The sequence below is a fragment of the Solanum dulcamara genome, chromosome 4, assembly GCF_947179165.1.
Source record: "Solanum dulcamara chromosome 4, daSolDulc1.2, whole genome shotgun sequence".
Taxonomy (NCBI): domain Eukaryota; kingdom Viridiplantae; phylum Streptophyta; class Magnoliopsida; order Solanales; family Solanaceae; genus Solanum; species Solanum dulcamara.
Genome location: NC_077240.1, coordinates 17,902,978 through 17,975,066, shown reverse-complemented (window position 1 = coordinate 17,975,066; position 72,089 = coordinate 17,902,978). Strand labels below are relative to the sequence as shown.

At 34.6% G+C, this 72,089-nt stretch overlaps 5 protein-coding genes across 14 annotated transcripts; 2 read left to right on the top strand and 3 right to left on the bottom strand.

Annotated features, from left to right (window-relative positions):
- Positions 1–2,859: 2,859 nt before the first annotated feature.
- Positions 2,860–4,063, top strand: LOC129884789 (ethylene-responsive transcription factor ERF039-like). Its single transcript, XM_055959073.1, has one exon. It carries the CDS (start codon positions 2,976–2,978, stop codon positions 3,807–3,809), a length of 834 nt encoding a protein of 277 aa, XP_055815048.1. The 5' UTR covers positions 2,860–2,975; the 3' UTR covers positions 3,810–4,063.
- Positions 4,064–21,274: 17,211 nt separating this feature from the next.
- Positions 21,275–31,299, bottom strand: LOC129886732 (uncharacterized). Of its 9 annotated transcripts, none has more exons than XM_055961551.1 (10): positions 31,213–31,299; positions 31,046–31,104; positions 30,827–30,889; positions 28,047–28,179; positions 27,007–27,304; positions 26,558–26,686; positions 26,426–26,475; positions 25,786–25,883; positions 25,419–25,706; positions 21,275–22,194 (listed from the first exon to the last, which is right to left on the bottom strand). In XM_055961551.1, exons 3-10 carry the CDS (start codon positions 30,872–30,874, stop codon positions 21,712–21,714), a joined length of 1,527 nt encoding a protein of 508 aa, XP_055817526.1. In that variant the 5' UTR covers positions 30,875–30,889; positions 31,046–31,104; positions 31,213–31,299; the 3' UTR covers positions 21,275–21,711. The 9 variants fall into 9 exon arrangements, with proteins under 9 accessions (XP_055817526.1, XP_055817531.1, XP_055817525.1 ...); XM_055961556.1 differs by having other exon boundaries at positions 28,047–28,150; XM_055961550.1 differs by having other exon boundaries at positions 30,827–30,886.
- Positions 31,300–37,718: 6,419 nt separating this feature from the next.
- Positions 37,719–39,608, bottom strand: LOC129884787 (type III polyketide synthase A). The gene is made up of 2 exons (XM_055959072.1): positions 39,272–39,608; positions 37,719–38,909 (listed from the first exon to the last, which is right to left on the bottom strand). The coding sequence occupies exons 1-2, from the start codon at positions 39,477–39,479 to the stop codon at positions 37,927–37,929; spliced, it is 1,191 nt and encodes a 396-aa protein (XP_055815047.1). The 5' UTR covers positions 39,480–39,608; the 3' UTR covers positions 37,719–37,926.
- A 4,443-nt stretch (positions 39,609–44,051) lies between these two features.
- On the top strand, positions 44,052–46,623 carry LOC129886731 (2-oxoglutarate-dependent dioxygenase AOP2-like). Its single transcript, XM_055961547.1, has 3 exons — positions 44,052–44,572; positions 45,342–45,678; positions 45,811–46,623. Exons 1-3 carry the CDS (start codon positions 44,217–44,219, stop codon positions 46,060–46,062), a joined length of 945 nt encoding a protein of 314 aa, XP_055817522.1. The 5' UTR covers positions 44,052–44,216; the 3' UTR covers positions 46,063–46,623.
- LOC129886730 (probable helicase CHR10) lies at positions 46,144–65,676 on the bottom strand. Of its 2 annotated transcripts, XM_055961546.1 has the most exons (17): positions 65,414–65,676; positions 64,925–64,932; positions 63,279–63,357; positions 63,016–63,170; positions 62,674–62,805; positions 61,017–61,194; positions 57,973–58,108; positions 57,680–57,797; positions 55,631–55,720; positions 55,274–55,381; positions 54,975–55,178; positions 54,188–54,313; positions 53,456–54,117; positions 53,051–53,196; positions 52,032–52,196; positions 46,918–47,032; positions 46,144–46,623 (listed from the first exon to the last, which is right to left on the bottom strand). In XM_055961546.1, exons 1-17 carry the CDS (start codon positions 65,592–65,594, stop codon positions 46,593–46,595), a joined length of 2,634 nt encoding a protein of 877 aa, XP_055817521.1. In that variant the 5' UTR covers positions 65,595–65,676; the 3' UTR covers positions 46,144–46,592. The 2 variants fall into 2 exon arrangements, with proteins under 2 accessions (XP_055817521.1, XP_055817519.1); XM_055961544.1 differs by lacking the exon at positions 64,925–64,932 and having other exon boundaries at positions 65,414–65,674.
- Between the last annotated feature and the right edge of the window lie 6,413 nt (positions 65,677–72,089).

The window sequence follows — 72,089 nt, the reverse complement described above, 5'->3', positions numbered from 1 at the left end:
CACCGTCTTGTCACATAGCACACCGAAGGTGAGCCTCCATTTCATCTACCCTGCCCCAATACGATGTGTGACATCATCGTCAATCTTCCCGCTGCCTTGCATGATAGACCCAAGATAATTGAAACTACTTTTCTTTTGGATGGTCTGGGCACCGAGCCTAACTTCCACGCCAACCTCCTGAGGTGTCTCACTGAACTTGCACTCTAAGTACTCTGTCTTGCTCCTACTTAGCTTAAACCCTTTAGATTCCAAGGTATGTCTCCAATCCTTCAGTTTCGCGTTAACTCCTCTACGAGTCTCATCGATCAGGACTATGTCATCTGCAAAAAGCATACACCATGGCACTTTACCTTGAATTTGTTGCGTCAATCCATCCATCACCAAGGCAAATAAAAATAAACTAAGGGCTGATCCTTGATGAAACTCCATCACAACTGGGAAGTGTTCTAAGTCCCCTTCTACTGGAAAGTGCTCTGAGTCCCCTCCTACTATCCTTATACTATTTTTGTCACCTTCATACATGTCCTTGATCACCCTAATGTACGCCATAGGTACACATTTAGCCTCCAAACATCTCCATAGTATCTCTCGTAGAACTTTATCGTAAGACGTTTCTAGATCGATGAATACCATATGCAAGTCCCTCTTTCTCTCCCTATACTGCTCCACTAGTCTCCTCACAAGCTAGATGGCTTCTGTAGTTGAGCGTCCCGGCATAAATCTGAATTGGTTCTCTAAAATAGAAACGCCTCTCATAAACCTCATCTCCACCACTTTTTCCCACACTTTCATAGTATGGCTTAGAAGCTTGATACCTCTATAGTTGTTGCAGCTCTGGATATCCCCCTTATTTTTGTATAGAGGGATCATTACACTCGACCTCCATTCTTCGAGCATCATTGCTTTCTTAAAGATGACATTAAATAACCTAGTCAGCCACTCCAAACCTACCGAGCTCGCGCTCTTCCAAAATTCTCAGGAATCTCATCATATTCGGTCGCTCTTCCCCAGCGCATCCTACGCACATGACCCTTAACCTCTTCGATCGAAATACTCCTACAACACCCAAAATTGTGAAGCCTTCCTGTATGTTTTAAATCTCCCAACACAATCTATCTGTCCCATTCTTCATTCAAGAGTTTATGGAAGTACGACTTTTATCTCTGTTTAATGAGGGTCTCCTCTATCAATACTTTTCCATGCTCGTCCTTAATGCACTTCACTTGATCCACATCGCGTGTCCTTCGCTTTCGTACCCTGGCTAGCTTGAACAATTTTCAAAAGAGACTTATTGGTTTGGTTCGATTCAGATTGATTATCTTATGAGCTTAAGTTTTGGGAGGAGTATCGAGCACCGAATTGGGTAAGAGTAAGTAATAACTTGCACCTAATAACTACGTCGCCAAACATAGAAGAGGATTGAACCGTTAAAGTCGGATGTTTTATGATAGGACTTGATTGGTTATGGATCCATAATTATTGATTCGTTCCTACCCTGGCAAGGTATGAACGGACATGGCAACAACGTCAGTTTGTTGTACTATCACTAGCTCATAAGTGATAGTCGTCGAATAAGAGAAACTTTCATATAGATCTTGATAGTGCTCTGAGTCGGATTGGAATGGATAGGATTGGATTGTATATGATTGGCCTTGTCTAAATCATATTCTTGTTTAGACTTAGGACATCTTAATTGAGTTGCTCCTTCTTCTGAGTTGAGATTTTGAGTTGATTTGATCCTACCCTGATGCATGTTTCTTTCTGCCATTTTACATGCTCATACATTTGACGTACTGACGTCATTTGCTCTGCATCGTTTCATGATACAGAGACAGGTACTAGAGATCATCAACAGGCGCACCGTTGAGAATCTATTCGCTTCCAGCTAGTTGGTGAGTCCTTCCTATTTTCGGAGGATACCGCAATTATCTTTTCAGCTTTGAGTTAATTTTCTTTTATTTGATTTGTGGTAGTCATGAACTTGTCATTTACACCTTTTAAATTGTTGATAGAGGCTTCATAGACTAGAGTGTTGATGATGTTAGTTTGTTTCATTTTGACTAATTTCATTCTTACTAGTTGTTGATTTGATAGATGATTGGTCTTTGGCCTTATTTATGAGTAGTATTCTTGTGAGTTAAGTCTTCTGCTGATAGAATGTGATTGAATGAAGGTGTGATTAGACCAAGTGGTTCGCTTGAAGATCAGTGATGGTCTTCGAGTGCCGCCCACGTCTAGGGTACCCTCACGGGGTGTGACAGATATCCTACTAGGGCCCTAGGTCAACTAATTTACTTTCATGTGAATTGTATGATTTTTAATGAGGACAATTTCTCTAGTACTTCATCCGTTCACTCTATTTGGTCATTATATTAAAAATATATTTTTATTTTTTGTTTGTTCAATTTAAAAGATTAAGAGATAATTTATAATTTATTTTCTAATTTATTCTTATATTAACTATAATCATTTTTTAAACTATGAAATGTGTTACATTTAAAGAGTAATATAATAAAAATGTCATTCTATTTATTGTTCCTTAAAAGATGTTTCAAGTCATTAATAAACGGAGTGAGTGGTTGCTATGCATGTTAAGTGTGCAAGGTGCCAAAACACTGCTTGATTACGCAAATTGAAAATATTGCTACTATGATTTCCTCTTTTTCTCTTTATCAAGAGGAAAATAATTGTACTAATTAATACAAAAAGGAAAAGAAAAAAAAGAAGAAGAAAGAATATGTGAATATAAAATAAGCAATGCAAATTGCCACATGGTTAACAAAACAAGTGAACTGTAGATACCCCTCGTGGTAATAAGGTCCCATTCTTCTTTATTTCCGTTTCCTCTCCTTTCCTTTATTTAAACCAACCAACACAACCATAGGGGCTAAGTAAACCTCACCATTTTTATTATTTAAGTTATACTTTCTTGCTACCACTATACATCACTAGAAAGGGAAAAAAGGAAATTCACAATGGAAGATCATCTTCATGAATTTTCCATCTCTAGTTCTACTTCTACAACAACTTCTTCATCATTTACAAGTTGTTCTAATAATAATTGCTTTAGTTCTCTTTCAACCACAACATGTTCTACTTCTTCTACTTCATCTAATTGTTTCCTTGAGAGCATTGTAAAAACCTCATCAAAAGATCACTACAATTGCAAATCCAAGAAAAGCTCAAAAAAAGTTGAAGATTTCACAAAAAATGTAAATGAGGGGAATAATACGAAAATTAGGCGAAAAAAAGAAGGTATTGTTGATGAAAAACATCCAACTTATAGAGGAGTTCGTAAGAGGAATTGGGGAAAATGGGTGTCCGAAATTAGACAACCAAGGAAGAAATCAAGAATTTGGCTAGGGACTTATCCCACCGCCGAAATGGCAGCTCGAGCTCACGATGTCGCGGCTTTAGCCATCAAGGGAAACTCGGCTTACCTTAATTTCCCTCATTTAGCCGATCAACTCCCCCGACCCGCCTCCACTTCCCCTAAGGACATCCAAGCCGCAGCCGCCAAGGCTGCAGCCGCCAGCACATTTCTCGAGGAAAATTCCATCGAGTCGAGCCTATTAACCGAGCTGCACAGTTGTCATTCGTCGACGAATTTAGCCTCGGAGAACTCGCAAGAATTACTGAATTCTCCATCGATGGATCACGATGACACGTTTTTCGACCTACCGGATCTTACCATCGATAGAGTGGATCAAAACGACCGGTATCAGTACCCGATTACCACATGGCAGCTTGCTGGAGCCGATAGTGGTATGTTTCGGCTTGATGAGCCATTTTTGTGGGAATGCTATTAGAGGAAAATTAGGATTGTGTACTGTTTAGACATGTTTCCTTTTCTTTTCTTCTTTTACACTGACAAAAAGTCATAAAACATCCATCATGTGTGTATTTCTCAACATATCATAGTTGCAAACCCAGAATGCGAGACCATATTCATAACATCAGATATTCTATGTCACTGACTCGACTAATTCAGATGATACAACTTTCACCGTAACGCGATGGAGTAAAAATGTAAAAGTAATTGACAGTCTGTTGTTGATTTTTATATCCTTTAGTGTGTACATCTTTCTTTTTTAAAAAAGTAAAAAAAATTACGTAAAAATTACAATAAGATCCAATGCAAGATTTTGTATTTTTCCTTTGGAGGGTTTTAAGGGGACAAAGTCGTTTTCATTAGAAGTTACTCATATTACTCCTTCCCCAATTTTAAACGTACACTATTGTTAAAAATAGATATTCATATTTTTTACTAGTTAAAAAATTAAGAAATAGTTTATTATTTTATATTTAATTTATTCTTATTATTAATATTTTAATTATTTTCTATTAATTTCTCAATATTAGATGATTTATAATAATCAGGAACGATATAATAAAAATAATTATTTTGTTTATTATATTTTAAGGAATATGCCAAGTTGAATATAAACAAATAAACTTGGACGGAAGGAATACTATGTATTTGTAGTTGGCTTCAATTAACACCCCCCCCCCCCTTCCAATTAAGGAATCAAGACCAGAAAATAGACACCAACATAACTACAATATATATATATATATAGTCCAAAATCCAATAAAAGAGTGACATCTAACGTGTACGTTTGTTCTTAAAATTGCTTGCTTATGGATTTATTTGACAATCAATATGACTAAAAGATTGCAACTTTTTTCTGTATTGAGTCAAAATCACCGTGTATGTGAGTAAAAGAAAACTTTAGAAATGGCAAAGCCACTTAATTCATTCACCTTTAATTTGGTTAAACTTTTATCTTGGAGATATTTAGAGGACAATTTAGAATCCAATGATTGAGTAAAAGTTTGCTATTTTGATAACATCATGATAGTATAGTATTAGTTAATTAGTTAGTCATCATCACTTATTTAATTTATTGTCCTCTCTGCTGGAAAATCCTCTTAATTAGAAAGAGTTATCTAGTCATAGAGTAAATTATTGTCTCCGTCATTTAGAGTCATTACACGTTTTCCAAAAAAAAAAGTAATTAGTACGTGTAAATTAATATCTCCTAATATTAAAATCCCAATTCTACAACAATTGTGACATTATCAATTAATAGTAAAATAATGAACTAAGAAAAATAAAATAATAGTAAAAAAATGGTAGTGTTAGAATGTACACGTCCATTAAACTTCTAGGACCAGGTTCTTTATCAGAAAATAGTGCAGAAACGTAAAATCAGACACATGCAAGATTTTACGTGGAAACTCCTTGCTCAAGGGAGAAAAATCACGACCTGTCACATAGGATTTCACCTCCAATCTTTACTAAACGACTGAGCTAAAAATTTAGATTACAAGCTCTTGCAATCTAGGAATTGCACTCACAATCCCTTCACTTCCCTTATAACAACTCTGTTACACTCAGATTTGAAGCGATAATTCTATTGCTTGCTAAATCACTAAATTCCTAGTTGACTTAGACTTCAAGTAGTCTCCACAACTAACTCTCAAAAACAAACAATGAGCTGATCTAACTTCTTTATAAATTAGGAATAGACCTTACAAGATTTAGGCCAAGAAATCATGACTCTAAAATAAAAACAAAATGATTAATAACTCTATCAAGTTATTCGTTTTCTTTAAGAAGAGATTTCAAATTCTTGAGAGCATAAATTTCAATGAATTTTTCTTTTTAGTAAATTCAAAAAGCCAAGTGAAAATGATGGTAAAGAATGTATGCATAAATGTTATACATACAATCAGGTAGTCATTGAAATCCCATAACTATTAAGATTGCAATTGTGGGTACATCTTCTTTTACTCAATTGATTGCGTCCTTATACTACAATAAATAGTTTTTTAGCAATAATAAATATGCACATTAATAAATAGTGGTAAAGTCTTTATCGATATTGATTAATTATCATTGGATCCAATATCGTTATAGGCTTTAGTGACATTTACAAAGAGTGCTAAAATATAATTGTCAAGTTATCTCTAAAAAACATATTTAGCGACAATTAAATTATTATTATTATATAATTATCAATAAAGATCATTTTTAATATAGTATTATGATATTACAGATTATCGATCTATCTTTGAAGACTTTTGCACCTCTTTTTAATAGTCTAATCATATATAAGATTATATTTCTAAACTATAGCTTATTTTTAAATGTCGCATTTCATTAACACTAATAATAATAGACGACTTCTTTTTCTTCTTAAACGTTATAAAATATATTAAAAATTAGAGAGAGTAATTAGAAAATATCCTAGTTGAAATTAAATAGAATGAAGGGTATATTATTGATGAGAGGAAAATAAGAGTTTACATATATTAATTAATGGCGCTGTAGCCACTATTTATTAGTGATTTGTGACCACAATATCACTATCTCATATTAATATTTTTGGGTAAAGTCACTATCTCCTACTCCGTAGTCTATTACTCCATAATTTGGACACATTTATGTGTTATTGGAAGGAGTGGCAAAGGAAGAGACAAATGTAATCTCCTGGACCCAAGCAAATCTTTCTATGTTTATAAAATTACTATTCTCTATTCATTTGTTTATTATATTTTTTCACTTTTTACTTTTATTTTGTTTTTGTTTGTGTAATTTAATTAAGGACCCATCTAATTATATTAGATGCATATATTTAGTGACTATAAAATTGAAAGTAGTCATCATGAAAGAGTGTAAGTTCATGGGGCCAACCTAGCTGCTATTTTTCATGAATTATAATACATAAAAGAATCCAATGAGCAAATGGAGAAAAAAGTATTGAGAACTTGGAATCTTATGAAGAAAAATGTAGTTGATTCTTCAAAACTCTCTTTTAAAAGGTCCCATTTGTTGAATGAACATTTCCCAAAATATTCATATGATTGATGGAATATCATATCCTTTTCCCCTAGCTCTTTTTATGTTTTTTTTTTTATAGTCTTTTTATCATTTAATTATAAGGAAGTGGCTTTTAAATCACTCTAAATGATATTTTCAGATATCTTATTTATATATAAAGATTTTTCATAAAAAGACATAAAATTAATAAGAAATACTTTCTTTGTCAAATTGAAATAAATTTATATTTATGTTATTATTGTTAATATCTTTTGTTTGCTAGGGTGATCGAGATGTATCATGATTATGTATCAATAAAATCAGCATCTTTTTTTCTTTATTATATATGTATTTATATTGAATTCTAGATGCTTGTGTATTAAAAGAGGACAAAATATTCTGGCATCATTTGAGATTTGCTGAGTGTTATGTAATTACAAGTTATTGGGAGTTGTCCAACACAATCTTTTTAATATTAATTGTATTAATTTAATTTTAAGTTGCTATCGTTCATAATAGGTAAGCTTCAATAATAGTGGTCGATCTATTTTTCATTTTTGCACATGCAAATTTGCTCGAGGTATTATATGGACAAAATTAATCTATCAATATATTTTTTTTACTTGCATCAGTTATTTACAATCATGTGTATTCATGACATGTGTATTGGGGTACAAGTATCATTTAATTATAATTAAATTAATCAATTTGATAAGAAAATCTGATACAGATAAATATTTCTAACTATTTAGCAATTCATCTAATGTATTATTCTTGTTTCTATGATGAAACAAGACGTAATTAATCTCTTATCAAGGAATTAATTTGTTTTTTAAAAAAAGAAATGTAACTACTCCAATTTAATGGAACTTAGAAATACCTCACATTGATAAAATACAAGGAAGATATTGATCTATACATGGAAATAAATTTTAGATTCTTGTGATGTAGTTTAAAGTCGTATGGGACAAGATTCGAAGCAGATAATATCACTAGTGGATCAAGCTATACGGTATGACAGTCACTTCTCATGCAACTTGGATGATGATGAGATAAACTTCAACATTTAACTGAGTTTAAATAAATCTCACATCTTTAAAATGATGGTGGAGCAAACTTTAACAAGGATATTAAATCCTTATGGAGGGAATGTATAAGACATCCTAAAAATATCATATCGATGAAATATGAGAGAGAAATGTTGGATATATATAAAAAAAAAGAGAAAATAGCACATTGTATCAACTGAGACACACAATTGACGTAAATTAGACAAACTTTTGAATATGCATATTGTAAAGAATCAGTGTCAATAGAATCATCTTCAATTATGTATACAAATGATAAGAATAGATATAATGTAACGCCTACATAGAGTAAGCTAATTTTTGATAGGGAAATTTTGCAACTTTTAGCTGTAAAGCATAGTGTCATTATCTTACCGTTGTCACTCATCAATCAATCAATATATAATTAGGAATATCTACTGTTGTTTTTACCTATTTTTTTTATTATATTTTTGCTTTACTAATTTGGTAATTATGGCCCGTGGAATCTTACTAGGTATATTGATGATGATTTTGCTTTACTAATTTGACACTTATAATCTGTGGAATCTTATTGGGTATGTTGATGATGATTTTGCTTTACTAATTTGACACGCTTTAGCTTAGAGTATGATAATAATTAAAATTACATGTTTATTGTTAAAACTTTAACGTTTAAGTCAATCTTTAGAAAGCATTATACGTTATGGTTGAACAAAAAAACAATTTATTCTTTATACTCTATATAAGATGATTTGTGCTAGCTCTTCCTCACTTCACACCCAATTCCTCCTAAAAAAAATTCGGATCAAATATTCATATTAAATCAATAATTATAAAAGTACTTATATTTCATAAATTTGTTTATATATTACTGTAATTATGTGTATTGTTACTTTAATTTTTAATTGATAATGCTAAATTAATTGGTTCAATGTAAATATTATTTGATGCGGATAAGTACTTTTTTTAATTGTGATTCATTTTTATTTGTATAAAGAACAATAAAGGGAAACATGAATCAAAAGCGTTCAACTATTTACTCCTTTAATTTATTTTAATTTAATTTTGTGGAGAGAAAAAGTAATGGATGCATTTATTTCATTTTCTCTTTTCTGGAAACATAAAAAAAGTAGAAGAAAGTTGGATTCTTTTTCTTTTTCCTCCCACCTGTTTTCCGTGGCATCACCTCTTTCTTGACTCTCCAATTTAATTTGACCACAACAACCTCCCACCCCCACCCCCTCCCAATTAAAAAAGTTTTAAAATAATATTATTATTATTATTTCGTTCAATAATTAAAAGTGTGATTTAATAATCAATAACATTTAAAAAATATCTAGGAGATAAGGATTCAAGTCTCAAAGATAAAAATATTACAAATGTATTGTTTTTTATCTACCTAAATTTTGATCAATATATAACATAATTATTCAATATTGGTCTTGTTAGGATTCAAGCTCATGACACGCATAGTTTACTTTGGCTCTAGGTGTGTACGAATTTGTATTTCGGACTACATCATACCAAGCTCAAAAAAGTGTTTATAATGTGAACTTGAGTTATATGCCGAGCTTTTTATTTTTCTCTTTCAATCTGATAATGAGATTCGTCTAAAATATAATGTGTGCATTTCATCTTCAGAAGTTTGTTAACCTAGAAACTTGTCAGTTCTGCTTGATCCACTCTCATTGGCCCGTCTTCCATTTGGTGCGTCAGTGTATTATTAGACACTAATTATTATGCAATATAATCAAGAAGTATCATCAGGTGACAATGACGGATCAGTGTATCTTAAACTTTGATTAGTGTCCTTGTTCAACGTATATGCACACATCTCATGTTGGAGATTTTGGATTTCCTAATAAACATTCTATTAATTAACAAAATAAATCACTATCAACGATTATAAACGCATAATGTCTGGTTCCCGCCGACCAGTCACATTTGATTGATATAACCTTTGATCAGGCTTGCTAATAATGAGTAATGACTAGCGTAGCGTGTTTTACTCCCCGTTCACTTTTACTTGTTTAGTATTTTTAAAAAAAAAAATGTTTTTACTCATCACTATTAACATATTAAAAAAAATTACTATTTTTTTCCTGTTTTATTCTCAATATCAATTACTTATTCTCAAATCATTAATCTATAACATAAGAGTATCCATCAATTGATATGAATATTGTCATATTAATCATTATTTGTTAAAGGATTCAAAGTTTGATAACAAAAGTGAACCTGGGAAATAGATATGACATGAAATTTATAGGCTTAAAAATGCTAACATAGGGTTCAATGAAATTGGTGACCTAAAATCACACTTGAAGTAAGAGGTCTAAAATTTAATTAATAAACTTTTATATATTTATTCTATATAACCTCTATTACATAAATTTAATATTTTTCTATTATAATAATAATTAAAAAGATAGGGCCATTGATTGGAGGTCTAAAGCAGTTGCTTAGTGGAAGTTTCTGCCCAATTATTTTGGCTATTAACGTACTCTTTGAGGGGGAAAAACAAATAGTAGTGCTCAAAATGGACCTCTCGTTCTTCTTCATCTAATTAAAGAAAAAAAATGATAAACATTTTAGGCATGTTTAATTTTTGTAAATTGCTAGTGCTTAATTAATTAAAAATTACCCATTTACACATGTTATATTACCATATTTACTAATACTCCAACTAGTTGGAAAAATATCAAAAATCCCTATTTTTTTTAATTCTCTCACTCGTTCACTGATACATCACTTTTACCTTATATCCGTTACCTAAATTCACGCCTATTCTTCAGCCTCCTCGATGGCAGTTTCTTTTTTTTCAATTTCAGTCCATCTATTACTCAATTTCAAGTATCTAAGTAAGGTATATTCAAGTTTTTCCTTTAATGGTATCTCACTTCATTCTCACCTTCTTCGATTTCCTCTGTTTTCTTCTGTAATTTTTTTTTTACTCACATTGTTCACTGAAACACATGAAATCCGCTCCATCTTTTAGTGTTGGTTTCACTCAGTTGAATAAAAATCAAGAAATTCTTGTTTCACCGGACGAGGTTAGATCCAAACATCGTAACGATCCATCAGTGATGGATAAGCTCCGTGAGAAATTGAAGTCAAAATCTCAAGTTCAACATTCACTCAAAGAAGCCGACAAGAAGATTGAAGGGGTTTCAACACGCCCTAATCTCCCAAAGGTATGAGTTTCTATAAGTTTTTTTTAATGTGATTTTTTATGAAGATTTACTGCTCCTGATACATATAAGTTTATGTATCAGATTCGTATGTATCAAGCTAACATTAGAATCTGATACATCCTGTTTATTTTTTTTCTAAATGTCATTTTTCTAAAGTTTTACTGAGTTCTGATACATATACTTTATGTATCAGATTCTTATCTATTAAAAGATACATCGTGTTTTTGTATCAAAGGCTCATATATCAGGATTTACTGTTTCTGATACATATTATTTATGTATCAGATTCTCATGTATCAAGCTTACATGAGAATATGATACATCCTGTTTATATAATTTTTTTAAATGTCATTTTTCTAAAGTTTTATTGATTCCTGATACATCTACTTTATGTATCAGATTCTTATCTTTTTTTGATACATAATTTTTTTTTGTATCGGATTCTCATTTATCAAACGTTAATACTCATGATACATCTTGTTTATGTATCAGAATCTCATGTATCAAGATATAATGTTTTCGATACATCATGTTTAAATACAAAAATTAAGTTGTATTTAATCAGTTTCCATGTCAATGCAGAGAATGAAGTACGTCATCAAGAAGATCCCCTCACACTCCCTAAGATTCGGCACTGCATATACGACTAATTTTATTGATGATTTCAAATAACCAATAGGTGATGAAGCTATACAATTATTTCGACAAACCATATTTGGTCACTATCTAGATATGCCACAGTGCAATTTTCAAGGGCAAATCATCAAATGCCTCTTACTTCTTGAGGTCGAGCAAAAAAACAGAGAGAAATTCCATACCTCCTGGTCAAGGAGAATCGATGGACGTCAAGTAGTTTTTTTTTAATTTTACAGTAGTAGAATGTACAATTATGTTTTTGCACCAATAGTAAATATTTTTTTCTGGCTATTCAACAATTTAGCAGACTTTTAAGTTTTTCTAATAGTTATGTATCATATTTTGATTTATCAAACTTGAATGCTTCCGATACATCTACTTCATGTATCAAATTATAATGTATCAATATTTAATGATTCTGATACATCTACATTTATGTATCAGAATCATATGCATCAATTTTTTACACCTTCTGATACATATTGTTTATGTATCAGATTGTAATGTATCAATATTTAATGATTCTGATACATCTACATTTATGTATCAGAATCATATGCATCAATCTTTACACCTTCTGATATATATATTGTTTATGTATCAGATTGTAATGTATCAAGATTTAATGATTCTGATACATCTACATTTATGTATCAAAATCTCATGCATCAATCTTTACAGCTTCTGATACATATTGTTTATGTATCAGATTGTAATTGATTGATATTTAATGATTCTGATACATCTACATTTATGTATCAGAATCTCATGCATCAATTTTTACAGCTCTTGATACATCTACAATCTATATCAATACAACATGTTATGTATCAACCACAATCCAGTTGAAAACTAATATAACAACCTTTAAAGTATCAATCTTAATATGTTGAATGTTTATGTATCCGTTATTCTTATATATCAGATTCGAAATTACTATCAATACTAAGTAACTTACAATGAATATAATTACCAACTATCCATGTATCAATTATTGATATTCAATTACTATTCTGGTTAATTGATATATGTATCAAAAACAACCTATAATGTAAAAAAAACTATGTAGATGTAAGTACATGATCCAAATAGAATGTATCCTGGCATAACAAAACATCATTTCTCTTTGAGAATGAAATTACAACTCTTTCTGTTGTGGCCTTCATGGCCACAATGACTACACGAATTTGTGCCCATTCTTATCTTCTCACTAGAGTACTTTTTTCTTCCTTTCTTTGGTCTTCCTGCATCCTTTTGTATCTTCGTGTCAAGACAAATTCTTCCAAAATTTCTTTCGGAACAGACCAATCTTTCTTATCTGGCATTGAAACCATTGGAAATTCATAAGTATTTGTCAACGCCTCTGGTTTGTAGTAATCAGAATAGTATGGGTGCATGCCTATAATGTTCTTGCTCTTCAACACTGCAATTACGTGTGGACATGGTATCTCGGCTAGTTGAAAACTGCCACAATTGCATGTTTTTCTTTCAAGACACACAATGTATCTTATACCTAACTCATAAACAGAATAAATATATTCTGATGAAGCAACAACCTGTAGTAAATAATTATCACAGATATGTATCAGTAATGATGTATCAAATACAGAAATGATGTATCAGAACTGATATATCAGGTAATACTGATAACAGAAAATACAGAACTGATGTATCCTATAGCTATGTATCAAGTAGATAACTACTTAAAAAAAACTGGTGTGTACCTTCATTCTCGAACACTTTATTGTGTTTGATACTAGGATATCTTCGAATTTTCTATCCAAAGTATGTTTTGTATAAGTTGCTATTTCCCTATTTTTGCAGTTTCAAGCACCAAACACACCTTTTTTTGTTAGAACTTATGCTCTGTTTTTGAGTTTTCTTTCATAGTCAGATTTGTTTCTTTTTTTAAAGAATTATTTGTCTTAATTAGCATGGTAATTGATTGAAACAATCAATCATAGCTTGAATTACGTTACTACCCATAAATAACCTAACAACATTAATTGTTTTACACCCCAAAACTGATGTATCAGCACAACAAGTAATGTATCAGAAATTTAAAAAAAAAAGGAAATCGCATAATTTCATAAAAATGAGGGATACATCGTAATTGGGTCTTTTCAGTATGTGATTTAGGTAAAGTTTACTTCTAATTGTCCTTGGACTTTTGATATACTACATATAGGTTTTCCTCCAATATACCAAAACCAAGAAATGACTTATTTACTCGCAAGTTAGATATATCCGAATGAATAAGTTATTTTGATTCGGAGCTGTAAGGATTGATACATAAATAATTTTTTATTTAATTGATAATCGTATAAAGTAGAAGATAGATGATAAAAATATACGCAAGAATGAGTCTGTTGAGTTTCACTAATCTTTCCCTAAATAAAATAATGCATATAAAGACCACATGTAGTAATCTACAAATAAGATTTTTTTTTCATTTTAAATTAAAGATTTCAAATTAAGAATTCGTGAATTTCAAATATCGATTTGTCACGATTGTGATCCGTCGTGACTGGCACCCACTTTAACCCTCCAGTGGGAGAATCATTTCTTTCGGCCCACATTATCAAATTTATAAGATAAACAGTTAAAGACTTGCAGAAGCAGGTATAAAAATCAGAGTAAGACTGAATTCCCATAAACTTAGCAAATATTTTAAATATCAAGAAGTGCAAAAATATCCTAGGAACTGAAAGTCGTCCGTACCAAAACTCTAACAAAATATCTGAATAAGAAAAGAAAACACTCCCAAAAAGAAGTCATAATATTAAAACAGTGTCTGAACATCTGAGTCTCGAAAGAAGGAGTGAGACTAATGAGAAAGTCTACGACAGCAAAACAGAATAGTTCACCCTTGGACTTTGAACAAGCTTTTAATCTTCTAACCGAGGTCTCTCCGCAGCCGGCTGAATATGCCCTGTACTCAACAAAATGGCAGAGCAAGAGTAGTATTAGTACACAAAAATAACTGTGTATTGGTAGGATCACACGGTTAGCCAGTAAGCGGATCATAGACAAGTAAATTTCACACAATAGGCATTTACATATATAGAATAAGTCAACTAATCTCAAGTTTAACCATATTCAGCAATATCACAACTCAATATTTTTCACATGCTATAACTTCACACAAGGGTCCTCTCAAAGGACCTACAAATAATCAACTCTGTGTCGGAATGTGACACCCCATCCAAATATGTATCGGAACGTGACACCCGATCCAATCATACCACAATCACAAATACATTCAATATTTTACAACATTTATATCACTAAGAACAAGTTCATCACAGAAACAGGCCAGCAAGTGATCATTTTGCACATAATCTAATATGTTTTCGTATTCATATACACACATGCATATCATGAAGCAATTTAACAGATATATGAAACACATCCGGAAAACTAGACCATCACCTACCTCAATGTCAAGCTTCAACAACCTTACAATGCAAGAGTCTTCCTTTTCTGGGTTTGTTCTTCTTATTCTTGGTCTAGAAAACAGTAAATACATATAAAGGATCAACACAATGGCCTAACTATCATGAAATATAATACAATTTACACCCTAGGCCAAACCCATGATCCTAACCTCACCCATTTCCCACTATTAATTTTCAGTTCAAACCCTCCCCAATGATTACCAACCATACTTTCTAGCTTCTAGGAATCAAACTATGAATTTAGAGAGTAAAATCCTTGCCTTAAGCATGAAAATCCGTGAGAAATTGATAGAATTCGCCCTAGGTCGCCTCTTGAAATTTTAGAAATTGATTTTGCAGAAAAAAACTATTTCAGGGGGTTTTCACGATTTAAGTCGCGACTGCCCCGCTCTGGCGGAACCCATCCCGCTCTGATGGGGCCGTTCTGGCTGGATATGCGTAAACATTGAGCTCGGCGTTTGTGCTCCAAGCCCCCATTTTACAACACACCCCTTCCAAAGACCTATTAATATATACCCTTCACACCAATTTCCATTCTAAGAGATTTACTCGCCCGAATGCGATTCTGCGAAGCTGTAAATGCTCTGTATCATCCTGGCTATTAGCCTATCCAATCAAATTAGAGTTTTGACCTCCCATCATTCACATGATCACCCTAGCCTTCACATGACTCAAAATTTGTCCAAGTCTGGCCTATGCTAAGTTTTTTCAAAGTTACTACCCGAAGTTTTCTGGATCAAAATCCTTCCCCATTGGCCTATTCCTAACGACGGAGACGGATAGTTACAGATTACCTAAAACACAAAAATAAAATAAAATAAAATGATATAAGGGTATTAATACCAAGTGTACTTGGAAATTGAGAACATTTGAACATGGAGGACTCCAAAGACGAGAGTGAACTGTCTCTTTGTCCTCTTCAGATTTTTTACTATTCATAATGACCACAAAAAAAGTGGCCTGTGGTAAGCCACCTTTCAATTTGTGAAGAAGAAAGGGGGAAAACATGTCTCCATAAGGAATTCCATAAAATCATGTGGTGTCTCTCCATCTGTTTTTTGATTGGGCAACACACTAACATGATTCATTAATTTCAATTTATTATTATAGCACTCTTTTATTTAGTAAATACTTATACATACTGAATTTTTATATCAAATCAATTTAACTTAAGATGGTTAAATAATTTAATAAAGTAAAAATATGTACTTTTCCATTCCTATTTGTGTTAAGGTGTTTGATAGGAAACAAAATTTAAGAAGAAAAAAAAAAAGACTTTTGAAACTTGTGGTATATATAAGCTGTAGAATTTTTTTTGGTTGTAAATCATTTAATTAAAAATAAAATGGGAAGTTTTAAGGCATCACAGGGATTCGAAAAATAACTGTTCTTTTGTATATTTATAACGATTAATGACTATTATTACCTCTTTTTTGAGTTTAATAGTTTCTGCTATTATATATATTATGCTTATTTACGGGAATACTTTAATGATTTCCGTTTGTTAATACATAGAGTCCAATAAGCATATCTTGTGTTGGTACGAAAATAAAATTCCCAACCGGAGAGAAAAAATTCATATGAGAAAATATAAGTAAACATGCCTCTCTTTTCTATATTGAACTATGGAAAACACTTCATAATTGTGACACATATTCACATAGCTAATGACTTTGCCAATGGAAATTGTTACTAAATGAGAAAAGATATCATTATTTTTTAGACTAACTAGAAATGAAAATATATTGCTTCAATTGAGACCAAAAAAACATATTAATTAACTATGATTAAATGATAAAAATATATTACAAACAGTTGCAGATTAAAAGTTTAAAGTTTGCGGGTTCTCACCCATCTCAAATTAAAAAGGGGAAAAAGCTCAAATATGTCGTCGAACTTTGACAAAATGCTCATTTATATCTATGTCATTGTCACTTGAAGAAAGGTTCATCTGCCATTATTTTTTAACTCCAATTTTACAAACTATTTTTATATATTATCAATTATAATTCGCCTACATCATTAATTATTTTTTTTTGGTCAAGGGATTCAAACCCTTGACCAAGAGGGTAGCAAAACTAAAAAAGTTCTTCTCTTCCACTAGATCAACAACACAATTTATTAATGAGCTTCGAAATCAATATCTTACATATGTATGAGTTTTTCAATACAAATATAAAATTCGCGTGAAGAAATATTGGGTTCTTGAGAACTCTATCATATACCCTAAATACATCCCTTATATATATATATATATTAATTTGACGTAAATACTTGATATAGATAAGTTATGAATGGGATGGAAATAGGAGTAGGGACTTACTAAAAATGGAGATGAGTGGGAGTAGTGATCATCAATTGGAACACGTGATAGATAGATACATACCATATCAATGATGGGTAATTTTTAAGTGGTTTTTAATCTCTTGTTTGGTTGCAAAAGCTGGAATAACTTATCTCAGAGTTAACAATTAGTACTGGGATAAGTTACTCCTCACTGGGTGGAATTCTAATCCCAAGATAACTTATCCTGAGATAAAAATGTAATATAACAAAAATACTTTCTTAAACTCTCTTTTATACACCACTTTTACATTCATGCAAATCTATATAATTTTTAAATACATTTATAATAGCATTCATAACTTTAATTAATTGTTTTTTTATGGTAATATATTTTTCTATTAAAAAAATCTATTTTATAAATACAATTTCTATTTATGAATATATTATAAGTTGAATTTATTTGTCTAATTCTTATGTTTATTTATATTTTGATTTCTCTTAAAATGTTCACTGCACTACTAAATTACATATTTTTAATTAAATAGTTTATTACTAACTTAAAAATAATATTTTATATATCAATTAAAATGTAGATAATTTTAATAACAAAATTTCTTTTACTTTAATAAACTTAAAATGAAAGTTTTATTTTTAAGCTAAACAGATGGAAGTTTTATTTTTAAGCTAAATAAGATGAAAGTTTTATATTTAAGTTAAATAAAAAGGAAATTTTATTTAAATCTAAATAAGATGAAAGTTTTATTTTTAAGTTAAATAAGATGAATGTTTGATTATAAAAACACGTGGCACAATCATAGAAATGCATAAATAAAAATATTTAAGTTAAATAAGTGAAAATTTTATTTTTAGGAATGAATAACTAAAGTTTTCTAAGAAAATGTAAAAAAAAAAGAGTTAAATAAGATGGATGGTATTTTCGTAAACAAACAACTTATTCTTAGAAACTATGCAATGAATATAACTTTGAATATGACCAACCAAACAAGCAATAAAAGCTATTTTCATCATAACTAATCTCATTATAACTTATTTCAGTATAACTTATCTCAACATAACTTGTATCCAAATCAAAAGAGAAAGTATGTAGTAAAAGTTAAAGGAGACAAGAAATTGACCTAAGTCAGTGGATTTCTTGAACTAAAGTTAGCAAACATATAAAATGAAAAGGACGATTCTTATTTTATTTCATTTGATTATGATTTTTGAACAAACACTCATCACTCATGCACACACAAATGCATGAAACATGTCAAAACAAAATTTATACAAAGGACAAGCAAATTGCTCCTACTTTCTACGTTAAAATTTATTTATCATCTTTTGTTCTCTACCATCTAAACAAATGATTTTTCGTTTGTTACTTTTGGGGGGCTTGAGTTTACAAATGAACTCCACGATGGGTGGTCATGATTTTTCGACCCTGCTTACAAATTTTTTTTAAAAAAAATAGTCTTCACATTAGAAAATTCGCTAGGTAAATTTTTTGTTGAAATCTGTTCAATTAACCACAAGTTTTGCTTTATAGGCAAAAATTAGAACTTAGTTATATTGCCCATCATGCGTAAATTCTAACTTTTGTCTATAAGTCAGACGTTCATTATATTCGTGAACTTGTTCAATTGACCACAAATTTTGCTCTATAGGAAAAAGTTAAAATTTATGTCTAATGAACAACAAATTATTTCCAGCTTACAGTCATTAAAAAGGCAGTCCGGTGCACTAAAGCTCCCGCTATGCGCAGAATTCGGGAAAGGGCCCTACCAAAAAAAAACAATTATTATTAAATGGGGACAAAAAAATTCAAGACCGACTATTTTGCAAGACACTCAGCGTAATTTTCTGCTTTTGTGGGATTTGTTGTACTCGTCACTGTCATATATTAATCGATCAGATTATTTTTTTTGTCATATAACTCAAATTCACAACTCATTCTTGGGGGTGGTCAGTTTCTTATACACATGTATTGCATTCAGAAACTGGAGTTCTGACCTGACCCTCGTGTCTTTGCAAAAATACACCACTGGCAATAATAATTCGAATTTCTACTGTACGATCCATCAAAGAAAAATCGCTTTCTATTAGAAAATATTAAGGAATCTCTCTAATTTTAATTCTTTTTAATCTCTGAGAAGTACGACTACTTTCTTTAGTAGTAAGTTCAACAAATTTAAATCTTGTATGTTATGAAGTATTAGAATTATGGTAGATGTACGTAACATTCTCTTCATAATGTATACTTAATTCATCACCACTTTTCAGCCTTGTGATTGTCTGTGATCTTCCCTCATAATGGTTATGCCATGATCATGACATTCTTTGGTGTTCCTCGATACAAGGCAAAATCCATCGGTAGCCCCCTAAAGTTGGCACCAATTTTTACTTAAACACCTTAACTAGGCTTTGTTCATTTTAGACACCTCAAGCAAGGCTTCGATGTGTCATTTTGACACTTTGTGCTGACTTGGCACATTGTGTGTGTTGCACCCATTTTAAGAGCGTGAAAAATGTTTTTTTCTTTAAAAATATATTATTTTTTTTTGTTATTCTTCTTCTTCTTCATTTATGCCATTATTTCTTCTTCTTTTTCTTCTTCTTCTTCATTGCGTGTTCTTTTTTTACAAATCCCTTTTACAAAACACAATCTTTCTCCATTTTCTTCGACACCCATTTGCCCAAAACCCATAAATTCCCCTCCCCCAATCTCTCCAGACGATTCAAGAATCGTTGATAGACTTATTTACATATTCACTAAGCCTCTTGATTCATCAAAAAGCCAAGAACTTGATGAGTTGGGTTCAAAGATTACTACTTATATTGTTGAAGCTATTTTTAGAAATCTGAGAAATTGGAGAATAGCCCAGTTGTTTTTTAATTGGACTTCGAATTTTGTTGTGGGTTCTTTAAGGTTTGAATTCTTTAACAATTTCAAAAAAAATAATTTTAGATTTGTATTAATCTTGCTGGAAAAAATGGAGGTTCGTCGGATTTTTTGATCCAATTTGATTTATATTTTTGTTTGCCATTATAGCTCTATTTTTTTCTCTTTGGATGTTATGGATAGCGTTGGGTGGGTGTTGGAGGAGAAGAAGATTTGGTGGGGTAGGGGAGGGGTTGGGGTTGGGGTGGGTGGGGTTAGAGAAGATGACGGCGGGGTGGGTGGGGTTAATAGTTGTTAATTTTTATTTTTTAAAAAAATTATTATTTGGATTAAAAAAATATCACGTGTCATCAAATTATTTGTAATTTTTTCTATTCAAAGGTCATTATTTGATAATTATTTTTGATATATATATATATGCCACGTGTTTTTATTTAATTTGTTGTTTTTGACACGTCAGGCGAGTGCATTACACACACTTAATATATTTTGGTGATTGTCAAAAATCAAAATGACACATCTGAGCCTTACTTGAGGTGTCTAAAATAAACAAAGCCTAGTTAAAGTGTCTAAGTGAAAGTTGGTGCCAACTTTAGGGGCCACCGATGAGTTTCGCCTCGATACAACCGTATGAATAGAGGTACTGAAATCATGTTATATAGTTGAATACACTTTATAAATACTCGAAAAAAAATAAAAAAGCTTCCTCCACTCCCCTCGACATGTTTTGTTTCTATTTCTTCTTCTATAATATTCTTATTATATAAGATTGTAATCTTTTTCTTTCTTTTCTACTAGATCTCTTTTTATTCCTCGTGTCTAAAAAAGAATCCTAGGGAGAGCTACGCACCTATACTTTTTAGTGTCAACTCAGATATCAAATTCTTAACCTTTTTGAAATATATATCTAATGCTTACACAAAATGTCCGAAATTCACATTTCTTCGCAGTTAAAAACAATAATTCTAAGTTTTTAGACGAGATCACAATCTATCACCTAGTAAATTTACAACTCCTAAGAACAATTGGGCAAGGAAAGAAGAAACATGAGACCTTGGAGAGATGAAGCAAATCTGCATATCAGAATATAGACTCTTGACAGTTTAACATATTATATGTTGCAGAAATTTGCTTCATTCTTCACTTCTTTTTCCAGCCACATTTCTTCACCTTTTTCCTATTATAGAAAAAGGGAAGAGGGGCGGGAGTCGATATGCATGTGATATTTTTCTAGATTCTATTCACCTGAATGTCTAACAAAAACAATTGGAACATATTATAGCATGACATGAAGGATGAAACAACTCGTGGAAACTGGTTAAGCATCAATATCCAGAGCCCGGGGGATGTTATTGTATACGCTTCATTCATCTTTGTTTGATAGTTCATGTCTTCTCTTCTGTCCTACCTCAACTAGTAATGTCAGCAGAGCTTCACAAACTTGAGATGCATCAGCCTCCGTCGGATTATCATTTAATTCAGAATATACCATCCAAGCATGATCCAGTTTCCGTTTTGGCCTAACCACCACCGAGCCAGGGACTTCTGCATCACAACAAGTAACAAGCCCATCACTCTTCTCACCATACCTGATCTGAAGAAGCTGGGCACATGCAGCCATCACAGCACCAAGAGGCATCACCACTGGGAAAGTAGCTGCAGGTTGGGCAGCGGAAAATGTCGGCAATTCTGCATGCGCCACACGAGATAATGTGGCTAAAACTGCTGGAGATATGCTGGCTTCCGTTCGGAAGGAAACAACAGGAAGCTCCCTTGGCAAATGGTATTTGCTCAAGAATTCCTTCCTCCTCTCATAAGTCAAATCTTCCAAAGCTTGCAAGTCCCCCTTCAAAACAGCAGCAGATATTAGAATACCTAACAAAAAATGCAACACTCAGCAAGAAAATAATTCCTTATATATCTGATGTGGAGCTTGGAATGTTTGGATTATTATTTTCACTTTGCTTTCTATGAGCACCAAAAAATTAAGCATCATGCTAAGAATATCCAAGTCAAGAGATAGGTGTGTTTCAGGAACATCCAGAATGTAAATCTTGATGCGAAAGTATCTGGACATTCAACCCATAAAAGGCAATGTGTAGAGTAGCTTAGGACTATCATAAACCCGTTATGGGATAGTTACTATAACACCTTCCCACACATGTAACCTGACCCTAGGGTTTACGCATGGATTTAAAAACACTCTCTCTTTTCTAGGAAGGAGTCGCGAGGCTAACGAAGAGGCTTGTAGTTCTGAGAGACAAACTGAACGTGTAGCAGATACAGGAAGTGATCTCAACAGGATAAGAAATGAGCTTAGAGTAATTTGACTCGCTGGGCTGAATTGAGAAAGAAAAGCCCAGAGAAATATAACAAATACAGAAAAGATGATCCTAAAAACAAGTTTTACAAGTTTTACTCCACCATCATGTGAAGTTGTGAACGAATCAAAGCATCCAACCCAAAACAATCAAACTAACGAGTAGAATAGCACAGAACCATAATAAATCCTTTGAAAAGCTAACACAATCGATGATGAACAGGCGACATATTATCTAACACTTGGACTTTCAAACAGTGTTTCTTCATTGAAAAGAAGAAGGAGAAAGTCCAGAATGGCAACAACTTACATATACAACATTATCTATATACAACGGATACACATTACATACACTGCTTACGTGGATACAAGTAAATATATAATCATAATAAGTAACAAAGAAAAACTTAGTGCTACTCCAACTATGTACTCTACTTTTCTTGTCCTGCATCTTTTGTTAAATGTCATGTAATATAACTCTAAAGGAAGCTGTAAGTTGCAGGTTCACATCACTTACAGGTCTTAACAGCTTTTAAGCCATGACCTTAATCATGAACATCATTGTTTGAAACTTCCATAGGGGATCTCTTTGCTCATCTAATTTTCTCTGAAACAAGGATGAGCAGATGTTTCTCAAAAAAAATAATCAACCACTTCATTAGTCAGTCAACGTAGCTTGTTGGACCACACAATCTGCTTTCAACGACTTATAGGAGAAGGTTACAAGTGATGATTCCAAAAACAGAAAAGGCGTGTTTTTCCGTTTATAATTCCTTAAAACAAGTTGTTTCAAGCTTACCCACCAAAAAATTTACTACTAGCTTCTGCTAATTTTTGAGTCAATGCTTAATATACTGTCAAGAAATCCCTATTCATAGTTGTTATATAACCATATTCAAGCAGTAACGATCTATAACTAGGCGATATATCTCATAATAATATGGCCTTCCGTTAGGAGCCAATCATATGCATGAAGCTACTAATCCACAGTAATAACAAGTGAGGTATTCCAGAATAATGCCAAACCTTGATGACACTGTTTTAGTTCTGCAAAATCCGGTTGGTTCATTTTTAAACAGTATGTTAATTAAAAAATATCTCCTTCCTTTTTTATCTCAAAGGTTTGAAGAACAAATGCCTGAATAGCTCTCCCTAGAGGTGTTAAAATGAGCCCAAATATAGATAATCCGCCCAGAATTTTATGGGTTGAGCTCAAGATAATTTGAATTGGGTCAATCTCAACCCATTCAAGTCTTACCCATTTTAAAAGAATCATTAATTGAGTCCAATTTAATCTCCAATTTCAATCTGTTTTAAGATTCTTTATTTGCATTGGTGTAATGTATGTTCCCATATTAAAGGTATAAATTACTATCTATTTTATATCTTCTAGGATTTATCTATCCATTTGTAACTTATTTTTTCTTATTTTCTTAAATTGAAATTCAAATTATGGTTATAAAAGGTAAATCACAATATGTTAAACTTATTGAGATTGGGCAGGTCAAATTGGGCGGGTCATGACCCAACCCGATTTTTAGCTCATTTGAGCCCAAAGTAAATTTTGGCAGGTCATGATCCAACCTGATTTCTATTTCAACCCATTTTAATATCTCCGATTTCAACCCAACCCGCCCATTTGACACCCCTAGCTCTCACTGATACTTCCTCACAAAACTACCCTACCAGCATTCTGCATGATCTCTCTGACAATATAGGTTTAAACAGCACTTTCCAAAAAGGAATAAGAGGATGAAGAAAGCTTACACTGAAATTCCTTCCAACCCCTCATATCTGAAAACAAATAAAATCCGTTTTCCTTTGCAATTTCTGTCTCCCCTTCTTAATCTGATTCCAGATATCTCTCTTTCTCTCTCATACACAACAGACAACACCGATTTACTTCTGCTGTCATGTCAAGTTCTAAAATCACCTCCAACACCTCCTTTCTCTTTTTCCCAACAGTTGTTGTACACACTTTCTACTTAAAGCCCAACATCCATGAATAGTATAAACACAAAATTTAGCTCCCAGCTGTTACTATACTGCAGAAGGGCAAGTGTACACACATAAGAAAGGAACCATACAGGACTTTCTGATGCACATTCCACACTCGGAAAAAAACCTTCAAAATGGATCTCAGTTTACTTACCTGGCCTACAGGATCTCCTCCTCCAAAGACCAATACAATTAATCCCCTCCTAATAACAGGAAGACTAAAGGCAGACCATGAATATTTGATATTCTGTAAGTGCCATGGTGCCTTTTCAGATTTCATAGTTTGACGACCTAACTTCAGTAGAGATTTACAATAAATTATTGCACGCCCACAAATACCTCAAGTTTGAACTTTCTTTGAACATCAAGCCATACTTCCATCGTAGCTTGGCTGCCATTCCAATTACTTTCTTCAGTTTTCAACACAATCTATACCTTTAACTTTTTCTGTTTCCCCAAAAAACAAAGTCCAAACAATCTTTGAAAGAAAACAAACACACATCACAGGAGTCTTGCATATTACTCTTCTTTGTACACATTGAGCCACAGCATGAAAGAGAGAATTACTCTAGAACTAATGATGATTTTAAGCATGACAGAGAGAATTACTCTAGAACTACTGATGATTTTAAGCATGGCAGAAATTCATCTCATTGTACTATGTTAGGGCAGAAAACATGACAATCCAACACTAGAAGAGCAGATCAACAGATTCACATCAATAACAGACAAGCGATAACTAGAGGATATACCTTGATTACTTTGCAGATGAGGGTCTCCATAAGCTTGCGAATGTTTACATAATCACCAAGCTGTCCTTCTCGTAAAATGTCTGAAGCAATTGGACTTCCACCATATGGACTCTGTGCTAAAACCAGCCCTCCAACTTTATCTTTCAGATCAGTCCAATACATTGACAGAGCAGCTGCTGCATCTACTCCCCCTTTACTGTGTCCAAGAAGCAAGACACGTTTCCTGGAACCCCAATAAATTTCTTCAATGTAATCTTTAATTTCTCTCGCATTCTTCTCCACAGAGGCCTGCTTATTTTATGTTTAGTGGTATCAGAGAAAGCAGTAAGCTGCACACACGGTGTACAAACAAGAGAGATACCTATACCTCACTATGAATTTTGGCTATATGACAAGTGAGCCCCATTTTTGAAAAGCTTGTTTTTGTATTGACGAAGTAAAGTGGTCCATGATTGCTAAAGAGACCTGCATAGAGAAGAGAAGACCAGTAAATATCATGACATCTGCTACTAACGAGGATTAGCTCACTCATATCTTCAAGACACCTTGAACAGTAAGATCAATTTTCCAGCATCCCCTAATAACTACTTCCTTCGTCCCAATTTTGGGGCACGCTTTCCTTTTCCATCTGTCCAATAAAGAATGTCACCTTTCTATAATTAGAAACAACTGAACTTTAAAATCCCCATTTCACCTTAATGAAATGATATATTCAAAAATCTTCCCTTTATTCTTAAACCTTGTGTCAAGTCAAACGGTATCATATAAATTGGGACGTAGGGAGTAATAATTAACAGGTCCTGAATAAAGCATGACCCTAAATATGGTCAAAGATAAGTGCAGGCAAATCTGGGGAAAATAATCCACATAATTGTACCGACACAAGTGACTGTTGGTACCGTACAACTGATAAGCTTTCCATATATTCTCTGAGGCAGATCAAATTTCAAACTTAAACCATTTTGGTTGTTTACAATCAGTATTGATGGGAAAAAGGGTGCTTTTACCTGGAACTAACAAGTAAACCATTGAATTTGGTAATCCATGTAATCCATGCCTGACAAAAAGAGATCAGAACAGGTCAAATTGTGTCCAACTTGCCAGTTGCAGTCAATTTACACATCAAGTGGTGTTTTTACCTAATATCATCAATGATTTCCATAAATCTATCAGTTTGATTTTCAACCGGAGGCATATGTGAAGCACATTGAAGCCATCCAATATCATCAGCTGACCCACGAACTGTCCTTCTCACCCTCTCTATAAGGCTAAAAACAAAATGCAAAAATCATGAGGAGAAGTAATTCAACAAGCGCACGAGTTATACGAACGGGTAGAACCACCAATATCAACTGTTCTCAGTAGAATAAAAAATAGGAAAGTCCTTGACTGCAAGAAAGAAATATGACAGTTTCCAAGATTCTCTAAGTTGACTTTTATAAAAAGACCAGCAGTATTTATGCAGTTTCAGTTATCAATGTGAGGGTGACTATGTCTATCCATACATGAGTATGTACAACAAGCATGTAAAACAAGCATATGACAGGCAATTTAACATGCAAACTTGTATCCATTCAGATAATCATACCCTTGGAAAATGGAAATGCCATTTGGGCTGGTAATCCTTGATAAAACCTGTGCACTGGAACCCTCAGATAGGTCCTCCGAGTCTGTGGCTGCATTACTACTTTGGGAAGATTTTCTAGATAAGGTCCTGCTTAATCCTTCATGGGGAAGTGGAGCATCAACAGATGATTGGGATGGTTTATAAACAGCTAAATCACTTCCACTTGACGAAGCAGTACTGAAAGCCGGGGATCCTCTACTTTCGGCAGAACCAAATGTAACCATCTCCTGGCCTCCTAAGCCTCTGGAGGCAGGTTCTGCTACAGTTGGAAGCAGGAAAAATAATCATGCAAGCACTAAATTGATAACCCATAACCACAGTTCATCAAATTCTAGAAGAACCAGAAAGGAATTTGCTCACACCAAAGTTACAACAACAACAACAACATACATAGTGTAGGCACACCAGGGTTCAGGAGTTAATATCATGTCATCTATATTTAGGACCATGTTGCATCTTTGTGGAAGGGGAAAAGGAAAAACAGAAAGAAAGGCTTAAAATCTCAATTCCTAATATCTAGCGCCTCAACCTAAAAATCTAGTGATACTAAGATACACTGTTGCGATTCAAAACGGATATGATCCAGTATGCAAACAAAAGAATAGGACACTCAATTTTCGCTCACTTAAAGCATAAACACTAATTTTCAATCATGTCACTCCACAAAGCAAGGCATATCTTAAGTAGTAAAAAATCAACAGTTTCACATGTCCCATTAGCTTTCGCTACAAAATTCAGCATGGGTAGTCTAACCTGGAAGATATTACTTGGATACAATTGGCAATAAATTCAAAAAGGGAACTTTTTAAAAAAAATATTCTAAAACAATAAAATAGAAGACTTTAAAGGTAGAAATTCTAAAATACATGAAGTATACAAAACCTTAATGGATCAAAAACCACCTAACGACCTATCTCAACCAATCACCATTAAATGAATTTGGGGGATAAATTTACTAAGGGTAAAGAAAGGAAATACATGAATAAGTTCATGAAGCTCACCAGAAAAATCCATGAAACAGCGAGTAAATAAAGATGTCGTCTCGGAAAGATAGGAAGCAGCATCATTGAGAGCCGGCACAGACGTAAGTAGCTGAGGGATAACCCTATTGTTTCGTAAAGAATTGTCATTCGCCTAGCCAAATAAAGGGGACCACATGAAGTTCAAATAATAAAAGACAAGAAAAACTTTGCACCAAATGCTTAAGAGAAGTAGGTAGAGATTATCAATAGACATGTAAATTTGAAAAGGAAGATAAAGCCAAGTTATATCTAATAGAAGTTGATAACTTTAGCCCTTAGTTCTTGGACAAATTGCTGATATCCGACCAATGTCCAAGTCTGCATAAATGGTAGTGACCTTGCCATGTAAGTGAAAGAAAAAGCAGAAATGCCAAACTTAGGTAGGGATGATAATGGGCCAAACTTCTGCAGTTATGCTTATCTAGTCATGCCAGCACATATGGGGCTTGGTGTTGTAGAATTGTGCATTTGGCAATAAAGAGGAGATGTGGGCACTGTTGGTATTCTTAGCCACTCAGTCCTCCACCACAGTTTCTCCATTCCTGTTGCAAATCTTGTTTGACCTAATTTCACATCAATAGAGGGGGTTGGGTATACAGGATAGGCCTTTGGTTACGTTGCCTACCAGGGCTTAAAGTAATTAGTTGAAGCTTGTAAAGCCACATGCCTAATATCAGAAACTATTTTTGTCCCAGCACTCAACCCCTAAGCAGTTAGCTAGTGGATCTGTATAGATTACTGGAGGCTAACCCCAACCATGGTGAAAAATGGAGTGTGTGAATGAAACAACAGGATGTCAGTATGTTATGAACCATTTAGAGAGTACACAATATATCTCCGCTTTTTTTTTGGAGAAGTAACTAAACAATATATCTCCTTTATATATTCGATTCCTTCACCCTTCAGAATATCCTTCAGTTCAGATATTCACAACACTTGCTATGCACATAAATTTCAAGTATTCAGTTACTTTAATTTTCCGAACAAACTTAAGACTGTGAAAGCATTCCCTACCACCAACAATCTTCTAATGCTTTCTTGATAGGAGCAAGTTAATACAAGAATGCTTACATATTAAAATTGAGCAGAAACCATAGAAATGTCTTTTCACAAGGCACAAAGGTTTTTCCATGTAGCAGCTCTAAATCAAGGTTCAAAAATTTGATATTTAGTTCAACAAAATACTTCCCATCCTTACTTTTTTCTCCCACCTCAGTCCTAAGTTGCCATCACTTGAAGCCTCAAAACTTCCCCTAACTATCTTCACTCTTCTCCGCTGCTCTGTTTATTAGCGGCACTGCATGTGATTTTAAGAATTTGTGAAAAGGAAAGGAGGTCAAGGATGAGCTTCTATCTGAGTGCCACTTAACATAGGGAAGTGTTCAGAGTCTTAGATGTCTTGGTTGGTCTGTAAACTGGACTCTCGGTTAGAAGTTTGTTTTCCCACTTAATTGACTTTATATAGCTACCCCTTGGGGAAGAAAGTAGAGATTGATAAGGTGGACAAGCCACAAATTATGATTCAATTATTGGATAATGACCAACTAGAAACCTTGTCCATGCATTGTCGAAAAACGAAAAAACTCGAGACTTCTGATAACTCGAAGAAAAATCATGTAAAATTGTAGCCAGAAATCTAGAGGAATTTTAAGTGGATGGGCTAGTAGCCAAAAAATATCGGGCTAGTTAACAGTGCAGCCAATCACCTGAGTCCGGGCATAAAAGGCATATTCAGCTTAAAATAATTCAACAACTAATACATTCTTCAACAAAGAGGGAGAGCAGGGTAGGAATGCCACAAACATATTATTTGCAGTTGAAAGAATCCAAATCAACACATCCTAATTCACTGCGACACAAAAAAAAATACAAAATTTAAATTAAAAAGAAATCTGAATTAAAGTGACTTGAATAGTCTTAAAAGGAAAAACGACACGGATGTGCTAAGAAACCTACAAACAACTAATAATCTCTGGTCTAAAAACCCTCTTACTAAAAAGGTGTGATCAAAAGGAGCCACATTTTGAAATAGACTTATCAGATGGAACAAGCCTGAATCGCTAGACTAAAAGTGTGATGGATGTTGTTTGCAAAAAAAGAAATGTTGGAGGAGGAATTCTAAGGGATGCTATAGGGAAAATTATCAAAGCACATTCAATCTCTTTATGTTCGGGAGACAACTATAACACGGAGAGCAAAGGATGAAGTGTGGTGGTAGAGTTCTGCAACTCGAAATGGTGTATATTTTGTCTTTTTTTTCTTATTTTTTATGACCGTGGTGTCCAAACCAGCTTTCATGCACCTCAACTAATTCCACGGGATACCTGCCGCCTTCTACCAGCAACAGGCACCAGGAAACTTTGTCCGCCAAGGCTAGGACTGATAAAAAGAAACACCAGTGTTTTTGTCTCAGCTGCGATTTGAAATGGTGTAAAGTTTGTTTCTCTGAACTTCATTACTCAAGTAAAGATTAATATGGTGAATATCTTACACCAGGAGAGCTTTGAATGATACTGAACATATCGAAAACTTCTATCCCTACCAGGGGCTAATTACAAAAATGTTCCATACAATCATTTCAAATACATACGCGAAGTACCATTAACTGATCCAAGAACCCCTGGATCCACTGGAACCATAAAGACCTGCCTTTTTAGCACTTAAGTTTCAAACAAATCAGATGAAACACAATATTCTACATTAAAGGAAGGTTTTTTAATTCTCCATTAAATTAGTAATCATGGGTGAAAGCATCTTACCACAAAGGGCTTGCTCGACTCCTGGGTTGTATTGTTATGCCCATCCATATTATAAACTCACTGCTAATAAAGAAAACAAATTAAATTGAAGTCATAAACCAAAATTTAAGTAACAAATATGAAAACCTATCAAAAGGGGCGAACAATTCAAACATAAAACTTCCAAAAATTAAATCTTTGATGAAAAAAACTCATACTTTGAAATACGTTTAAAAATACCTCAAAAAAGAACTCAATCAGCAGAAGAGATTGAAATGAGCTTTGGCAATTTTACGATTCTGGAAAAAAAAACGACCCACACAATAAAAATTCTAAATAGGAGGCTTGGAGAATGATAGAGAAAGAGTAAATTACTTAATTGCAAAGCAATGGCAAAGTTAACGAACACTCCATTGAAGAGAAAGACGGCCGGAATTCTTTGAAATGTCGTCGTATAGACATTATACGAAGAAAACGACGGTTTACAACGAAGATCGTGCACCGCCCTATTTTTGGGCTAGGCCACATAGCCCCAGTAGTTTGTTTTTTTTTTTTTACGGGAACAGACCCTACACGAGGCTCCCACCTCTCGTGCACAGTCAGGGGTTGAGCCGCACACCCGCAAGCCTTATTATACATAAAACAGAAAAATACACGGAGGGGACATAAACCTAACCTCCATAAGTCGGCCATCCTACTAAGGTCAGTCAACTCATCCCCGATACAAGCACACGAAAAGAAAACCTAGAAACTATGCACCTAAAGAAGAGGACTCCTCTCGATACAAAAAAACTAGGAAAGCATAAATAAGGGAGACTCGCCCTTTACATAAAATAAAGAAAAAATCTAAATAAAACTGGGGATGAATCCTCATAAAAGCTATATAAACAAAATTTTAGCGTCAGTGAGGATCATCAAATAACATGGCTAAAAATATAACATGGAGACAAACACTGCAATTGGGCGCTCAATCCAATGCTGCAACACAAGTAGTAGATCATGGAGGCTTCTTAATCCTTTTGGTCTTCCTTCGTCTAAAGCTAGGTAGGCCAGCTCTATCTAGCATGTAGTATCCTCGTGTACCCCGAGGTAGCTGCTGGAGGGTGGTGTAGTGGCCTGGAGTGGTAAGAGTGTGACTGTGCTTGGAGAGAGCATCCGCAGTGAAGTTTGCCTCCCTGTATACATGCCTGCAAGAAAAGAAAACAAATAATTCGGAAATAATAACAAGGTCATGAGTTACCCGGTGAAGACTCCACGGAGGTTTCGTCTGATGATTGATCCATTTAGTGATCAACTCCGAGTCGACTTCTAGGATTACGTGCTGAAAGCCCTGTTGAATGCACCATTTAAGCCCATAAACTACCGCCTCTAGTTCGGCTTGATTGTTGGTTCCCTCCCCTAACGGTATGGCGTAGGCGAAGATGAATCTACCCATATGATCTCTTAAGATGCCACCCCCCCCAATTTCCCCCGGATTACCCAACGCGCTTCCGTCAGTGTTCAGCTTAACGAAACCGAGTTGTGGTTTAGTCCACGAGACTTGGGTGATCTTCATTTCATGAGCACACTTATCTATGCAGGAAATAGTGTGGATCCAGTTCAAAGGCCAATGGATATAGGGGTACGCGACTCTAAGTAGATTAGAGATGTCTTTGAAAACGGCAAATTTCACTCTCGCCAGGCTAGAAATCTTTCCCCCGTATTTGCTCGCGCACCTATTCTTCCACAAATTCCAACATATAAATATTGGGGTGGAGTGAAGGATAAGTTTGTGAGCTTCTGTGCGGTACTTGTGAAGCCACCAGCTCATAAAAAGAGGTTTGAGGGGTGTGGCTTCATGCTTTATGCCTTGGGAGTCAGAGAAGTAGCGCCAAATATTCATAGCGAAGTGGCCCGTGTTGAAAATGTGCTATGTGGTGTCCGGACCTGGACTGTGGCAGTAATAGCATGGAGTGGAAACATGATCGAATGCAATGATTTTTTCCTCCGTTGGCAGCTTGCCTCTAAAAGCCCTCCACAGCAAAAAAGAGCATTTAAAGGGGATGTTTTTGTGCCAAGTGTAATGGTCGGAAAGTGTCTTGGTCCTATGTTCCCTCACAAGCTGCCATGCCGAGGAGCATGTGAAGTTCCCATTGGTATTCAGCTTCCAAATGGCCTGGTCCGGTGTGTTTCCTTGCAGCTGAAGTGTGGAAGAAGTGATGAGAGGAACTAGTTGCGCTGGTGCCAATTGATTTAGCATATCGATGTTCCATTGCCCATCTATAAGAAAATCAGCCACCCTAGCATTGCTTGCTCTTCCCAACTCCTGCCTATAGTTGGCTAAGGGTCTGATACCTAGCCAATCGTCCCACCAAAAACAACATGAACCCGAGTGAATCCTCCATTGAATGTGAGGTTCGGCAATGTGTTTGCTGTGCATCATGTGTTTCCACACAAGCGACTGGCCAGAATGGAATTTTTTGATGATGGGGTTGGCTCTCTGACAGTATTTGGCTCTAAGGAACTCACCCCACAACGTTGGTTTAGCTCTAAAGATCCACCATTGCTTTAACTGGAGAGATTTGCACACATCTATAGTTCTCCTTAACCCAATACCTCCTTCGTCATAAGGGTAACAAAGTTTTTTCCATGAAGCCCAATGGTATTTTTTCTTGTTATCCTTCCACCCCCAGAAAAATCAGCGGTGACTCTCTCAATCTGTTTGAGAGTGGTACGGGGGGGAGTAATGGCCGAAAGAAGGTGAATGGGGAGCGACTGAAGTACGTATCTCACGAGTGTAGCTCTACCGCTGTAGCTGAGGATTTTGGAGTGCCACCCTCTAATTCTGTTGACAACCTTAGAGACCATGTCCATGTAGTACATGACTCTCTGCCTGCCAATGTACAGAGGGCATCCTAAGTAGGTAATGGGACTATGCTTCTGAGTGAAACCCGTAACCTGTTTCACCGTTTCCACATTGTCTTGGAGCGCACTGGGATGCATCATGAAGTGGCTCTTATTCTTGTTTATAAGCTGCCCCGATGTCTTTTCATACAGAGTCAAGGTCTTTATGATAATCTGAAGAATTTCCCTCCTTCAGGAGGAAAAGATGATAATGTCATCCGCAAAACTCAAATGATTAATCTGTGGGCCTCTTTTCTGCATATGAAAACCACGGTAGAAGTGGTAACTATGAAGACTATTCAACATTCTTGACAGCACCTCCGCTCCCAAAATAAATAAGGCGGGAGAAAGAGGATCACCCTGTTTGAGCCCTCTGGTGGAGTGGAAAAAACCATGTCTAGACCCATTAACGATAACAGAGTACCAGTTGTTAGACATGATTCGCCAAATCAAATCAATAAAGGTCTCACCGAAGCCCATCCTTCTCAGTACCAGACAAGTATAGGACCAGGAGACTCTATCATATGCTTTGGCCATGTCTAACTTGATAACCACGTTGTCGCCAATAACAGGCTTTCGAATTTTTTGGAGGTCCGGAGCTGGATCCGGCTCCATGGTAGCCTTGAGCTAAAGGTTGTCTGAAAGTATAGTATGATGAAAGCTTACGAGGGTCCCCCCAGTAGTTGGACGAACTAATCAAACCCGTTTCTCAAAAAAAAATATTTTTGAAAAAATTACGCAAATATATACTAATTAATTAGTTAACATCGCTACAATTTAATTAAATTATCATTCATCACTAACTTACAATCATAATTACGTGGCCCACATCCAGAATTTATAGAATTCGGATCTCAATTGTATAAAGCTAGAATTTGTATAATTTAGTTCCTAATTGTATAAATTCAAAAAAATTCTTATTGTATAAATTTAGAATTATTATATGCTTACCCTAATTTGTATATAATTATCATGTTGATACATTTGATTTGTATAATTTTTAAATGTATAAATACAGAATTTGTATATATTTATCATGTTTGTATATTGACAGCAAATTATACAAATGGAAACACTCATATCAAGAGAAACTGTTGTTATGGAGCGTAATTAGGCAAATTGTAGCTAAGAAGCATAATTAAGATACTTATAGTAGCTATTTGTGAAATCTCCTTTTTATTTTTTCATCATATTATTTTGAAAAAACTACTTAATTACCCAAACATTCATGAGTTATATATAATCCAATCTATATTTTCAAATAATTATATATTGTCCCACTATTTAATAATTGCATACCGGATTTGTAGTGAGATGCTGTAATGACCTTGAGGGTGATTTTCGAAAATTTGTACAAAACACGCGTGAACAGTAACACGCGTGAACAGTAACTTTTTGGGCAGAAAATGCCCCTTTCTTCCCATTTCAATATTTTTCATCATTTGTTTGAGTTCTTGAACTCCTTGAGGTGATTTGAGAAGAGATTTTTGAGGCAAAGTGTTGGGTAAGTGATTTTTGACCTAAAACCTTCCTTTTTCATTAAGTTTTTGACGATTTTAACTCTTAAATTTTAGTTTCAAACCCCAAAAATCTTTGTTTCTTCCCTAATCCGAATTTAAGGAAAATTGTGATTTCCAACTCGTTTTGAGCTCTATTTTTATGGGTTTTTCAACCATGAGTTCCTTATTACCAATAGAATGGGATTGTTCAATAAATTTCCAGATTTGACCCTTTTCGAAAATAGTTAATTTTTGGACCATTTTACCCCCGGTTCCGAAACCTATCAATATGGGTGTCATTGGACTCCTTGTGACGTGTATGTTTCATTGTTGATAGTGGGTTGTCATTCCGGGCGCTGAATTCGAGAGTTGCTTGTCCGGTGGAGGTATTCGAGTGCGGCTTCGGCAATTGAGGTAGGTTTGGTTATTCTTCTTTGAGACTGAAATAGGGCAATTAGTCATTCATATGTTATAGACTTTGGGATGGAGTTGTAGTATGAGTTGAGAATGTTATATATATTGTGATGTCCGTGTGGAGGCTTATTTATTAATGTGTTGCCGTGACGGGGTTTATTTGTATTACATAGCCCGTGTGGGGGCCTTATTTGTTATCTTATTTGCTTTGAGAGCATGTGAATTATGATTTGCCTAAGAGAGAGGCTTGAGTATATTATTTGACTTGTGATGCCGCCTGAGAGATTGAGTTGGGGGGTTTGAGCATACTTGAGTATTGAAATATTGTTGAGAAAGGGATGAATATTTAAATGAAAGTGTGTTCTTCCCGTTACTATTTATTAAGGGTGAATATCATGTGTAGGTTAAGTTTTGAGAACTTTGAACATTATACCACATGTGAGTTGATTATTACTTCCATGCATATGTGTTTTGATGCATTCATCCTCATTCATCACATCATGAAACATGGGAAGTTGAGAAATATGGAAATTCTTTTTGAGAAAGAAAATGAAACACCTTTAAACCTTTGTATCTTGAGTCCCTGACCGAGGCAGTTTTCCGGTAGGGTAGTGGATGCATTGTAATCCCAACCTTTGTATCTTGAGTCCCTGACCGAGGTAGTTTTCCGGCAGGGTAGTGGATGCATTGTGATCCCTTGACCACGAGGAGGTGGCAAGGATAATGAGATATTGTGATTGAGGTATATGGTCTGCGAGACCCCCATGGGTCCTGCTTGGTAGCACAACTCAGCAGGTGTATACGACAGGCTGTGCGACAGTCTTGATTCCACCGTACCACCACATCATTGCATCATCATATTGCATTGCATTGCATTGACATTTGTGCTGCTTGAATTATTTGATTAATTGTGATTATGAGTTGTTATTATACTTTATTCGTGCCACTATATATATAAACTGGCGGCACCGATGCCGAAGTGGGACTTTTCTATATGCAGGTGGAAGCGTTCCTTAGTTTATTTCATAGGTTTGATTAATTCCTTATACTCAGTCAGCTAAAACCTACTGAGTACATGTGAATTGTACTCACCCCTATTTCTGTGTCCCTTTTTGATGCAGATACTAGTCGGGGTACCCCACGTGGCAGTTAATATTCTAGCGGATTGTGTAATTCTCAGATTAGTGGTGAGGTCCCAGAATTCGGATCGTCACTAGTCTATCTTTATTTTTCAGTCTTTTATATCATTCAGAGACTTATGTTGTATCTTCAGATTCGAACCTTGTATTAGATGCTCTTTATACTTATGACACCAGGTTTTGGGATAATTTCTTCATTGTTTTTTTTTCTTTTTATTTAAATCGTGGAATCACTTTCCCCTTTGGGAGTCTTGTATGAATTTTATTTTTAGGGTTACACATCAGATTGGGTTTTGAGATGTGTGCCATCATGACCTCAGTTTTTGGGTCGTGACAGATACATCCATCCTTCAAAATAGTTTAATACTAGATACATGTATTTAGTATAGACACATCTATCCATGCACGTATACACTAAATATTTGATACCAGATACACTGATAAGAAAATGGTTTTCTTTTATCATAAGCATTTTGATATCTATGATACACATAGAAATGAATAAGGAGAGAGGTGAGTGAGAGAGTCAGCGTATTCGAGATATATGTGTATCACGCTTGGATACGATGTGGAACAAATTACACCTAATTTGACTCACATATATTCGAGATACATGTATATGAGTGTATATGGCATAAAAAAAAAGTGGCACAAAAAGGTAATTTTCAAAATTGATGTGAGCGCACGTAATTAGCCCATAAACTAATAGAATTTGTGTTTTTTTATTTTTTTTTCTTTCTTATTGAATACCACTTCCACGTGAATAAAAGAGACATGTTAGCTATAATAAAATAAAGAGAGAGCAAGTCAATTTAACCAGTTTAATTTTTGTATCTCAATGATATGAAATTCTTTTAAGTCGTGGCTGGTAAACAAGTTATATAGAATGTATATTTTACCTATCAGATGGTTATCTTAAGAAAAAGTGAGTAACATGTTGAAGCTGGTCAAACTAACAAGCATACAAATTTGACATCCTTTCTCCATGAATAATGTTGTTCCATAGTTCCAATAACATGAAATTGCATGAGTTATGAAACTCTTGTCTTTCTTTATTTTAGCATCATATAGAAATGAAAATAAAAAAGTGAAAACACATCTTTGTTCTGTCTAAAGACAGTAGAAAGAAAATGAACAAGCTAATTAACCTTAAACCATAAGGCAAATAGAGTGATAACATGACATTTTAAAGACTCCTAAGGAGTATGCCTTCAAAAGTAATGCCAGGACCAAATGCTAATGCAAGTCCCCATTCTTCACCACCATCTTTCTTATTCTTCAACTCTTCCCTCATATTCTCCATCACATAGAAAATAGTATTACTACTCACATTACCAAAATCCATCAATGCCTTTCTGCTACAATTCAATTTCTCACTTTGTAACATCAGTGTGTTCTCCAATCTGTCAAGTATAGCCGGTCCGCCTGGATGAACAGCCCAAAACAAGTCATTATTCTTAATTCCCTTCAATCGATCATTCTTTGCTATCAATTTCTTACAGAATTCCTCAATATTGTCCTGAATTTTCTCAGGGAGGTCCCTGCCTAATTTGAAGTTTATACCTTCATCAGTAAGTCGTCCATCGATCACATTCTTAGTCCCTGGCAAGAATTGTTGCATTGCAAAATTTAGCTCTATGAAAGGGGACTCTGTTCCAACAATTGGTTCTGTTCCAATTATGACAGCAGCAGCTCCATCACCGAAAAGTGCAGCACCAACAAGATCGTATGGTCTAGCGTTATTAGGTGGCCTAAAACCAAGAATTGTAGTCTCAGAAGTTGTCAATAAAACTCTGCTCCCTGGATTGTTTTCAGCTATGTCTTTGGCAACTCTGAGGCCTGTGACACCACCATAACATCCTAAAAAGTAGAGCATTACGCGTCCAACGTCACTCCTCAATCCAAGCTCAGTTGAGAGGTGAAGATCACCTCCTGGTAAGCGTATTTCGCTTGAAGAAACATAAACAATGTGAGTGATTTCATCAGTTGATCTTCCCCATTCCTTAATACAAGCTAAGCTTGCTTGTTTTGCCATTTCAACAACTGCTGGATTCGCAATTTCTAGCCTTTGATTGATTGTTGGTGTGCCTTCAGTTGCTAGTTCTGGATAAATGTCCAAAATTTCTTTGGACATCACTGTGTATCTTGTCTTCACAGTAGTAGTTTTGCCTACATACAAATAATCAAAAACAGGAACAACAGGGATAATAAAATATTTTATCTGCTGCAACACATTAAAATACATTAATAGAGTAAAAATTCGTTATGTTATCAGTATATATAAGTTAAAATTCATTTAAGAAAATGGGATTATCAGCATGAAATTTTGTTCTAGAGTTCAACTCTTATACTTTGATATTGTAAAAAGAGTTTTTGTACTATAAAGTCACCAAAAGATAACTATAGGTAACCATTAAATAAGACAATTTACCTGCTATAATATGTTAAAATACACGTATATAAGTTAAAATCTATTGAAGAAAATGGTAATATAAAAGCATGAAACATTAATAGAAGTAATTTTTGCTTACAAAGGCGCTCCAATTTCTCCTTAATTCTTAAATCTTTACATTTGGTGTCGCGCATGTAGCCTTCAACCAAGCAATCCTGAGGGACGAGTTGTGGAGGAAGAGCCTTGCCCATGGCAAGAATAGTGGCTTTTCCTGGAGTAGGAAGGCGTCGTGATGGTTGAAAAAAGTGGTTAGATGCACCATGAACATTCTTGTTGTTCTGAGACATATTGGCTAAGAGTATGTGACTTAAGATTGCTCTTGTTATGATGAAATCTTTGGTATGAGATTGTTACAAACATGTTGGATGAACAAGTATAAATGGAGAACTAAATTTGTTGTTTAGAGAAAAGTTGGTTTAATTATGTTGAGAGAACTTCCGGCATGACAAAATTTAAAACTAGTACATGCTTTAACAATGATGTAGATTTTAAATATTTTATGATTGAGTTCTTGTAGAGATGGTTTAATTTGTGTGAAGATATAAATAAAATGAAAGCAATCTTTTCCTTTCTTTCACCTGTTTTTTTTTCTTTTTCTAACTTTTTTTAAATATTGTTCAAGAGTTTCCACCTAGTCATACTGTTCAAATGTTAATTGTATCCATGTTTTTTTGTTGTTGTCATCTAATTATTTCCATTTCTAATGTTGTTCTTCTCCCAGTATGTATAACATTAATGTAAAATCATAAATTATTCCCTTTTAGAAGTTACAACAAAGTAGATAGCAGACTCATAAACTATTGAAACGGAGAAAATACAGTTTTAATACATATTAGAGAATAATTTATAAAACATATATACTACAAGTTTAATTCATGGATAATATATTTATCGCACACTTTAATACACTTATAATACAATGTGTCAATTTTTTTTACCAAACAAGTAAAATATATTTTAATACACTTATAACATATTTATATTGCATGAATAATTCATTTTTAAGACCACAGGAGATTTATCATAGTATTGCTATAAATGATAATAAATAAAAATTATCGCTAAAATCATTAATTATTTATTAAAAAAACAAGTAAAATGAGGCCCGTTGGACTCATGTTGGGCCCTTCTAATGAGGCCCGTCTCCGGCATAACTTCATGTACGAGCTCTGCAAAATCAATCAAAAGCAAAAGAAAACATTGAAGTGGACAAAAACACAATCGAACACCCCACCAACACCATACTAACCCTCAATGACATGTTACTATCTTTTTCTTCAAAGTTTTTTTTTTCTTTTCACAGTGATTTTCTAGTCACGTGATAACAATTTTCACTATTATGTCAATATTTCATGCAAGATTATACTTATATGAACAAGTATTAAATTAGGAAGCTGGTTAGTCAAGCTTAGCTTTATCTTATGATTAATTATGATGTCAAATCTATCTTCACCTGATGTAATCAAATCTTTGTTTTTTTTGTATGAACAATGGTTTAATATTCATATCCGACTCGATTAAGAAAAAAACAAAAATGCACCAAAATACTAATTAGAGGAGTACGTAATTATTATTAACCAGCGGAAATTTTTGCAAAGATATGTATGATAATTTAGTATGAACAGATCAAAATAATATAATAGTATTAAAACACAAACCACAAAGAGAGGCATGACATTTAAAATTAAAACAGGTAATTTTACGGCAAATTTGTAACCATATTTTCCTTCATTTAAAGTGTAATAATATGTGAATATAACTATTGTTTCTTGTCTCACTCATTCCTTCGTTATTTATTGGCATAGTGTCACGACCCAAAAACTGAGGTCATGATGGCACACATCTCAAAACCTAATCTGATGTGTAACCCTAAAAATAAAACTCATACAAGACTCCCAAAGGGGAAAGTGATGCCACGATTTAAATAAAAAGAAAAAAAAACAATGAAAAATTATCCCAAAACCTGGTGTCATAAGTATAAAGAGCATCTAATACAAGGTGCGAATCTGAAGATACAACTTAAGTCTTTGAATGATACAAAAGACTGAAAAATAAAGATAGACTAGTGACGATCCGAATTTTGGGACCTCACCACTAATCTGAGAATACACAATCCGCTAGAATATTAACTGCCACGTGGGGTACCCTGACTAGTATCTGCATCAAAAAGGGACACAGAAGTAGGGGTGAGTACAATTCACATGTACTCAATAGGTTTTAGCTGACTGAGTATAAGGAATTAATCAAACCTATAAAATAAACTAAGGAACGCTTCCACCTGCATACAGAAAAGTCTCACTTCGGCATCGGTGCCGCCAGTTTATATATATAGTGGCACGAGTAAAGTAAACCCATAATAACAACTCATAATCACAATTAATCAAATAATTCAAGCAACACAAATATCAATGCAATGCAATGCAATATGATGATGCAATGATGTGGTGGTACGGTGGAATCAAGACTGTCGCACAGCCTGTCGTATACACCTGCTGAGCTGTGCTACCAAGCAGGACCCATGGGGGTCTCGCAGACCATATACCTCAATCACAATATCTCATTATCCTTGCCACCTCCTCGTGGTCAAGGGATCACAATGCATCCACTACCCTGCCGGAAAACTGCCTCGGTCAGGGACTCAAGATACAAAGGTTAGGATCACAATGCATCCACTATCCTGCCGGAAAACTGCCTCGGTCAGGGACTCAAGATACAAAGGTTGGGATCACAATGCATCCACTACCCTGCCGAAAAACTGCTTCGGTCAGGGACTCAAGATACAAAGGTTTAAAGGTGTTTCATTTTCTTTCTCAAAAAGAATTTCCATATTTCTCAATTTCCCATGTTTCATGATATGATGAATGAGGATGAATGCATCAAAACACATATGCATGGAAGTAATAATCAACTCACATGTGGTATAAGGTTCAAAGTTCTCAAAACTTAACCTACACATGATATTCACCCTCAATAAATAGTAACGGGAAGAACACACTTTCATTTAAATATTCACCCCTTTCTCAACAATATTTCAATACTCAAGTATGCTCAAAACCCCCAACTCAATCTCTCAGGCGGCATCACAAGTCAAATAATATACTCAAGCCTCTCTCTTAGGCAAATCACAATTCACATGCTCTCAAAGCAAATAAGATAACAAATAAGGCCCCCACACGGGCTATGTAATACGAATAAACCCCCACACGGCAACACATTAATAAATGAGCCCCCACACGGGCATCACAATATATATAACATTCTCAACTCATACTACAACCCCATCCCAAAGTCTATAACATATGAATGACTAATTACCCCATCTCAATCTCAAAGAAAGATAGCCAAACCTACCTCAATTGCCGAAACCGCACTCGAATACCTCCACCGGACAAGCAACTCTCGAATTCAGCGCCCGGAATGACAATCCACTATCAACAATGAAACATACACGTCACAAGGAGTCCAATGACACCCATATTGATAGGTTTCGGAACCGGGGGTAAAATGGTCCAAAAATTAACTATTTTCGAAAAGGGTCAAATCTGGAAATTTATTGAACAATCCCATTCTATTGGTAATAAGGAACTCATGGTTGAAAAACCCATAAAAATAGAGCTCAAAACGAGTTGGAAATCACAATTTTCCTTAAATTCGGATTAGGGAAGAAACAAAGATTTTTGGGGTTTGAAACTAAAATTTAAGAGTTAAAATCGTCAAAAACTTAATGAAAAAGGAAGGTTTTAGGTCAAAAATCACTTACCCAACACTTTGCCTCGAAAATCTCTTCTCAAATCACCTCAAGGAGTTCAAGAACTCAAACAAATGATGAAAAATATTGAAATGGGAAGAAAGGGGCATTTTCTGCCCAAAAAGTTACTGTTCACGCGTGTTACTGTTCACGTGTGTTACTGTTCACGCGTGTTTTGTCAAATTTTCGAAAATCACCCTCAAGGTCATTACACATAGATAGAGAACTGCTACAGTACCTTTTCGTATTATGTTTATGTTTAATCAAAATTCTCAATCATACTTTCATTTATTAATTCTTTATAAGTAAATAATGCACCCTAAAATAATAAATATGATATATTGTGACCTCATGAATTAGCACATCGACCATAATCAACTTACTGGTCCATATCAAAATACCAGTGGTACTTCATATTCATTTACCAACTTTTTAAAATATATATTTATTTTCTATCCGAATAGATTAACCTGATTAATTTAGATCCATATTGTTAAAACTTAAAAGTTTACTATAAAAAATTTTAGTGCTCCTAATCAAATAAGTCTAACTTTCAAATATCGGGCGAAGTTCGTTGATGAAACACCAAGGAATCAGTAGCATGCGTACACAAACTTTTGTGGAAATACTTGCTTATTGTCAAAATTCAACAGCTTGTTTGGATGTTTGTTACACCGAGTTTAATTATGTATCATATTATATATTGCACTATTTTGTTTTGATGAAATAATATTTAGATATATTATATTCTTTTCCGTCGTCACACAATATCACACATTAAAAATCTAAGAATAATTTACAATATTATAAAGTTTTACTAAGATACTGAATAGAATTTTTACTTTAAAAAAAAGATAAGGTAAAAAATAAAAGAGAATTATTAAATAATTAGCAACGTCAAAATTAGAGGAGGGGGGGGGGGGTTACATAAAATGAGACTTTTTGAAAATTTATCTAGCAAAGTCATTGAACTTTGTCTATCAAAAATCACTCAACTTAGGCTTTTGTATCAATTAAAACACTCAACTAGGAATTTTTACGGACAAACTTAATTAGTGAAACAAATATTATGACATTTATAATAAATATATATAAACTCCCCCCACCCCCAACCCCAAATAAATAAATAAATAAATAAATAACAAATCAATGAAGCTTCTACATAACTTGAAAGAGTGACATGCATTACTCCACACATACTTGTAAGAAACATTGAGCTTCTAAGCTTCTAAAGTAGCACTTTTCAGGCAAAGTAAATATAAACCAAGAACACATTATGCCTCATTCCACATTTCCCATTATTGATCTCACCAAATTACAGAAGTACTCAAATTCTTGGGTACCAATGTGCAATGACGTTCGGCATGCACTTGAACAACATGGTTATTTTATAGCACTCTATGACGATAATAATAGGATTTCGAAGGAAATATTTGATGTAATGGAAGAGTTATTTGATCTCCCCATTGAAACAAAGAAAAATAACACTTCTGACTTTTATTTCTATCAATGGGTTGGTCAAAGGGAGCAAGCTCCTCTTCATGAAAGTTTTGGGATCGCACATCCAAATCATGTTGAAGAACTACAAAGCTTCACTACACTCATGTGGCCACAAGGCAACCACAAATTTCAGTGAGTTCCTTCTTATTTTATTCGGCATAGTATTGACCTGACACCAAATTTATCAAGAAAAAACAAAAGTAGTTTTTCGATGTATAGAAAAATATGAATAAGATCAAGCCGTACATTTTTTTGAGATATATAGACAATTCCATCTACTAACATCCAGAAAGTCTTCGGGAGAAAAATAATGTCTGAACTAGCTTAAACAAAGAGATCAATATTTCATACTTAGCATAGTCAAATCTTGTTTGGATTCATCAAACACCAGGAAAAAAAAAAGACCACTGCTTATCTTTTAAGAAAACAGTTTTTATACGAAACATTTCTGTTCATACCAAACACACCTTATTATTTACCTCGAGCCAATGAATACATGATATTTTCTTTACACGCCATATATATATATATATATATATATTCCTTAATCAGGATTAAGCGATATTGCTAATAAGATTTAATTGTTTAATTTAGTGCAAACAACGAATACAGATAAATATCATGATGCTAGCATATTTGGTCATGTATTTGTTAGACACTTGCAAATCACTTAGTTTCTAGAACCCATAGTAACTTATATGCGCAAGAGAGTAAGAAGATTAAGGGTCAACTAAAGTAAAATGACTCATATAGCCAATCCGAGCTAGTTTGATACTGAAACAGTATTTATAAAGTATTTTAATAACCTTCAAAATATATAGGTCCTGCAAAAAATAAAAAATAAAACAAAAACTACCCCCAACTCTTACCGTATTTTTTTGTTTGGTTGTTGCGTTATTAGTGAAACAGTGACATCGTACGTCAAGGTAGCAGCAGAAGTAGAACAGTTGGTGGATAAAATGGTCTTTGAAAGCTACGGAGTAGCAGAAAGGCACTATGAATCTCATGTAGCAGCCACTACATACCTCCTCCGCCCTATTAAATACACAGCGCCACCGCCAGGGGCGGAGGACGGTATTGACAATGTCGGTTGCAATGAACACACAGATAAAAGTTTCTCCACACTTCTCTTTCAGAATCAGATAAATGCTTTGCAAGTTGAAACCAAAAGTGGGGAGTGGATTGATGTCCATATCCCTCCCTCTGCCTTCGTCTTCATGGCTGGTGATGCTTATGAGGTGAGGTGGTTATTTTATTCGTTTAATCATCAATCTTAATTATTTCATCGAGTTCCTAGCTATTATTTTCCGACATGGACCAAATAACTCAAGTGTTCTTGTATGTTTGTTTAATTTTGATTTGGGAAGTAGGCATGGAGCAATGGAAGAATATATGCAGCAAGGCACCAAGTGTTGTTGAAAGAGGATAAGCAAAGGTATACATTGGCGTTATTCACATTCAACAAAGGAATAACAGAAATACCTGAGGAATTGGTGGATGAAACACATCCTTTACAATACAAGCCTTTTGATAATTTTGGATTAGCTTGGTACTACCTCTCTGGTGCTAACTCCATGTCTCACAGCACTGCTAAAGCTTACTGTGGCATTAATGCTGGATAGATAGCTTCAATTTCATGTTTTTATAACGAAGTTTTCATAGTCTGGAAATAGAATTAATAAGGAAATACTCAAAAGACGAACTATGTAACAAGTGTGTGGGACTTCAATTATATATGAATCCATCCGGTCAACTTCTCGACTTAATTCATTCAAAGTTCAAACCACTAAGCATTTAAATCTTTTTGAAGTAACTAGTTCCCTAAAGATTAAAACTAAATGTTCTCTAGATCTCATAACTCGGTCCCTGGCAGGTGACAAAGGAGAAGAAAATAGTAATTCACACCAGGTGTTTTGCACCAAACCAAATTAATTTAGCATAGTTAATAGATAAGTTACAAATATTGACAAGGTAACCTAGTACGGCTGAGTTTTACAAACTTCTTCTAAATACCAAACCATTGATTAGCTTGTATAAGGAGGTTTCTACACCAAATTGTCATTGCTTACTTCACATCTTGATCAAAGGTCAACTCCATGCTGCATGAGGTCAATCTGCACTAACAGAACTGTTCCCTGATGTTGTCCATCTCTTAGCTCTGAGATGCCCGTCGGAAATAATACCTGCACACATGAAATATGATGAATTATGCTTATGGAATCTGACGATGAATTTTGTTCTTGGTTAAGAGTTACGTTAATAATTCACACTAGAGCCAACTCAGAAAGAGGATTTTGTTTGCTCTTTCCCCTTCAGAGAAGAGGCAAACTACAAAGCCCTATTATGGGCATGCTAAAGACAAACATTCAGAAGTATCAATAGTACAAAATCTACTACCACAAACCAACTTTTGTGAAGCATGCATGCACACATACAAACAGTATTAGATTTGCGGCACACACAACAAAGGAACTTACACAAAAATATTTATGCCATGTAGAGCAGCGTACTTCCGCAGCAGACGTTCAATTGTATACCATTCTGACCTGTCAGAACCATCCTGATAACCAATTCTTGGCATGTGGATTGATGCTTGAAATACCAAAAAGCATAAAATAAATGGGATTAGGACATTGCAGTGGCAGAAAAAAATAAAGTCACCATCAATGAGAATATTTGAGCAATGCCTCCACATGTAAACATGATAATAGCTGGGCATGCACCGTGTTATAGCCAGGGAAACTTTTGAACAGATGCTTTTAGCAGCACAATAAACTGGTAATACCAAACAATTACAGAAATTTCTTGTATTTATTTTTACTAACTAATAGCTGGTACAGGTTCAGACCTACCTGCCACATCAGCACATGCGCCCCCCACATCACCAGAAATTCCGGACTAGGAATAACATAGCTCATCATGTCTGGATGAACAGATCAGATCAGCTTTTTCAAACTATATAAGCATTACTACAATAAGCTCATGAGTGTTGTCCGAGAATAACCATTGATGCTCTAATAACAGTGCTCTACTCCCTTCTATCTAAACAAAAAGTACTTGTTTTTACTTTACAGGTTTATAAGAGAAGCTAGATATGCAAGTTGCTTGAGATGTTGAACAAGGTTTCGATTTAAAGTGAAATATTATATGAACTTCAACTTAAAGATTGAATCCCTAAGGTGTATTTCAAAAGAAATTCTTCAAATTCCAGTCACAAAGTTCCAACATCCGCAAACAACTTTTGCCAAGTAAAGTTCATGTCCAAACAACTTCAACTTCCACATATATTCTTCCAGCTTCAATCTAAAATACTCTTCTTTCTACTTCAACTAAAATATTGTCCAAACGCATATTGGTCTCTTGTTATTCTAACACTTACTCCCCATCCATAGGGATGGGAATGGGGCGGTACAGGGCGGGGCGGGTTTTGTCTTAACCCGCAAAATTAAAATACGCTCTGCCCTGCCCTGCCCTGCCCCGCATAACTTTTTAACCCACGTAAACCCGCCCCACACCTGCATACACCCCCGCCCCGCCTCGCTCTTTTTAAAAAAATAATTTTAAAACCATTCAATGGTACTGTTGGCTAAATGCACTTGTTTTTTTCAATCATTTTCTGTGAACTGATTAAAAGGGCTTTTTTCTGTTAAAAAGAGAGAATCGATTTTGCCAAGGTCTTATGAGATATGAGGAAATAATTTTTTTTCTTCATTACATGGTGTTGTTCTTTATATTTGTGATACTATTTTTGTTAAGCAAAAAAAAAAGGGCAGCCCGGTGCACTTAAGCTCCCGCTATGCGCAGGGTCCGGGGAAGGGCCCGACCACAAGGGTCTGTTGTACGCAGCCTTACCTTGCATTTCTGCCAGAGGCTGTTTCCAAGGCTTGAACCCGTGACCTCCTGGTCACATGGCAGCAACTTTACCAGTTACTCCAAGGCTCCCCTTCGTTTTTGTTAAGCAAGCAAAATACAAATAATGAAAAATCTCAAAATTATTTCAAAAATTAATTTTTCTATATTACCCTTGCAAGATTCTTAATTATGTTTTGTAGTGTTTACTTAAAGTTCATCGCAATTTGTCAAAAAAAAAAAATCACAGCAAAAATATTGGACATGAACCTGTCGCTAATAAGTCAACCAATCTAATTATCAATCAATCCTCCCTCCCCCCCCCCCCAGCCACTAACAGATGGTTTATACTCAGCAAAAGTGCAAAATCTACCACTGAACTCAAATTACACAACCTCAAAATTTGCCCTAAACAGCACCCACACTCGACCCACACAAAATTTGTATTTTTCAATTTTGATCCACCCCGCAACTGCATGCATCCCAACCCACCCTGCCCCACACATGCCAAAACCCACCCCCACCCCACACCCGCACCACCCCATTGCCACCCCTACCCACCCACACTTAAAATGCTAGTGATGTTTAGCTTTTCTAGAGTCATCTAGGTCAATTTCCCACAGCGGAGTTGGACATGAACAACCACTAACAGTTATTCTGAATATAGAAATCTATTTCTTCGTCAAAATGAATGACAAAAAGTCTCTTAAGAGGAACCCATCCGAATTGAATCAAACAACTCAGAAAATTTGAAAATTGACCAAACAAATTGAAAGGAATTGGTCTTTACCAATAATATTTTAGAAAAGATCGCCTGAATCATCAACTATAAGAGTGAAAATTGCATGAAATTTTGTATTTCAGTTAAAATTCTTACAAATGTGTAATATTGCTATAATTTACTATAACTAAAGTAATTTTGCAACGAACTGTAAATATTACTTCGGTGGAGGTTTTCGGTACAGCCATTATCAAAATATACTCTTTCTACATATATGTACAATACAAGTTAGTAGCCGAATAGTGCCACTAATCATTACTCAATTTTTACTAGTATGCTTGAAACGTATACTTACTAGAAAATTTCCTGATAATTCTGAGAGTATTAACTTTTAGCATCATTACATACATATTCCTTGTTAAACGGTTCCAATGAGAAGGGAATGAAATTACCTTTGTTGGGTTCTTAATTTTCATTTGTTCTCTTTTATGAACACATGTTTCATTTGTTCCGTAAAATCAGGTCTTGAGCATAACTCACACGCCAAAAGCTAACTCAAAGAAAGGAAGATTGCCCAAGCCTTATAAGGAGACCACCCATCTCATTGACCACTAATGTGGGACTTTTCATTCTTCAACACCCCACCTCACAACCAGGGCTAGACCATTTTGGGGGCATACATTGGGTGAGATTGGTCATGCTCTGACACCACTTGTTGGGCTCAAGTTACGTCCTCCACCATGATCTTGAGTAAACTTAATGGAATCATGCACCACGTGAAACGGATATCATTGTTGCTCTAAGTCGAGACTCGGGTTAAACTATGTCGCAACCTTATGGAATTAGGGGTAACGTATCCCGAGATCAACGCATGGGGAGGGTGGAGAAGCAATGTGAACCACCAAATTCAAGAGGAAAAAAGAAATACTTTTATTTTTATTTATTTTTGAGGCACCGATCCCATAGTCCCCCCCCCCCCCATTCAACATGTTATATTTTACTCCTAAAGCCCTAAATAGCTCAAACTTCCATGTAAAAATTGAAAAATAGGGCCCCTCAAGGCTTTAGTCTAGCAATAAGAGCGCAGCGCGTGATGTTTGGGCTAAGCGCACATCATGAGTTTAAACCATGTCGTAGACAAAAGTAAGGTATTTAAGTGGAGAAGAGTAGAGGGACGGGTCTATTCTCCAATAAGTTTTGAACCGTGCACCAACTGGCTCTCAAATATTTCTTCATTATCAATGTGAGAAATATAGGGGGGGAATTATTGAATTGTGTATCTACACTATTACACAGAGACCCTATTTATAGACACTACAATACAATCCTTTACCAAGTAGGATACTATTTACTATTTTTATTTCTATTTTTGTTCCTACTCTAAGTAGGATTGTGTATACCTATTCCTATTCTAACACTCTCCCTCAAGCTAGTGCATACAAGTCATATGTCCCTAGCTTGTTACAAATGTAATTAATACGAGACCGATAAGGGGCTTGGTGAGATATCTACAAGTTGATTACTCGACTTCACAAAATTGACAATCAATCTCAATTTGCTTAGTCTTCTCATGAAATATTGTATTTGATGCATAATGTCAGTTAGTCTCAATGTGCTTGGTTTTCTCATGAAATACTGAATTTGGAGCATAATATCGATAAAACACTAAGTGATAAATTCTTGAATTGCAGTGTTGAACTTTCCAAACCAAGTTTGAGAAAACTGTTTTAGATCATACAGTGACTTACACAATCGACATACAAGGCTACCAGACTCCCCCCTGAGCAACAAAATCAAGTGGTTGCTCCATATAGACTTCTTCCTAGAGATCACCGTAGAGAAAAACAATTTTAATGTCCAACGGATTAAAAGGTCATTGAAGAACGACAATTATAGATAGAAAAAGGTGGACAAATGTTATTTTAGCCATGGGTGAGAAAATATCATTGTAATCCAACCCAAATATCTGAGTATACCTTCTTCTTCTTCTATTTTTTGGCAAAAGCAAATCTGAAACAGAAAGAAAACACTACAGGAAAACTCAGACCTCTCAGAAACAATGCAATGGTCGCTGGAAAGTGCTCAAAATCTGGTATAAAATATATGAAACGTCTCAAAATCATGAAATGAATAGATCTTAAACAAAAAAGTCATCGTAAAAAATTGGCCGGAACATGCTCATGCGCTGGATTATTAGATTTGATGGTTGAAAGTGGTCACAATCTGAGAAATAAAACTATATGGGTAAGACCGGAATGATAGCACAACCCTACACAAACAAGAAAGTAGTCACCAGAAAGATGGCACGATACTACGCAAATCGGATATGAAAAAGTAGTCACCGGAAAGATGGCACGGTGGTACACTTAGATATGAGAAAGTAGTCACCAGAAAGATCTCATGGTGCTACATAAATATGATATGAAAAAGTCGTCACCGGATGATGCACAATGCTACACAAATCAAATATGAGAAAGTAGTTCGAAAAAATGCACAATACTACGCAAATTAAATATGAAAAAGTAGTCACCGGAAAGATGCACGGTACTACGCAAACTAGATATGGGAAAATAGTCACCAGAACGATATACGGTGACCCCGACTTTTGCTAACATAATCATTGGCTAGACGGGCGGCATATATGGGTAATAGTCGTCTGCCAGCAGCAGAAGCTCTTTGATTCTCTACCAAGATCGTAGAGGCTCTGATACCATGTGAGAAATATAGGGGGAAAATATTATTGAATTGTGTATCTACGTTATTATACAGAGACCCTATTTATAGACAATACAATACAATCCTTTATCAAGTAGGATACTATCTACTATTTCTATTCCTATTAATATTCATATTTCTGTTCCTACTCTAAGTAGGATTGTGTATACCTACTTCTATTCTAACAATAAAAAAAACATGAATTGAAATTCGGAACTCAAATGCAGATCAAACAAAACCATAGATAACTCAAAACCACAAAGAAAACAGAAGAAACGTTTCTAGAAGCATGGAAATTGGAAATACCAGAGTTCTGAGCAGCTGAATACGATGCCTTTGACAGACATCTCTCCAAGTCGGGGATAGATATATTGCCGCGTGGGACTTTGCGCCTAGGGTTGTATGACTGCACAACAGCCAAAGCTACCCATTGAGGAGCATGAGATGAATCACTTCCCTTAGCTAGATCCTCTACATCACAATGACAGCATGGAGATATAGCAAGAGAATTAATTAAAGGTAAAGCATAAGACCAATAAAAGAAATTTGTCAGGATTAAGTGGAGCGGGGAGAGGAGAGTACAGAAAAAAAGGAGGAATATACAGAACGAGTATATGTTAAGCAATATTTTTTTCTCATTTTAAAAATTTGGTAGTAACTCATATTAGGTGTAGTGCATGTCATGGAAGCCACCAATCTGGCAGCCCATGTGGAACCCCTATCATTTCTTTTCGTTCTCTGCCAATAAGGATATCTATTTTTTCCCTAGTAAAGACGAGTTCTTCTGTGAGAAGTATCTTTACCAAAAACTTCCAATTAAACTGGTGTGAACCCTCCAAGCTTTTCTATCAATGTAGTCATATCTACTACCATAACATTTTATATTCTTTCAGAGGCTCCTAATTGACAAGTCGAGATAAACAAACATTCCATGATTTCAAATTGATTAGCATGACTGACTCATCTACATATGCAGCAGGAGGTATTAACTAGCTGAGCTGCAAACTATGTGTGCAAAATAATACTAAACTCCACCACAGAAAGGAAGCATTTTTCTAAAGAGAACTAATCTAGAGGCAACTAAAGTGGAAGATATGCATGTGCACATGCACCTCTTCTCTCATAAGTATCAAGTATACCTGAATAGCACAATTCACTGAGTTCCTTAATTAGCATAGTAAATTAACAAGCATAGGGCTATTTACTTTTTATTTTTTATTTTTTGAGGATACAAGCATAGGGCTATTTAAAACCCTGAATAACAGTGCTAGTGATGTCACAGAAAACAAACAGATGACCTTGACTAGTTAAAGCACCAAATTTACCTGTGATCTCTATAAGATGAAGATCGCCTAGATGAAGATCACCAAATTCAGAAGCTCGCTCATATGCTGTGGGTACACTAGTTGACAGTCTTGCCAATGCATCAAACATACCCCCATGACCCCAGCTTCCTGATGTATCAACACAGCTGCCAAAATTAATAAGTAGTCAGAACATGCAGTACACATGAAACTTTGCCAAGCTTGAGTGGTTTTAAGAAATTATCAAATGCAAGTATCCTCTGTTTATCTCCAAATTAATAATTTTAGTACTCACAAACATATCCAACCCATTAATGGAAAGCTTAAAACACGTGTGCAATTAAAACAGTAGTAAAAATACTTTCTATAGAAACTGTGATAAGCATCACAAGCTTGACCCAAAAAAGACAAGTGTTTCATATACACCTGAATATGATGGTCGGCTCTGATGGAGACACTTTAGAAGGACGGGTGCAGTCCCCGTAAACAAAGTGAATAGCCCCAGAATCAGAGGAGATATCAGTATCGGGAGCTGATACAGGATCTTTGACCGATAATGAGTGATATCCCAGAGTCTCCCATTTTGACAATTTCTCCTCCTCTGCCTTTTTCTTTGTAGCTTCAGCTTTTAAATGTTTTTCTTCAGGCAAGCCTCGCCTATTTCCCAGCTCGAAAATTGGATTATGATTGGTCTGTGATGCTTCCTTGAATTTCTCAACCCACTTGAGATATGAAGTTTCATCAAGAATGTGATCAAGATTAATAGACTCTGGACCCCTTTTCGTAACCACATTAAACTCACTTAAGAAGTTAACTGGCTTAACCTCAAACTTGTCATCTCTAGCCAAACGTTCTTCATTGCGAAACGCAATAATTGTTTCTGCCATTGCAGTCAATTCATTCCTATCAAATTTATCAGATTCTTCATTGGTTACCTCTTCAGGATCTAGCATATGCAAGCCAAGCATAATAGATCGCAAGTCACCAGCTTCATCTCCTGCCATCTCTTTCCCTTCCTGATCCAAGACATCATCTCCTACAATGTTGTGGCTAAGCTGTAACTTTCGTTGAGCTCTACGCATGATGACCTGAACATTCAGAACCTTGCTTTAGAGGAACTAAATATAACTTTAAAGTAGCTCTCAAACTTCTTCTCACCTCCTCCACTGATTGCTCTGTGACTAAATTTATAGATAACACGTGGTTTGTTTGACCAATTCGGTGAGCACGCTGCAAGGCCTGCTTGTCTACCTGGGGATTCCAATCTTGCTCATAAAATATGACCTACACCATCACAACTTGTAAGGAGATGAAAGAAATTGATGTCCAATCAAAATAAGACAGGTCCAGATTAACACCACTATGCGGTGTGCAAAAGAAACAGGAATGGTTATTTTGTGCCCTTGAAATTGAAATAAAGACAAGAACTAAAGTATATTATTCAATTCACTTTCAAGAACTGCACCATTAAGCATTGCCAGGTCCAGAAAAATTATGACTTCCTAACACATGCTCCACCTATCACCCAGTAGGTGTCAACTGGCATCACTGTGATGCATGTTGTCAACAAATATGAGCTATCAGCATTATTTCCTTGATTATAACTCATGATCTAAACGACTTGATGATAATGATTAGGAAAAGAGAAGCGCATCAATATCCATGAATGAAAATAATATTCTTCAACAAATTTGAGATCAAGCATTGAACCAGTTTAAGTTGAACTTGAACTGTCAGGTGTTCTACCTGTGCATTACAATTTTCGCGTATGACCCAAGTGTCCGTATCACCTTTTTCCATATATCAAGATGAGAAAAAGTTGATGAATGAGCACTCCTTGTACAATATATATCGGAAAAAATACTTGTACAATATAAGGATTAACCCAAGTATATAATCTTAAACCAATTCAACAATAAAAGTTGGGCTAGTAATTGTCACTCACTGTATCAGCAGCCACAAGATTCAATCCAACTCCACCAGCTCTTGTTGAAATCAAGAAAACAAATGCAGCACTTGTTTCAGCTTCAACCTTTGATCTATTATTGACTGACTGGTGACTAAAGCTCCTGATTGCAGCAAAGCGCTCTTCCGCACGAATTGAACCATCAAGACGCTCATAAGAATATTTTCTCAATTCCAGATAATCCTGCACAAGAGCAGAAGAACCATTAACTGCAGGTTGAACTGTTCAAACATTTCTAATAAAGTTTTTGTAGAACATACCAGATTACAAACACTTACCTGCAGTATATCAAGTGTTTGAGTCATCTGAGCGAAAAGAAGAACCCTATGTCCACAAGCATGAAGTTTTTGAAGAAGATGATCCAGTATTAGCAGTTTGCCGCTAGCCTGACCAGAACTTAATGGTTAGAAAAGCCTAGCCATGAACACAACATACTTCCTTGGGGTGAGACATCAACATATAAATACAAAAAGAGTGCAGGATAATCTTTTAATGCTAAAAATAACTAACGGCTACATACTCTTTCACTTAGTAACAGCCAGGTAGCTCACAATTACTTAAGGTGCATATCCAGTGTGAAATCTACAGCCATAAAATTAAGAACAATGGCAATCAGCAGAAAGCAGATACAGTACCTGAACAAGGTGTTCTCCCTCTTCATATGGTTCCGGTTCTATACCAGCAAAAAGGTAAGGATGACTACATGCTTTTCGTAGTTGAATTACCTAGAAGTGAGTCTGCAGATTAGTTTTAGGGAAGCCACAAGCTGAACTCCAACAAATAGATCTTAAAGTCCAAAGCATTTTTCTCACCCTTTAAGACTAAAATAGCTACTTAAGCATGATATTTATGACAAAATGAAAGTGGAGATGCGGAACCGCAGAAAGATACTTGGTGCAATCTCATTAAATGCAGATTCAACTTAGAAAGGATGTGAGTATATTTATTGTACAAGAATGCCAATAAAACCTATCTTAATATGCAAAAATATTTCCCAACAAGCTTCTGCTCTTACTTCCATCAGATAACAAAAACTCCAAACATCAGACTGTAAGAATGCCAACTCTAAAAATCCTATAAGAATGCTAACTCTTAAACATTGGACCGTAAGAATGCTAACTCTTAACCAGAGGTCTCGGGTTTGAGCCCTGGGTATGGCAAAAATCTTGTTGGGAGCGTTACCCCCGAATGGGCCCCGCAATGCGCGATCCGGATTTAGTCGGGGCTCCGGACACCGGGTGGGAAACCAAAAGAAAACACTTAAAATATTAGTATTTGAAAAGAAGCGCATAATCTTGAATCATTCAATTAAATGATTGGCCAAACCTAGCAATTAACTGAAAAGCACAAACAATTAGTGCTAAGGGTATTTTAAAATACCAATAAGAAAGTTACCTCATTGACTATAAGGTATAATCAGTCACTATATGTCATAGAGCCCGTTTGCTCTAGTTGATCTTATAAGTTTTAAGAGCTGAAAAGTGTTTTTAAGTGTTGAAACTGATGTTAGAAAATAAGCAGTTGCGTGTTTAAATAAAAGTGCTGAAACTAATAATAAGTAGCTGAAGTGATTGGTAAAATGGTGTTAATAAACTCTTTTTAAAATAAATGACTAGAATACCCTTAAAATTTATACAAAATATTATAAATTTGAAAGTGTCTTTTTTAAAAGAAAGGGAAAAACCACAAATATAGAATGAACATGAAGTTAGGGGTTTTGTTTTGGGAAAGATAATTTGAGAATAAAAAGATATATTAAGGATATAATAGTAAAATTCTTGGTCAAACAAAAAGTGTTTATAAGATAAAAAGTAATAAGTTAGGATTGACCAACTTATTATTTAACTTATAAGCACTTTAGATGTTTACCAAATGCATAAATAAGCTAAAATGTGTTTATAAGTCAATTTGTCCAGCTTATTAGTTCAGCCAAACACCCTTATAGTAACTTGTCCTGCCGTCATGAAGCAGAAACCTACAATCGGATTACAAATATTAGTAGTCAGTTCATAATTACATGACAATTTTCAGTCTAATTATTAACTTCTTTTTCAGACTGGTGTTTCTGCACTTTCAGATATAGTATCAACTAAGATTCATTTAACTAAAGGAGGATGTAAAACTACTCCTAAAAACTAAATATTTACACGAGTATAACCCAATTCATTTGCAAGTAATGTCATTAACTTTAAGTGTGACTAGTTATTAAAATGAAAAATCGCCACATGGAACTGTTCCATATGTATTACTTATGGTTTACTAACCGGGTATCCTCTTAGCCAGAACCAAGATTCATAGCGTAATTCTTACCTCAAGTAATCAACTCAGCTTCAATTATTTCACACCTGCTAATAATCCTGGCCAGAATTTGGCGTGTAGTCAACCTAAAAAAGAAGCTCCATAGCTTCTCTAACTACTCAGGATGTAGTAAACTAGAGACCACCACTTCAATGAAAAGTTTATCTGTCAAATGTCAATAGCTCATTAAAGAGTATCCATAACCTTCAGAAGCTCTCTATAGCCACTCATAATGCATAATAAGAAACCTTTAGTTGTACTTCCATATTGATACAAAAAAGTTCATTCGAAATTCACCACACCAGGTCCACATGGAAGAACAAGAACAAGTTAATATCATCAAACCCAAAATGAGAAACTCCTTGACCAAAAAAATAGGTATATACAATATTCTGCAATGACCGAGTATTGGGTGCTCCAGAAGCAAGTGCTAGCAGCTGAGTTAGCTCCTTCCTTAATATTGACATATATATCTTCTTTTGCAGGGACACGAATGGTGCCATCCTAGAACCAAAGTTACTAACACATTAGCAACACTACACAAAATCAAGTCCAAGGAAAACACATGACACACTATCGACAGCTATCTAAAGATGACATATCCTCTACCAACTCTAGTGAAACTTTTGCAATAACATCTCATTTGCCAAATGAGTGACCATGAGAAAGATGAACTTACACAGTAATCTCAGTAAGAGGTGGTAGCACAAGAGTCCCCAACTTGATAAGCTGAGATTTAGTTCGTCGGAGCATAAACGCCCCTATTACATATTTCAAAATTTTGAATTGTTCCTTAGCTTTGTCTGCCTCAGGACCTGCTCAGCGGAGCCATATTAGAGTAAACATAGGAGTGAGAGTCCATTGTTGTTTAGTAAATGTGATATTATAAAAACAAGTAAAATATGGCCATGTAATCCAGGAATAAAAGAGATACTCCTACATAATTTGATGCAATCTTGTGAAGTGGAATCAATCTTGTAAAGTGAATCCTGAAGTCACACTTCAGATCTAAGGAAACATTCAGTAGCATTTTCATATTGAAAAATTACTCTGAACTTTCACAATATCTTTCCTAGCCTTTAGACTTGATTCACAGTTGAAAAAATCCCATTTATAAAAATTGAAGGGACCAATGGCTGTCTCAATAACCCAACTTAAAGTAAATTGCAAAAGAGTTACAGGAGCAATGCTCCTTTTAACTGGACAAACAAATTCCAGAAGAGCAGTGGGCTTTTTCCGATGGGTGTGGAGAAAGAAGAAGAACAATAAAGAACTCTTTTTCTCAGAAATATAGAAATGACTGCTGCTTGCCACTAGCACTTTTCTATTCTTCCCAACCACTGCCACCCAATTCATAGCCTCCTCTTTCCCAGTAAGCATAACAAATTGTTAGAGATGTACAGAAAGAGAGAAGAGGCATTGGCATGTTGTAAGGGTCTGCATATTTTTCAATCAGATAATTCCAGAATGCACCATGTTCAATCAACAGTTAAACCACATTTATTTTGAGCAAGAAAGTGGTTGATATCCTTCACACATCCATTTTGCGAAGTGTAAGATATGGAGACTTGGACCTAATTCAACCCCAAAGCTAGCTCATGAGGGGAGGATTGCCCAAGTCCACATAAGCAGAGTGTTAGAATAGGAATAGATATATACAATTCTACTTAGAATATGAATAGAAATATGAATAGTAATAGGAATAGAAATAGTAAATAGTATCCTACTTGATAAAGGATTCTATTGTAGTGTCTATAAATAGGGTCTCTATGTAATAATGTAGATACATAATTTAATAATATTTTTCTCCTATATTTCTCACATGGTATTAGAGCCTCTACGATTTTGTTAGAGAATCAAAGAGCTTCCGCTGCAGGCGGACGGCTATTACTCATATATGCCGCCCGTCTAGTCAATGGTTATATTAACAAAAGTGGGGTCAATGATATATGTATGAATCTCATATTCGAGGGAAGAAAACTCAGCCATAAAGGTCACTGTGCGTCAATTTCCAGTGACTTTCTGGGGCTGTTTTGTGTCAATCACATATCCGTCAGTGTTTGTGCAGCACCGTGCCATCTTTCCTGTGACTACTTTTTCGCATTTAATTTGTGTAGCACCGTGCCATCTTTTCGATGACTACTTTGTCATATCTGATTTGTGTAGCACCGTGCCATCTTTTCGGTGACTACTTTTTCATATCCAATTTGTGTAGCACCGTTCCATCTTTACAGTGACTATTTTTTTATTTGTGTAGGATCGTGTCATCATTCCGACCATACTCATATAATTTCTTTTTTCCAGTAGGGTCGTTCCATCAATCCGACCCTACCCATATATTTTTATTTTTCAGTAGTGTCATGCCATCATTCCGACTCTAACCATATAATTTTATTTCACATATTGTGACCACTTTCAATCATCAAATCTAATACTCTGACGCATGGGTATGTTCTTACCAGTTTTTCTGTGACTTTCTTGCTTAATGTTGACTCGTTTATTGATTTCAAGATGATCCATATATTTTATACGAGATTTTGAGCTTTGAGCACTTTCTGGCGACAGTTGCATTGTGAAGAAGTCTACATGGAGCAACCACCTAGTTTTGTCGCTCAACGAGAGTCTGGCAGCCTTGTATGTCGATTGTGTAAGTCACTCTATGGTCTTAAACAGTCTTCTCAAGCTTGATTTGGGAAGTTCAACACTATAATTCAGGAATTTATCACTCTGTGTTTTATCGACATTATGCCTCAAATCCATTATTTCATGCGAAGACCAAGCACATTGAGATTAACTGGCATCATGCATTAAATTTAGTATTTCATGAGAAGACTGAGCACATTGAGATTGACTGTCAATTTTGTGGTTTGAGTTATCTATGGTTTTGTTTGATCTGCACTTGAGTTCCGAATTTCAATTTTGTTTTTTTTATTGTTAGAATAGGAATAGGTATACACAATCCTACTTAGAATAGAAATAGGAATAGAAAATAGTAATAGGAATAGAAATAGTAAATAGTATCCTACTTGATAAAGGATTGTATTGTAGTGTCTATAAATAGGGTCTCTGTGTAATAATGTAGATACACAATTCAATAATATTTTTCTCTTATATTTCTCACATAGACCATAAGTTCATTCCCAACTATTGTGGGACTCTAACCCACTCCAACACCCATTTCACGTCAATTAGGTGTGAACAATATAACACAGAGCCCAAACGGGGAAGGACCTGACTTTGATACCAAGTAAGATAACTTGGGCTTAATTCAACCCCAAACCCTAACTCATGAGAGGGGGGTGTCAAGTCCATATAAGCAAACCATCCGTCCATTCCACAACCAATGTGGAATTCCAACTCACTCTAACATAGAGTAGTACAGGTAGGCTGCTAAAATCATGGTCACTATCAGCAAGTAAATTCAGTCACTAGAGCGCAACATATATCAGAACAAAGATCAGAGATCATTGACAGACCAAAGAAAATTGGTTGTAGATTGTTCTCCAAATCTATAAAATATCATGACATAACAAGACTACAAAAACCACTAAAATTCTCAAAATGCATATGAAAAGAAGACAAGCCATAGCAAAGTTGTCCAAACTAGGCTAGAAAATCATCAAGTTGCCTAAGAACTTCACAAATAAAACACTGTCCAAAATTCTGTGGTTATCTTTAAAGAAAACTGGCTAGCTAATGACTCATGGCAGGTGTAAGTATTACATGATGGATCTCCAGCTTCCTTGAATGCAGAGAGGAACTGCTCCAGTGTTCCAAAAACTGAAGGCATACAGAAGTGCAAAAGAGCCCAAAGCTCAGAAAGGTTGTTTTGTATGGGTGTGCCAGTCATCAACAACTTCCTTGGCATAAGAAAACGCTCTTTGAGCACATTATACAGGACCTGTAGAGATTTCAAACACTCATTAAAACAAAGATTTTTGCATTATATGATCCCAAGAAGAATTTCCAGTAATCTTTGAAAGTCAACGGCCCACTCCCCACCCCCTAAACAAAAGTTCATTGAAATGTAAAAATAGCTCCAGAACTATAAGAAAGACATTGTCCCATTTTTCAACCTTTTTGTGTCTGTTGAGCAGTTGGAGCGTGAAGGGCACTTGAGGGCAATTGTATAGCTTTTTCTTTTTTTTTTTAATATGAAAAATGAATTGCCACTCAAACTTTCACCAAAATATTTAAAGTCCCCGCTCCTCCATAAAAACTTCGGAAATTCTCAGACTTACCCTTTCAGTATATCTTCATTAATGACAAAATCATACATACATACATACAACTACCGATCAAGATTGCATTTTCACATGATATTCAAATCTACAAAAGGAAATAGATAATCAAAACAAAAATATAGAAATGCCCATGCAATTTCAATGAAAGCTGGAGGAATAACTTTATTTAGCAAAAGTAGTGATGATATTGAAGACATATCATCAGATTACCTCTCAAGAGGAAAACAACTCCAGTCAAGAACTTAGAAGTTCAGAAAAAGACTGATAATATTTTTGTCTCGTAAAGGGGTAGAATATAATATGTAAGCCAAATCCGGTATAATGATTCACCCCTAAAACAGATAATCCCTACCCATACATTTTCTGTTATAATAATCATACTTATCCAGACATGCAGTAAGGTTGCAGGACACTTATCACACAGATATTAGAATGATAGGTAAACCCATGTTCTATTACGCACTTAATTAACGCAAATTTAAAGGTAATCTGCGGGATTAACTTCTGCATAAGTTGTCAATATTGTAGCTTATACCACTTTCGAACATTGTACATACAACAGCAGATACGCATCAATGCCATACTGGTTGGGGTTAGCGATATGAATCTTCAATAACCATTCAGCTCGGTTAGAACATGTTTATGCCAATAGTCAGAAAAAGCACAGACACCTGTTCTTATTGTTGTTGTTTTTTGAGGTGCAGGTCTTTTGGCTACTAATGAGTACAGACATAAAGGAACTTGCTCTCTATTTCTGGGCTTGGTGAAGGATGAAGCTTGTTAAGTATCACACATTGGTGAGGAAATGAGTTGTTATCTTCTTATATGATCTTGGGCAATCCTCACTGCTTGCACTAGCTTTTGGGGTTGAATTAAGGCCCAAGATTCATTTCATCATCAGGAATGGGAACATATCATATATGGTTACAGGAGATTCATGAATTAGGTGAATAGAATGGGATTTCAAGGTAAAATAGCCTATATAAGAGAAGAGTTCCTCACTTGACTTCAAGCTGGGGAAGGCTAGTTCAAGAACTAGAAAGATCTTTAAATATATGAATCATACATTAAACCCCAAGATCAGTTGTGATATCTCAAGTTTTGTGAAACTAAATACAGAAGAATTTCAGCCATACACTAGAAGGATTCTTGAGCCTTTGTGCTTCGTCAATTATTGCATAATGCCATGGAACTTGGGATAGAAAATCTTCATCAAGTAATACTATGTCGTAAGTAGTCAAAAGCACATCAAAAGGAAGTGATTTCGCCTGTAAGAAATGAGGAAATTCAAGGTAAGATAAATAACAAAAACATTGACAGTTCTTGAAGAGAAAATAATGTGTAAAGCCCAGTGATGCCTTTAGATGTCCAAATAGAGCTTATATAAATGTATACAAAGAACCTACTTAAAATTAAATTTGATTGTCTGTAGAGACACACTTTAACAACTTAAAGTGTGTATACAACCCAATACTTACATCAGACGCCTCCCTGTTCATATGCTCATATATCTTCCTACGTAAGTTGTGCCGATGCTCCTTTTCTCCAGTATAGGATAGTACTCTCAATTTTGGGGAAAATTTGGCCATTTCAGACATCCAACCATCTGTCACGCTAAGAGGACAGAGTACCACTGCAACATTTTGCAAGAGCTAAGCATATATTGTTAACCTAAGATGTATTTTGGCGTATTTCGGCTACTATTTCTTATTAGATCAAAATTACAGTTCTTCCCACTCACAGAATAGTCCAGGAGTCTTTAGATAGACTTTCAGATAGCTCAGCAATGATATAGCTTGCAAAGTCTTCCCCAATCCCATCTGCCAATAAACCATTAATACCAAAGAGAAAATCAAGACACTATGCATTGACTACAAATTCGGTACTTAAAAATCATTGTTTCTTGTATTACCAGTTAGAGATACTGCATTGCCCAACCTAGATAAGCTTGAGGAAGGAGAGTCAAGTAAATAAAACATTTCTGTCTAGCAAAGACCACTTACACTTAGTTTTCACCTATGTTTCATTTAGTCAAGGCTCCAAAACTTCCAATCAACACGAAGTTCTCTTAACATAGATAAGCTTGAGGAAGGAGAATCAAGTAAGCAAAACATTTCTGCCTAGCAAAGACCACTTGGTTTTCACCTATGTTTCATTAAGTCCAGGCTCCAAATCTTCCAATCAACAAGAAGTTCTCTTACAGATTTAAATCTTTGCCTAACAAGCACCCATGGACACAGCCAGAATTAAAAGTATCCAAAAGGAAGATTGTACCAAGAGAACAGAATTCAAAGTATCCAAAAGGAAGATGGTACCAAGAGAAAATATAGGAAAACTCCTTGTCAAAAAAAAAATCCTTGTCAAAAATAAAGGAAAACTTATTTGGTGATAGATCAAGGCATAAATTGCAATCCAGTTTAATTTACTAAAACATATTTAATCACTTGATGAAGAAATTCTGATCTGATACATAAAAGTACAAGAAATAGAAAACTTATAGCAAGTTCTAAAAAGGAACTTGTTAAATGTTGTGCGCAATTGTGTATATTTTTAGACTTTTTCATAATGTTTTTTCATCCAGGTTTTCTAGATTTTCACATGATCTTTGGTCAAGTCTGTCAAGCTGCTCATGGATCCTTCATTTGCCTAGACAGCCCCACATGGAATGATTGCTAAGCAGAGTGGATAATTCATGTGGAGCCTGTATAAAATAGGTGTTAAATGCCTTGCAGAAACAATCAGCTTTGGATTTTTTCTATCTAGATATGTTCTAGAATATTAATTTTCAAGAAATAACAAAATTACATTGCAAGTCTTATCCTAGCTAAACCGTAAAACTAGCACACTGACATATCCCCACAGGCAATTTTAATGATTAAGGAAAAGGAAAAAATATTGGGGAACAAAAATACCAGATAAGGTCTCTATTTCACAGGGGAAATAACATAGTTCCACCCAACATTACGCTTTCACGTAAATATTTTTGTGAAGCATAATATTGAGAAGAAAGGCTGAAGAATATTAAAATTATTCCGACAACTTTTTTTTTCTCTTTGCCTTTAATCCATTGTTACTACTAAGCGCTTTCAGATAATTTCAGGTTTCAACTGCAGAAGTTCAAAATTGAAGTCCCTATAAATTTCTTTTCAAGTCTGCCTATCACTGCTTCGATATTTCAACAGCCATATCTCACAAAAACAACAAACTATTCCACTGTAGCTACATTCACATCAAAGAGAAACATAACAAAAAATTCAAGCATCTAACATGAAAAGTTTGCACATGTTCACACCTCAATAGTGTCTTTGAGTTTTGAATCCTCATCATAAGAAGATAAATAAATTTTAAAAAAAACAATTAAATGCTGGCCAATGTTGGCAGTGATACCTCATCCCCTGTAAGAAAAATAAAATGACATCATCATTATTTATGAGAGATTAGGATAATCAATCATAGAGATAAATATTCCCGGTGTCACAAAAACACGGCAAATTCGACTCATTTGTTCTCCAGTGTATCTCAAGACATTTTCATTATTTTTTTAATGAAATAATGGCAATAATCTATAAAGTTTATTCAAAAGAGTAGCATTATATAAACAGAGCAATCCAAATTGAGACTTGAAAGAAGTAATAAACATCATCTTCCAGTTAAATTATGGCCTCCTATTGCGAAATAAACGCAAAACAAAAAATTAATACAATTTCATCCACTTAATTTTTTTGTAACTTACAATTTCGTTCATTTTCTTCGTAGTTGTAGACATCACATTCGGTTAAAATTAAATTACGGTTTCCTTGCTGAAGGAACATCAAGAAATTAACACAATTCCATTCGCTTTATTTGTAAAAATAAGTTTCTGGAACGAGATAGTACCGAGAATGACGTTGACGCCGAGAAGGTATCTCCCGACGAGCCATGAGACTCCTTCAACTTGGTGAGGTTTAAGAGTCGCTTTGACTCCTAAGTCAACGGAGTTGACCGGCGAATCATCGGCAGCTGAATCGCCGGCGTACACAAACTTCGCCGCGGAGATTAATCTCTTCTCGTAATTCATCGGCAAAAAGAATCGCTAAAGCAATTGGAAACGAGAAAGGGATGGTGCTGAAAAGTGGAAACTACCGTTTGATTTTATTTTATTTTTTTCTTAGAGCCAAAATAGTTATTCGAACCCCGGGGGACGTGCGCGGGGAGCGTTATTTTACCAGAATGCCCTCAAACAGAGATGTTACCCCCAATGGAGCCATTTGCAAGAGAAATTTGGTAAATAGTTTTTTTATTTATTTATTTATAAAGATTGTGTTTGAAAATTTGTTTGCAAAAATTGTGCTCCAACAAAATTTCACTAAAGAAACTGTATAGAATTTATTTTTTTAAAATGTTCTTCAAGTTCTTGAAACAAATTTTGTCCTGAAATCCTTATTTTATAGTACTGTTTCAAAGAGTACTTGAACTTACAAGAGTTTCTTGCACAAAATGTTAGTAGCATTTTTAGAAATTTAAGGAAAAGGTTAAATATTTTGTACAAATTTTTTGCCAAAATCTTCTTGAAAAGATCATGTTATAATTCATAATTTTAGTAGTTAAGTATACGTAAATAATTTTGTTGCAGTTCATAAATTATGAAAGTTTTGTATAAGATGAACATTTAAACTTTTTTTTTAGTGCAAGTGTATTAGTCTAAAAATTCAATGTTATAAAATAAACTAACTTAACAAATTAAAGAAAAGAGAATAAGAGAAAGAAAGAGGAGCAGAAGATGAAACGTATTTGTTTATCTGTATATATTTTTCATTGCCAGAAACTGGCAATTTATAGCCAGAGTAAAAGGACAACGTATGGGGGACAAAGGGAAGTGGAAAGAAAAGTGGGAAGAAAAGTCAAATTCAATTTGTATTTGTGGATTCCACTTTATAAAGTGGAACATCCACTTGCTATTTTCTAACACTCCCCCTTGGATGTCCACGTGTAATGTGACTCATTAAAAACTTTACAAGAAACAATATACATAGTAGTTATTTTGAACCCCCATAGATGTTGTGCCTCGTTAAAACCTTATTAGGAAAAACCCAGTGGAAAAAGCCTAATGAAGGAAAAAGAGTACACACATCTGATAATACGCCTTGAGTACTGCCTCATTAAAAACCTTGCTAGGAAAACCCAGTGGTACAAAATCTAGACTAAAGAAAAAAAGAGTGCAGTGCGTATTATACTCTCCCTGATGAAAACATTATCTAATATCTCGAAGATGACGCATTCCAATCTTGTATCTCAATTTCTCAAAGGTTGAAGTTGGCAATGCTTGGTGAACATGTCTTCTAAATTATCACTTGAATGAACTTGTTGAATATCTATTTCACCTTTCTGTTGAAGATCATGAGTAAAAAAGAATTTTGGTGAAATATATTTTGTTCTGTCTCCTTTGATGTATCCTCCCTTTAATGAGCTATACATGCAGCATTGTCTTCATACAATATTGTTGGAGTGTCTCTTATCAAAGAAAGGTCACATATTTCTTGAATGTGTTGAGTTATTAAACTTAACCAAACGCATTCTCAACTTGCTTCATGAATGGCTATTATTTCTGCACGATTTGAAGAAGTGGCAACCATAGTTTGATTTTTGAACGCCATGATAAAGTTGTACCGCCACATGTAAATAAGTAGCCCATCTGCAATCGACCTTTATGAGGATCAGAAAAATATCCTGCATCTGCATAACCAATCAATTCTGATGTAGATTTATTTGTGTAAAACAATCTCATATCTGTGGTCCCTCAGAGGTATCTGAATATATGCTTAATTCCATTCCAATGTCTTCGCGTTGGGAAAAACTAAATTTTGCTAACAAGTTTACTAAGAAAATTATATCTGGTCTAGAATTGTTGGCAAGATACATTAATGCACTAATTGCACTAAGGTATGGTATTTCAGCACCAATAAGCTCTTCATCATTTTCATGAGGTCGAAATGGATCTTTATTAATATCAAGAGATCTCAAAACCATTGGGGTACTCAGTGGGTGTGCTTTATCCATGTAAAATCTCCTTAAAATATTTTCTGTATATGTTGATTGATGGACAATATCTCATTTGCAAAATATTCAATTTGTAGACCAAGACAAAATTTTGTCTTTCCGAGATCTTTCATTTCGAATTCCTTTTTTAGACATTTTACTGCCTTTGAAAGTTCTTCAGGAGTTCCGATGATATTTAAATCATCAATATATACGACTATTATGATTTATGACAAATTCAGATCCAGATCTTTTCATAAAGACACAAGGGCAAATTGGATTATTTTTATATTCTTTTTTTAGCAAATATTCGCTAAGACGATTGTACCACATTCGTCCTGATTGTTTCAGCCCATATAAAGATTTTTGAAATTTTATTGAACAAGTTTCCCAAGAATTTTTAAATATTTCAGGCATTTTAAATCCTTCGGGATTTTCATAAAAATATCGTTATCCAGAGAACCATATAAATAGGTTGTAATGACATCTATCAGATGCATGAAAGTGATTGCATCCACCACAGAAAATTATGTTTCCCTATAATCAATGTCAGGTCTTTGCAAAAATCCTTGTGCCACAAGTCGTGCTTTATATCTTACAACTTCATTTTTCTCATTTCTTTATTGCACAAAGACTCATTTATACCCCACTGGTATTATACCTTCAGGTGTTCGGACTATCGGTCCGAAAACTTTGCATTTTTCAAGCGAAGCTAATTTAACTTGAATTGTATCTTTCCATTTTGGCCAATCATTCCTTTGTCTACATTCATCGTCAGATTTTGGTTCAAGATCCCCATTTTGTTGCATTATTTCAATAGCAATATTATAAGTAAAATTATTGTCGACAATTACATTATTTCGGTTCCATATTTTTTCTGATAAGACATAATTTATTGAAATTTCTTTATCATTTTCAGGTGCCTTAACCTCTTCCAAGGTCTTATCAATTGTTATGTCTCCTCACTCTTTTTGAGCAGGTTCTTTCATATCATGACCATCTTAATTGTTAGATTCTTTTCTTTTTCGAAGATTTTTATCTTTGGAACTGATCGGTTTACCATATTTTAAATGTGGTTTAGAATCATTTGTATTAAGTAATTGTCATACTTGACATCAACTCAAATTGGAGCATTAGCAGCTGGAATATGAGATTTAGTAACACTTGATAGTCAGTGAATACATCTGGCAGTTGATTTGCAATATTTTGCAAATGAATTATCTTTTGAACTTTCAGTTCACATTTATTTGTACGAGGATCTAAATGAGATAGTGATAATGCATTTCAATTTATTTTCTTTTTCAACTGCTTATTTCTCCCCCTAATGCTGGGTATATTGATTCATCAAAATGACAATCAACAAATTTTGCGGTAAATAAATCTCCAATCTTTTTTGGGGTCCCATTTTTATGCGTTGTGGTAGAGCAATTGGAACATATACTCCACATCCAAATATTCTAAGATGGGAAATGTTCGGCTCTTGACCAAAATCCAATTGTAATGGGGAGATTTTATGATAACTTGTGGGTCTGATCCGCACAAAACTTGTTGCATGTAAAATATCATGACCCCATAATGAAATGAGAAGTTTTGTTCTCATAAGCATTGGTCTAGTAATTAATTAAAGACGTTTAATCAATGATTTTGCTAGACCATTTTGAGTATGAACATGAGCAATTGGATGCTCAACTGTTATCCAGTGGACAAACAATAATCATTAAATGCATTATCAAGACGAATTATCTTTATTGCATAATCTAGAAATTGTGCTCTTAACTTGATTATTTGAGCAAGTAATCTCGCAAATGACATATTACGAGTTAATAATAAGCACACATGTGACCATCTTGTAGATGCATCTATTAAAACCATATAATATTTAAATGGTCCACATGATGGGTGAATGGACCCACATATATCACCCTGTATACGTTTCAGAAATGCTGGGAATTCATTTTCCACTTTGATTATTGATTCTTTAGTAATCAATTTGCCTTAAGAACATACATCACAAGAGAATTCTTTAAATTGAAGAATCTTCTGATTCTTCAAAGAGTGTCCATTGAACTCTCAATTATTTTGCGCATCATATCAGAACTGAGATGGCTCAACCGGTCATGTCAAATAATAAAATCATTTGAGTTAGTAAACCTTTGGTGTACTGTGTGTTTCAACCATGCTAATACTTGTGAAGTATAAGCCGGATGAAAGAGCGGATAATTTTTCAAGGATAAACTTTTTGCCCGACATCATTATAGTAATGTAAAGATATTCATTCTTTTCATCATTTGTAGTCTCAATATTATAACCATTTTGACGAATGTCTTTGAAACTTAATAAGTTTATTTGAGACTTACTACGATATAATGCTTCATTAATTGTTAAATTTGTTCCTCCAACAAGTACAACTTTAGCTTTTTCGGATCCTTCAATTAATCTTGTACTACCAGATATTGTATTAACATTAGCTTCTTTCATAATCAAATAAGAGAAATATTTCTTATCTCTTAAAATAATGTATGTTGTGGGACCATCAATAAGACATATATCATCATAATTATTTTTGGATCCAACTGATGACTGAAAATTTTTCATATTCTTCATAAACAAAAAGATACATTATAAGAACGTGAAAAACTAATAGCATAAGAAACTTTAAAAAACTGTATCGCCTTAAGAAACATTTTACGAAGGACAACATAATATCAAACATAATAAAAAATAATAACTATTTTTATCCCCAGTTAGATAATCAAATCCTCAGTCAACATTCATAAAATCTCCAGCTTCCAAATGAGTAATATTTGGTAGATTTTCGAAAGCATCATCTTTATAAACAAGATTTGCCTCAATATCTTCATATTTATTTGAGGAAGTTGTTTTATTATCATCATTCTGAAAATTCAAGTGTGCCTCTACATTATTATCTCTTTTTTTTAGAGAGGCTTGATAAAGTTTCACAAAATGATCGGGCGTACGACATTCATGTGTCCAATGACCCTTCATACCACACCGGTAACAAATATTGAATGTACCTCTGGAAGGATTATTTTGAGGAAATTTATTGTTCTCATGTTTATTTCCATTATGATGACGATAATTGTTTCGTCCTCTTCCACGACCACGATCACGGCCGCGGCCGCGATAATTATTTTATTTTGATTCAGACTGATTATTTGCTGCTACAACATTCGCTTTAGAAAATGGAGCAGACTCAGTGGGATGGGCTTCATAATTTTTTAACAGCAAAGTATTATTTTTCTCAGCCACAAGTAGGCATGTAATTAATTCAGAATACTTCTTAAATCCTTTTTCACGATATTGTTGTTGTAGCAACACATTTGAAGCGTGAAAAGTGGAAAGAGTTTTCTCAAGTAAGTCATCATCAGTGATAGTATCTCCACATAATTTTAACATGGAACTTACCTTGTGGATAGCAGAATTATACTATGTAACAGTTTTAAAATTTTGAAATCGAAGGTGTATCCAGTCATATCGGGCTTTTGGTAACACCGTAAGTTTTAGGTAGTAATATCGATCCTTCAAATTAGTCCATAATTCAAGGGGGTCTTTCACAGTTAAATATTCAATTTTTAATCCTTCATGAATATGATGATGGAGATTTAATCCTTCATGAATATGATGACGGAGAAAAATCAAGGTCTTTGCTTTATCTTGACTTGATGCTTTATTTTCTTGTTTAATAGTATCATCAAGACCTTTAGCGTCAAAGTGAATTTCAACATCAAGAATCCATAATAAATAATTTTTTCCGAAAATGTCAAGTGCCACAAACTGAAGTTTTTATAAATTTGACATGATGACAACTGAGATAGAAATTAATTTAGAAATAACAAAGATAACTAAAATAAAATTTCTTCAGTAGATATATCTGATATAAAAGTTAATTTGTCTAGAGAAAATTAGAGATTCATGCTGATAACGTGTTATAAAATAAACTAATTTAACAAATTAAGAAGAAAAGAGAGTAAGAGAAAGAAAGACGAGCAGAAGATGAAACGTATTTGTATATCTGTATATATTTTTCATTGCCAAAAACTAGCAATTTATAGCCAGAGTAAGAGGACAACGTATGGGAGACAAAGGGGAGTGAAAAGAAAAGTGAGAGCAAAAGCCAAATTCAATTTACATTTTGTGGGTCCCACTTTATAAAGTGGAACATCCACTTGCTATTTCCTAACAAATCTCAGTAAAGTGACTTGAAGTAGAAAGATTTTAGGATCAAATCAACACTTGTAATTGACATACTCATTAAACTAGTTAAATCAAGAGATGAGAGTTCGAGCAAAACACACGAACATGACACCAATAGCCCTCGACCCACATGGGTTGTGGTGTAGTGGTGAAACTGTTTCATCTTTAATTAAAAATTTCGGGTTTGGGCTCTGAATATGAAAGAAATTATGTTGAGAGCGTCACCCCCAAATGGGCATTGCGCGATCCAGATTTAATCAAGGCTCCACTTGCTCCGGACATTGGGTGGGAAATAATAAAAAATAGCCCTCCATATGATATT

Coding starts and splice junctions, on each gene's coding strand:
- LOC129884789 (XM_055959073.1), top strand. CDS start 2,976: ATGGAAGATCATCTTCATGAATTTTCCATCTCTAGTTCTACTTCTACA.
- LOC129886732 (XM_055961549.1), bottom strand. CDS start 30,874: ATGGATGGGCATAACAATACAACCCAGGAGTCGAGCAAGCCCTTTGTG. Junction 28,180..30,826: donor AGTCGAGCAAGCCCTTTGTG/GTAAGATGCTTT, acceptor TTATTTGGCTAG/GCGAATGACAATTCTTTACG. Junction 22,195..25,418: donor TCATCTGCAAAGTAATCAAG/GTATATCCTCTA, acceptor GCTGTTTTGAAG/GGGGACTTGCAAGCTTTGGA.
- LOC129884787 (XM_055959072.1), bottom strand. CDS start 39,479: ATGTCTCAGAACAACAAGAATGTTCATGGTGCATCTAACCACTTTTTT. Junction 38,910..39,271: donor GGAGAAATTGGAGCGCCTTT/GTAAGCAAAAAT, acceptor ATTTGTATGTAG/GCAAAACTACTACTGTGAAG.
- LOC129886731 (XM_055961547.1), top strand. CDS start 44,217: ATGCCTCATTCCACATTTCCCATTATTGATCTCACCAAATTACAGAAG. Junction 44,573..45,341: donor CAAGGCAACCACAAATTTCA/GTGAGTTCCTTC, acceptor TTGCGTTATTAG/TGAAACAGTGACATCGTACG. Junction 45,679..45,810: donor TGGCTGGTGATGCTTATGAG/GTGAGGTGGTTA, acceptor TTTGGGAAGTAG/GCATGGAGCAATGGAAGAAT.
- LOC129886730 (XM_055961546.1), bottom strand. CDS start 65,594: ATGAATTACGAGAAGAGATTAATCTCCGCGGCGAAGTTTGTGTACGCC. Junction 57,798..57,972: donor CCTCTTACTGAGATTACTGT/GTAAGTTCATCT, acceptor CTTTGGTTCTAG/GATGGCACCATTCGTGTCCC. Junction 55,382..55,630: donor AGGGAGAACACCTTGTTCAG/GTACTGTATCTG, acceptor AGTTCTGGTCAG/GCTAGCGGCAAACTGCTAAT.